The sequence below is a fragment of the Prosopis cineraria genome, unplaced genomic scaffold (assembly GCF_029017545.1).
Source record: "Prosopis cineraria cultivar Desert tree isolate PC_DT_omini unplaced genomic scaffold, ASM2901754v1 PC9, whole genome shotgun sequence".
Taxonomy (NCBI): domain Eukaryota; kingdom Viridiplantae; phylum Streptophyta; class Magnoliopsida; order Fabales; family Fabaceae; genus Prosopis; species Prosopis cineraria.
In genome coordinates, this window is record NW_026555340.1 from 1,798,086 (window position 1) to 1,870,174 (window position 72,089).

Here is a 72,089-nt window from a genome sequence, read left to right on the forward strand (position 1 = left end):
TATATATGGGCTTTTTAAAAAGAGTATGATACTTTAAGCCCAATTTGAATAAGCCCAACTCGAATAAGTCCTCCTACTAGAATTTTGGCAAAAAATAGTTAGGGTTGGAATTGGTTATGTAAATTTTTTTAAAGGAGTATGATATTTTAAGCTCAATTCAAACAAGCCTAACCACCTCGAATTACCAGCTCTACCCTCATGTTAATTATATCAAACACCCGTTTACAATTAATGAGACCATAATTTTTTAATATTTTTTATTCACACCTTCTCTTTCCTCTCTTCTTTTCCAACCTATAACATCTTCTTCTCCATACTTGCAACTCTGAACTTTCATCCTGTGGGATGACGATTACTATAAACTTCCCCTCCCACTTCACCATCTTCTCCACTACCTTATGTACTAGTAAATATACTCTCTCTTATCCCTCTCTCCCTACTCTCCCTCTTTCCTCCCCCTCTTTGGATGGAAATGCAAGTGTAGCATCAAAGACTAGCGAACTTCCCCTCCTACTTTGTTGTCTTTTCTATTGGAGTTGGAGAAATAAGTGATCAAGTAGTAATGTCTACATGGCCCCTCCAAGTGATCAAGTGGCATTGGTGGGGTTGAAAAAGCTGCAAAGAAATAGTTGAATTTATTGCTACCCTCCTCTTAGTCTATAATCTTGTCACCATTGCCCTCCCCTTCTCTCTACTCCGCCATCATCCATTCTCATCTCCTCTCTCTCCTTGACCTCTTTATCGACATAAGTAAGGAATAGAGATCATCTGCACCTTAGTATGGAAGGCTCCTCCTCTCTCTTCTCCCCCATTATCCATTCTCAACCCTTCCTATTCACATGGATACGTGCAAGCTTGTTAACTAGTAGCAAGAACTCTAGCATTAGGAGCTTTCACAAGTGTAGGGATTTTGCCAAAGAGAAAGGGGGAGAGAGGAGGGTAGGAGAGAGGGAAGAGAGGGAGAAAAATATTAAAAAATGAATGGTGAGACCCACTTAAATATTTTATAATAAAAATATTAAAAAATTTAAATCTAAGCCCCACTAACAGTTAAAATAGACAGATTTAATAGTAGAGTAATAGAAACCAGATTTTGAGGTTGAGGGATATAAATGACCTATTACCTTTCTTGTATACTTCAAGGATATTTTTGACCCTTAACCTTATTTTATAATGAAAATATTAAAATATATAATGTAGGGTCCATTAACAATCAATTAACGGTGAGAAAACGGCAAGAGTGATGAGGAAGGGAATCTTTAAAGTTTAGGAATAAAATTGACATTTAGTTGAGTTTAAGAGTATTTATGACCTTTTGTGTATAATAGAAATAAAAATAACTATTAATCTTATTTGACAATATGCGTCAATGTAATCAAAAGAAAAATATTAGGACAAAGGGTTAAAGAATTATGAAATTTCAAGGAGACATCTATTGAAATTTGTTTGTAGTGAACAACAAATACTAGGCATGTCAGAAACACTAAGTCTCAATTGATAACAAAAAGGTCCCAAGCTCCCTTACTACAGTTTACTTAGATGTAAAAAGATACAAGGCTTTGGTAGAACAAGTGTTCGATTTTATTGAAATGTGAAAAGGCTACAGATCTAAACTGAAAGACTAATTGATAAACTAAAAGGGCTAAAAAATGTAAAATTGCAGTCTTTAATGGAGTGTTGACTAGTTTCTTCTGTGTCTTCTTCTTCTATTTATAATGTCAGAGCAGTGGTAGCCTATTCCTTAAGACCTTAGCACGTTTTGTCGAAGAATCAGGGATCTCATGAAACTCATGGCATAGTCTTTATTCCATGCTCTCCATTTTGGTAATCAGCTTGTTTCACCAAGATACTTTGAATATGAGGTCCGTAGATTTTGACATTATTTGAGATCATGTCTTTCACGCCAACGGTCTAATATTTTCAATTGATAGGATTTTGGCTTGTTTACTTATTGTGGCCTTTATTGAGTCTTGGGGCCGGCCTCTTTTATTTATATTGGGCCTAATGCTTCAATTACTCAACTCAATTAGCATTGTGACCTATTTGAGTTACGTTTCATATTTAGCCCAAACAATGCCCCCCGTGTGCTACTAGTTGATAACGTAAGCCACGTGGCACATTTGAAAAAACTGAAATGTCACTTTGCTCTAAGTGCCGTTTGTTAATATAAACTCATTTCTTTTTTTCCTAGTGACTTCTCTTGCCTTTTTTTCCATTTCTTGAACTTTAAGCATTCGCTCTTCTACATCCCTCTTACCTCAGCTCTCAAATGGCTTCCTCCACTTTTCTCGCTTCTTCTATTGTCACTTTATCTTCCACATCTATTGGAAGTTTGCCTGATTCTCTGGCAACTATTTAGAATCTCGTTACCCTACTTGGCAGGTTTGTGATGGTACATACTTAGTGGTTTGAAAACCCTTATTTCCCCTAGATTGGTTCCTCTTTCTAATAGTCATTCATTTTCTTTACAGGAAGATTCTTCATTCCATAAATCGGTGGCTTTCTAGTAAGTTTCTTGCTTCTCATGTTTAGCCCTTCTGTTTTATTGGAGAAGTACACTAACTGTTCTTTGTTTTTCTCTAATACTTCTCCTTAGAGCTTTCAAATCTCCAATAAAAGTGACGTCGGGTACCTAACCATCTCTCCCGACTTGTTTGAAGTCATAGCCCCTACTTAGCTAAATCCATGGCTACTGACTCCATTCGTAACTTAGTCTTAGTCTGGACGACTTCGCCCTTCCCTGAGTCATCCTGAAGAAAACTCAGGAACTGGCCTTGGTCTGTTCGTGCTTGGATCAACTGAGTGAGGTGCTTGAAGTTGGAGCATGCACCTTAGTGGAAGGAGATAGGTCTTTACGACCTAATCCAATTATCCCTGACCAATGTTGACATTCCGATTAAGCTTCTGACAACCCTCTTAAGTTTTTAGGCTCCAGGCTGCAACGCCTTCCTTTTTGAGCTTAGCCCCGTGTCCCTCATACTATGGGACGTTTTCATGTTCCTGGGGCTGCCTATTACTGGGAAGGAGAACTTTTATGTGATCCTTGAGAAGCATGACTCCTACATCGCCCTTCCAGCTAACTGGAGAGCAAGATCAGGAGTGGGGGCTCTTATACGAAGATTATAGAGTTATTCTCTGAGAAGCTAGTTACTAAGCCCATCACTGCCATGAAGCACCTAGTCTTTATATAGATCCTACTGAACCAATGGATCTTGGCCTTGGGAGGAGGGAAGCCCGTGCAGCTACACTTGAGGATCGCCCAGTCCCTACTTTGTGACAATCAAATAGCCCTAGGGAAGATGTTTCTATGTTGTCTCTATGACAGCATGAGGGAGTTGTTAATAAAGAAACCCTTCAGCAACTTTCATGGGCCTGTTTGGTTTCTAAAGTTATAGATGACAACCTATTTTCCTCTTCTTCAGTGGGAGCCTTTTCCTGATGATTTCAGTGCCAACCACCCCTTCACCTGTCTTCTAGGTGGTCATCTGCTGACTGACTCGAAGAACTTCTTCGAGTTCTTTAGTCAGTAGAGCTAGTCCTTGGGGAGGACCTTAAAGGCCTTCAATATTTTGGACCACTGCTTCCCTACTTGGTATAAGCATATGGTATACCAGAAGAACAAGCCCGCCAAGCTACTAAGGGATGGGGTTTTTCTCTCGGCTACTACTCCCAAGAAGATATGGCTGCTGTATATTGGCTCTTCCTTTAAGTATCTAAGGGTCTACTTGGAGTCCTATCATCCTCAACTAGTGGCGGGCCAATTTAGATTAAGCCAGTGCATCCCCCAAATTAGCATACAGCTACTGGATTGGGAGGTTATCGACCAGATAGCCGTTCCACACACCGATCAAAGGTAGTGCAAGGTGAAACTTGTAGATAGAGATGTCTGCCTTTGCTTCAATAAATGGTGGCCTCAGCACTTTAGGTGCATAATAAAGAGTTATACCAGTAAGTATCATCTCTCGTATTTACTTTATTTTTCTTTCTTTTAACTCATACCAAAGTCTAATCCTATTTTTATTTTGTTAGGCCATGATTGGATGCAATCTCATGTACTGATGATGTTTCTAAAGGGAAACATTGATGCCCTCATTGCTTTTGAGACCCAAATGACCCCTCACTAAGGACCGTAGTCCAAGGGATAGAGTAAGACGATGCCTCATCCTAAGTCTCTACCCCCTCGATCCCCAAGAAGCTCGGGGCTAAGAAGATCCCCTCAAGTTGCCCAGACAAAGGAGATGGTCCTGATAACAGGAAGCAGCCTCCATCTCCTGTACCCGATGTTAAGAGGAAGAAGAACAATGCCTCCTCCCCTCGACAAACCTTCCTCTACTCCTCTCCTAACCGGCCCTACTCCCCAAAAGGGAAAGCACATGCACAAGTGCCAACAAACGATGATCCTATCAGCAGATTCTGATGACAGCAAGGTGAGTCCTTTTCAATATAGGGAGATAGGACCTAGTTCCCAAATCCTCGAGTGGTTACTTCCCCTACCTCTGCTATTCTTGAGCCAATCCCTATGGATCCAATTAAAGTTGATCAAGAGGTAGCCCAGGAGGTGATGGAGCATACTGAAGATCTAGGGGCTGCTATCTAGGCCCTAGGTGGTACTGTCAATCTGAAAGATATCGAGGCTACAGTTGACTAAGGAAGGGCTTTCACCGCAACCCTAAGTAATGAGTTAGAGCTTGAAGTCTAAGGTCCTACTTCCACCGAGGGCCCTAGGATGGTCCCCCTTATCAGTTCGATCCCACCCCAACTCATCAAGTGCTCAAGAAGTCAGGGGCTTTGAGAGGTCCTTGGAGGGATTTCAGGTAGCGACTGTGAATAACACACTAGTTGCCTTGGCCTCTGCTTAAGGCGTCTCAGTATGGGGTCAGACTGATTCCTCCACTCTCACGAGCCATATAGAGAAGGCCCTGAGATTACCCAATTCAGGTATTGGCTTGTTCTGCTCTTTCCTTCTGGTCCTTCTAGTTCCTTTTTTGTCTCTTGTTACTGACCTCACTTCATTTTCTTCAGCTGACTTCGTTGGAGGCGGTACCTACTGACGCCCTTCTTACCTGCATCCGTGTCCCTGAAACGGATATGGTGTTGGATACTTAGAGGGTCGTGTAGTTCCAACTTAGCTGAGATCTACTCCTCATTCGTGACCAAAATTACTAGGAGATGATTTGGGCTCTTGAGGCAATGGAGAAGGCAATCTCTATGTCTAAGTTGGTGCTCATTTGAGCTCAAGTCTTGGCATGTTATAGTATCATCAATTGGTGCTGAAAAGAACTATTAGTTTGTAAGGGACGAGTATCTTGCCTCTAAGACCTAGATGACTGCTGCCGTTGATCAGGTCCAGGAGATTGCCCTTTGCATGGATCACCTCCAAGCACTACGAGCTAAGGTGGCAGACTTGAGGCACTAGCTAGTAGTAGCTGAAGAGGAGTTGGCATGAGTTGAAGCTGAAGATGGTCCAATTGAATCTAAACTAGAGATCACCACTAAGGCTCTGGATGAGGCACAGCCTATTTTGGATGAAAAGCTTCATTCCATGTTTGAGTTCGAGATGGCCCTTACTCACCATCAGACCCTTTCTAAAGAGCTGGACTTGGCTTTGACGATGTAGGAGACCATGTGTACCATTTTTAAATAATAGATACATGTACCTTATTTCTTTTTTATTCTTTATTCTTTATTTTGTACTATACACCCTTTGTAACACGATTTAAATGCAATAAAGAGCAAATTATTTTCTATTAGAGTGCGTCTCTCATATGCCATGAGGCCATTATAGGCCTTGGGTCCTTTATTACTTTTTTACTATAATGACAGCCAATACTTCTTCAAATGTTTTTTGTTTATGGTCCATCTATGTAGGGTCCTGTCGATGCTAGCTAACACATATGTATTCCTTTTAAGTACTTCATTTACCCTAAACGATCCTTCCTTAGGCAAAAACTTACCAAGTGTCTGTTCTTTAGAACCAAGTGGTAACACAAGTTCCACATGAGCTCATCCACTCGAAAGTGTTTCCTTCTTATTCGTTTATTATATATCCTTGAAACCTCTTTCTTTTGGGTGATCATATGATCTAGTGCTTGTAAACGAATTTCATCTAACTGAATTAACTCATTCATTATAGCCTTATTACATTCATCAAACGGTCTTTCTAGATTGCTCACAATGCATAACAAAGGGACTACTATTTTTATAAGCAAAATGGCTTTGTGCCTATATGTCAACACATATGGGCTCATGCTCATAGCCTCTCTCTTAGATGTCAAATACGCCTATAGTGTCTTGGGCAATCATACATGCCATTCTCTAAAATTTTCTTTGATTGTCTTCTTTGGAATTTCAAGGATGATCTTATTGAAAGCTTCAACCTGTCCATTTGCTTAAGGGTAATATAGTGAGGATGTTAATAATTTAATCTCACTTTCCTCGATGAAGGCTTTGAAGTCACTTTTAGTGAACATTGTCCCCTAATCCATTGTAATCATTTGAGGAATCCCAAACTGAAACACGATTTATTCACGTACGAAGATAATGACGTCATTCTATTCTACTTTCTTTATAGGGACTGACTCTACTCACTTCATGAAATAATCTATGGCCACTAAGATGAATGAGTGGCCCTTGGATGAGGTTAGATAGTGTAACCCCCCCGAGGTTAAACCACAATTTACTCCAAATTATAGTAATCCAAGGTTTAACCCTAAAAGGATTACCAAATTGTAAAGTTTTGTAAAAGGAATTTCTTAAAATTCTTTGACAGGAATCCCAATCTCAACAATTCAAATTTGAAACATGATTTAATAAGTCTAAATCAAAGTTTTGAAAGCAAAGCAGAAACTTGAAAATCAATTATGACCTAAAATAATAAGTTTTAAAACTTAAAAACAAATTTTGTACATAAAGTGTCACGTGCACCGTGGCTTACGGCATGTGTGCCATGGCATGTCTTTTCTGTGCCATGCGCCGAGGCGTGAGGTGCCGTGTGCCGCTATGCATTGCACAAATTTTGACAGCTTTAGTGCTGTCATTTGACAGCACGAGAAGTAAACTTCCAACGCGTCCCAAATCTCCGTCCAACGTCTAATTGAGGTGGTTTCGATGTCTACACAGAGCTTTCTCCCAACTTTAGCTAATGGTACCAGTTTCACACTCAAACTCATTTTCTATAAAAAGTTAGACATTAAAACCCATTATGACTACTTTTTCAAAAAATTTTCCAAACAGGTGTCTCAACTTAACCACACGTGCCAATAGCTCACACCAACCATCCGACCATACTTAGTGGACTCTTACGGACTCATGTAACGCACTACACACACTCAACAACACTTATCTCAAAAATTCACCACTCAACCCTAATTTTCACAAAACATAAAAGGGGAGGAAATGTTGTACAAAATCAACAATTTTCATTCCAAATTTCTCAAAATACATATGTCTCTACTTGCATAAGTATTTTGGCCTTACCCATGGGTTCACAACTAAAACCCACTAACCTAGGGTATAAAATACACTAGTTATACACAAAATCATGCAAGGAGTGCATAAATCATGTCAAATAATTATAGTTGGCAATTACATTAACAAATACACATGAAAGTAACAAAAGAGAGGCATATAGAGGATTACTCCACAATCCTAGGCCTCTGTATATTTTTCTTGACTCGGATCTAATGAGTTAGGTCTTGAAAATATTGAGAATTGAGGATTGAGTACAACTACTTAGTAACCAAGTTTTACTTAACCCATATAGTTTCATATCGATTGTAAATAGATGCAATCAGAAAAATAAGCACAGATAACACATACTACTCAGCCACGGTTCACAAAACTAACAACTATATGATTGGGCTTGCCACAAAACACTTTATCATGTTATTTAGTAAAAACATAACACAGGGTCACAAAAATAACAATTATACGCCCTTAACACATGCCGGACTACAAAACTAATAACTATGTGGCCGGACTTATGTGCATAATCATATGCCAACCTTATATCCTCCTGTTACCTCCGACACAAAGCTGGTGGCTATCACATGGCTATATCCTTCACGGACTAGCCCAGCCTTCCACTTGTGAGGAGCTACCGGGTTAGGGTGAACTTACTCACTTGTGTAATCCAGTTTCCCCCAATACTAACAACTATGGGGTGTCGTACCCTTAATCTAGCCTCCTCATGAACCGATAGAGACTAGTAAGGTTCGAGTCCCTCATAAAACAAGTGGGATAGTCTCAAATCAACCATAGGACAAGGGCTACCTCTTGATTCCAATAGTCGGTGCCAAGGCTAGTTTTCAATTCCAACCGTCATTGCCAATACCATATGAATTTCAATCAATCTACTTCTCTTCCTAGGAAAACTCTTGCCAATGATCATATTATGCACATTTATCACATAATATACATGTTATAATTAATTCATATTACATGAACTTTCATACTCCATATTCCACAATTCAACACATAATATATCACAATTCTTCACCCATAGTAATAAGTCATAGTCAATTTCATAAAACACTAAGGGTGGCAAAATCAAGGTTTTCTTTCCAAAAACCATTTCACAAATCAACACTTTACTAATATGCATGATCAATTTAACTCATAAATCATATTTCACAAACACAATTAACATTCAACTATAAAGATTAAGTTTCCCTCAGTTACCTCAAACCTTTGAGAGGTCAAAGGTTTACCCCTCACTATACCAATTTCCCAAAGCTTCAACAAGCTCGAATGGTGCCAAAAACGAACCTCTCTACATCTATACCACAAGAATGTTATCATTGTCTAACTCTTGAAACTTAATCAACATAAAACTCTACACACTCTATTTTTATCAACTCTTAATCACTACCCATTCATACCCAATGGACTTATTAAATTTCTTAAATGCACATTATCATTAGCAACACCTCAAACCATCATTAATACACATAAACCTCTCCCAACTACCATATTTATGATAATTTTTAGATAATAAATGCTTTCATAGACCAACCACTTCCAAAATCATCAATGTGGTATTCCAATACATAAAACAACTCCCATTATACTTATTTTAACTAATGAAATTAGATCTACACTGTTATGGACAAAAACCCATCTCTCAAACCAAACCCTACCACAAATCATCACAAATGAGGGAGAAAAAGGAAGAAGAAAGCACCATAAACTTATCTTAGGTGTTTGAGTGCTTCAAAATGTTAATAATGAAAGCCAATACCATACCCTAGCAGAGCTTAAGTTGAGCTCTTCATTTTCCTTTCCTCCTTTGCTTCTATTTTCACATGTAGAATGAATCAAATATATTTGATTTTTTGCCGTGTGCCGCAAGGCATGCTACCTTTCGCCGTAGCGCATGGCACAAAGGATCTTATTATTTAAATTTGTCTTTATGTGCCGTAGTGGACCAACCATGTACTGCGGCGTGTGGCACAAAGAACAATTCTTCACTTTTTCTTCCTCTTTCCTTACCCAGGTGGCCTGCCATCGATCTGGACACACTTCTAAGACTAAAATCACAATAATTATACCAAGTTAAGCCCTTCTAGCCATACACTTCATTAACTTACTAATTACCCTCATTAGGTTAATAAACTAGGGTTAAATTTTTTCCGGATGTTACAGATAGATCTTCCCTATTATGTCCATAGCCCACTCTCGAAAGGGCCATAGTTTGATAATTGGATGCATGTCTAATGCTGGCACTTATTGGTTGGCCCGTGAGTCTAGCACTTCTTGCATCTTCTAGCATATTCGATGCAATCTTTCATCATTGATGGTTAATAATATCCATATCTACACACCAACTAATGTATCTTTGGCCCTAACTGATGCCCCCACCTACTCCCTTATGCACCTATCTTAAGAGCTCTATATAGTCAGTGAAGGCTAAACATCTAAGTAATAACCTGTTGAAGCCTTTCCTATATCATTCATCTCTTATTTGAATGAAGTGTTGAGCGCGTATCCTTATTCTGTAAGGGTATCGTTGACTGGGATTTTATAGATCACTCTTGAAATTATTTTGCTAATCACAGGCTAAACCTTATGAGATCGCGTCGTATTGTACTATAAAACCACACTGAGCGACCAAGGGATGTTCTTTCCGTTCCACCACAATTACCTTTCTAGTGAGTTCAGGTGATAGCCTTAGCCCTGATGCTACTTGAGCCAGTTCATTGGCCTCCTAGTTCTGAGCTTGGGGAATATGAGTACCATCTCGAACTCTTCTAAGATCTGAGAAGCCCCAACATAATACATTACTAGAGCCAAGCTCATACACTTATACTCACCATTTAATTGTTTGATGACTAACTGAGAATCCCTTTCTATGACCACATCACGGGTTTTCATTTCTTGAAGAATTTTGAGCCTTGTGAGTAGTGCTTTATATTCTGCCTAATTATTAGTTCACTCGAAATCTAATTGAAGAGATAATATCATTTTTATCCCAGTAAGAGAGGTTATTACTATCTCGGCCCCAGATGCTTACGCAGTATTAGATCCATCGAACTTAAGCACCCAGGGCCCCGGATCTACTAAGAACACAGGTAGTTCTTGCTCCTCTTCGGGGAGCCCGGTTGATAGGTGATCGGCTAGGAAATCTGCTAATGCTTAGCCCTTTACTAATTTTTGAGGCAAAAATATTAATGAGAATTCTACTAAGGTCAAGCTCCACTTTCCCATACGGCCCATCATGATTGGCCGATTAAGCATGTATTCAATTAAATCAAAATGGGAAACTATATACACAACTGCATTTATTATATAATGCCTTCACTTAATACAATCATAATATAGTGCCAAACACGCTATTTCCGTAGCTGAGTATTTGGTCTCTGTGAGAGTTAAACACCTACTTAAATAATAAAATGCCTGCTCATGTCCCCCATTAACATTTTGGGCTACATACAACCTATGAATGTGGCGGTGGAAGCTAAATATAATAAAATGGGGTGTTCTCCCTTGGGGCTACTAGGACCGAAGGCTTTGTCAAGTGTTCTTTAATCTTGTCCGGTCCAGGTAAATCCTTCAGCATCTTTAAGTTTCAGGAGCTCAGAAAACTCTTTTGTCTTCCCTGCTAGATTCAAGATGAAATGCCTGAGACAATTGACCTATCCTAAGAACCTTTGAAGCTCTTTCTTATTGCTTGGCGTCTTTGCCTCCAAAATAGCCCGTGCTTTACTCTGGTCTACTTCAATCCCCCTTTTGTGGACCAAAAATCTAAGAAATTACCTGTAGTTACACCAAAAGCACACTTAAATGGGTTTAATTTAAGGCTGACCTCCATCATTTGGAGAAAACTCGTCCTTAAATGTTCAATATAATCATGTTCCTTCTTAGATTTGATCATGATATCATCTATGTATACTTCCAGATGTTTTCCATCATATCATGGAAGATGGCATTTATAGTCCGCTGATAGGTAACCCCGACATTTTTCAGTTCGAATGGCATGACTACCCATTCGAATGTTCTAATAGAGCCCAGGTACCTGAAAGCAATCTTGTGAATGTCTTCTTTTGCGATAAATATTTGATTATATTTAGAGAAGCAATCCATAAATGATAATAAAGCGTTGCCGGCCCCAACACTTATTAACCTATTTGTAATAGGCATTGCATTTACATCTTTAGGTGTGGCTATATTTACATTTCAAAAATCTACACAAACTCATAGCTTCTCGTTTTTCTTAATTATTGGGACTTTATATGAGAGCTATTAGACATACCTGCAAGCTCATATAAATCCAGCCTGTAGGAGGCGTTTGATCTCCTCCTTTACTCGTAGCTCTACTTCGATTGACATTCTCCTGGTGGGCTATTGGTACATTCTATAGTTTAGATTTATAGAAAACCTGTGTTTGACCAGCTGTCTTGCCAGCCCTTGCATTTCATCATAGTCTCATGCAAAGAAATCCTTGAATTCCTGCAGTACTTGCTTGATGATATTCTTTTGCTATTCATTCAGTAGTGAGCTAATGAAAGTAATCCTTGCTCTTTTGGGGATCTGAGATTTACTTTTTCTAGTAGATCCTGGACCTTTAGAGCTATGTCTTCAAATTCCAGAGGTGCAGAGTTTAGCTCATGCAGTTGTGTTACCATTAGGATTTCATCTTCATATACGACTTCGGCCCCAAAGGTTTCAGGTCCATAATCTTCTAGTTTCTCTTGTATGTTGTGCAACCATAGCTTTTGAATGGCCATGGCTGCTATGGCCTTTCTTTTATCTATCTCAGTCATCAACCAGTTCTATGATGGGCTCGTGCTTCTGCAATGTTAGAGGCACTGTAGCGTTCGTTGTTGTTCTGCGTGGAAGGATTCCTTAAGCATTTCAAATGTAAACGGGCCTATATCAGTGTCATAATACCTTATATCCACAAAGTTAGTAATGCTGTGAATGGCTTATCTTCAGCCCAGACTCCTTCTACCTCTTCTCCTTTCCATATAAGAAGCATCTGATACAGTAAGGAAGGCACACACTTATTGACATGGATCCAATCCTAGCCTAGAAGGGCTTGGTACTGTGCTGTGATGCTGATCATAAAAAAAGCCATCAGTGATGTCTTACTGTCGAAGCCTTAGATTGTCCCTATAAGACACCTAGTCATTAGGTCCTCCTCATCGAAATGTGTCTTCGATTGTATAAAGGCTTTAACTATTAGGTCATCTTAATGCTAGGTTTTTCTAGGACTGCCCACTTTGACTTTCCTTCTATTTCTTATAAAGTGATTTGGTAGACGGGCTCCGTAGCCTTCTCTTCTAACATCTGTGTCCTTATAGGTTCATACTCCTCTTCCTCCTTAGCTCCATTAGGCAATATTGATACAGGCCTGCCTGTGTTGGTACAGAGGAGTTTTGTTTATGCTAGTCTTAGGTACTACTGGTGGTAGACCGGAACTGAGAAGGTAGCGTTAATGAAACCATGTAGTAGAGGTTAAGCAGTATCTCCCCAACATGAATAGTCCCCTCACGCTAATTTTTATTCTCACTCCCTTCATCCTAATTCTCAGTGGACTTCCTTCTAAACTTGTTAGCTTCCTGCTAAACATCAGGGCTTTCCTGTACCTCAATTTTTGCTACACAAGGTATCTCTATGTAGCCTGCTTTTACTAAAGACATCATTTCTGGGTCCTCATCAAGGCAGCTGGGAACTTCTTGTGTCTCATAACTCTCCATTTTAGAGGCAGCACATTGTCAGGCGGGGTAACAAACCTACCTGAGCCATTAGCGGCTTTTGGCTTTGAAGGAAGCTCTGTGTTGCTTTCTAATGTCATTAATGATAGTAAAGGTAAACCATCAAGGCTTACATCCTAGCCCGTTGGTGTCCTCGTGAATGGTTTACCTGCTCCTGGGGGCGTCGAGTACTTTACGAAGAAGTCAAATTTGCCAGACGGCTCCCTTAGACAGTCCCAAACCACCTTAGATCTATTTAGCTCTGTCATTATCAATCCCCCCATGTCAATATCCCATCCCAAGGGTCATTTTCTATTTTTCTTCATATTCTACTGGTTGTCTTCATTTTGGGTTTCTCCCAAGTGGTCTCAAACTACCTTGGAGTCATCTAGGCTTTTGATGCTCTGCCATTCTGGGCCTACATCCCATCTAGAGCATCTATTCTTATTGGACTGGCCCATAGGTTTCCCCAAGCAATCCTACACTGTCTTAGAGTTTTCCTAAGCCACTTTATCTCTATTCTAAACGTTCCAGGGTCTCCCATCTTTCTGCTTACCATCACTTCTCCTAGGTCATCTGTAACACTTGCCCCGAGTGTTATCCAAAAATCACACAATTAAAATAAACTAAGTGTGGTTAAGGAGTTAATCCTAAAACCAACTTAGGAAACAAACCATTTAAATCACTAAGCAAATATACGATTGCAAAGTAAACATTTAAAACCTTAAAAAAATTATAGGTTCTAACTATAGCGCACGGAAGCAAGTTAGATGAAAGAGAAATAAAAAGATACTGTCATGACAGCATTTAAATTGCTGTCATGACAACCCTCCCGAGTCAACTTCTGGGAGGCGTCGTTCCGTCATCCGACCTCCGATCGAAGTGATTTTAAAGTTCACACGTCACATTCAAAGGGTACTATAAGTATACCAAATTTCAAAAAGATCCAACGGTCGGATTTAAAATTAGACATGTTAAAAATTTGATTATTTTTGCTGTCATGACAGCTGCTGTCATGACAGCACTTCCGGACCAACTTCCGGAGTGCACCATTTCATCATCTGACCTCCGATCGGAGTGATTCTAAAGCCCACATGTCACTTTTAAAGAATACTATTAGCATACTAAATTTTGAAAAGATCCAACGGACGGATTGAATTTTGTGCAGGTTATAAAATCAATACTGTAGCTGTCATGACAGCAATTTAATGCTGTCATGACAGCACCTCCAGACCAAATTCCGGAGTGCGTCGTTTCTCCGTCCGATATCCGATCGATAAAAGCCCACACAAAGCTTATAAAAGGTTTTACTTGTGACCCAAATTTTAGAGAAATCCAACGGTCGGATTAAGATTTGGACACCCGGATGCAAAAGTGCAGCTTTTTGGTAAAAACCATTTTCAAAATTGTCCAAATCCCATCCTAATGGTCACAAACCTGTGGAAACACTTTGGACACGTCAAATAAGATTAAAAACACCTGATAGAACATTCAAATGATGGAAAACCCCCATACATCAAAATTTGACCACCCGGGTGCCATTTCCCAAAATGGACCCTAAACCCCCAAAATGCACAAATCATACAAGAGTGGTCACAAATCAATCCAAATACCATGTATTTATATAAATACATATGCTAAACATTTTCACTTGGCTCAGAGCTCCTTGTGGGGCCCACGCACCCACTCTCTCTATCCAATCTGTATGTTTGCCCATAGCACACCATTTGCAATGCAACCACTTTGCATTTGCTTATAAAATCACATATATATCAAAATAAAGATCTGCTTGTAATAGAAACTTGGTCTACTAAGTAAATCCATCAAAACCACACACCATAACCAAGTTTCTAGCCACAAGTCTGCAAACAGACAAAAATTCATACACAAGCACACAATCCACACATATTCACAGACACATACGTAATCATATCCTACTGGCACCCTAATCTTAAATACATTACAATATATTTGCTCAAAAGAAAGGGGTTGCAGTTCTTTACAAATCACAAGCAAACCCCTAGCTTTGCTCCTTTCCCCGTCCACCACTGGATCCTTCGCCTGGACCTAGAATATTGAAAAGAAAGGGGTGAGACAACCACAGTCTCAGTAACAGCGAAATTTACATTAATTATTACAAAGTGAGCCATAATCAAATAAACGAATAATAAATTCAACATAGTATATAATTTAGCCATTTAAAATGCATGAATGCATGACCTAGGCGGTATGGCCTTTCATGACCAACAGAATGCCCCCTGGCACTCTTTAACTCGCAGGTAAACCTTATACCTACTTGTACCTCCACAGGCACAAAACATAATCTAAGGCATGATCTAATCCACCGAACCGCCTATGCCCCTTCGACGTGAATCCTGAGCAGTCAAAGCTAACTCCCTCCCAGAGCCAGCCCGACTTACTCTCCATGTGAGGGCTACCTTGGCCTAGGCACTCAACCTCACACTTCATATGTCGGATTCCCTCCCCCACTGAGAGGTGTCGAACACTCAATACACTAACCACTTTAGTGCACTGAGCCCATAATACGTAAGACAACACTGAGTACTGACAGTGTGCCATAGAATATCAAAAATCCACACCTTCTCATTGGTGAACTCCCACCGAGATCATGCCTTTTACTCTTGTCTACCTTTCCTGAGTATTGACCATTCAACACTCTAAAGTAGTATAATATTTATAAATCTCATTTCCATAAAAACATTGTTATTAAACAATTAGAAAACATATTTGCACTATAATCAAAGTAGTACCCCATAACCCCTTATAAAGCACATTTAATCTTTTAAAACATGTAATGCATGATAATTAGTAATATTTATTCAAAAATAGCTAAAACAAAGTAATAAGAAATATAAATTCCCTGTTACCTCAACCCTTTGGTACTAAAAGGGTTCCCCTTGTACAAAATAGGGCTCGGCTTGTTCCTTACTTCTCAATAAGTTCCACCAACAATTTTCTACAACATATAAGTGATCCACATCACTTATCATGACAAATAGCATTAATGAAGACTATAACTTATACCACACAACTTAGGTCAATGAGTCATAATCCACCCTAATGGTCCATATATTAAACCAACCATTCACATAGTATCACTTAACCACCAAAACCATTTATTAGCCATCACTAGGCTAATTTTCAATTTATATAATTTTTTAATCAATTAAAAACCTTTACTTAGTGCCACCAACTTTCACCATTAGCCCTTATAATGAAAACCAAACCTTAATTTAAATCTTATTGGGCTCAAATAGCAAAATTATAACTAAATCAATAGGCTTAAACCATTGAGGAGCAAAAACCCAATTTCTCAAGGTTTATTTTGTGCCCAAAACACCTCTTTTCATCCAATTATTCACTCAAAACATTAGATCACTATATAGAAACTCAAAACATGCTCCCTAGAATCCAAAGAAACAAAAGCTTACAAGAATAAAGCCTTTGGGATCAAAATTCAAAAATTTTTTCTTCCAAAAATTGAAGAAAATCAAGAGAAAGAGAAGAGGATTGAAGTAGGGAGTTTACCTATCGTGTAGCCGAGTTCGCAACGGTCGCAAAGACTCCTAGATCCAAGCCTAACTCCCTCCCTTTCTCTTCTCTTCTTCCTCTCTCCCTCTCATACGTTTCCTTTCCTTTCTTTCCAATTCAATTTCTACATTTCTGCATCAATTTTGGTCTTTAAATTGCTGGTCAAAAAGTTTGGGAAAATTACAAGAAAGGGCCCAACATTTTTTATTATTACACAAAAGCCCGGGTCAACTTTGGTAATTTTTTCTATAGTTAAAAATCAAATAAAACCAAACTTTTGCTTAGTAAAATTCAAACTCTGGGCCTCTATTAAATTATTCTAAATTTTAATTTAATTATACATATTTTATTTTATTTTTATTTATTTTTTTAAATAAATTTGAGTCTTAAAATTTTTAGGATGTTACATCATCGTTTTCTAAAGTTTATCTCCACCATGTTGACTATGGCAAATAGTGGGAACGGATCCTTGTCTACAACCATGGATTCTTCCTTGGGGAATTTTAGAAGTCCCTTATTTATCTAGTCCTAGATGACATTCTTGAACTCCCAACAAACCTTGGTGTTGTGACTCCACGAGTGATAGTACTTACAGTATTCCTTCCCTCTTTATTCTTCCTTCGAAAGGATTTTATGATCAATGGGCAGGGAGATAAAGTTTTCTTCAAGCTCTATTTTGGTGGTATTAAAAGTGTACTGGTTTACGTTTAGTCTTTTAGGAATTTCTCTAACCTTCCTAATCAAAGCTGGGCATGTGTAGTTGCCAATATTTTTTAGTTCTGCCACTGCCACATCCAAGTCCTTGAAATAGGTTCCTGCTGTAGTCTGTCGGTAATGGTCCTCTTCCTTAAGCAATTCCTCATAACCCCATACATTGGCCATGAGTTCGTAGAAATCTCAAAATTTCATCCCTTGGAATTTCTTTCAGAGCTCTATATTTAGTCCTACTTATGCCAGCTTGATGAATTCAATTTCTAGCAATGGTACATAGAACCTATTCCTCAATCGTTTGAACCTTACCAAGTATTAGTCTGTCATCTCTCCAGCTCATTGGGCGAGCTTGCAAAGTTCTACTATGTTTACCTCTAGCTTTACTTTATAAAACTGGATATGGAACTTCTGCTCCATTTCCATCCAGTTGATGATTGAGTTGTAGTGCAATGAAATGTATCATATGAACGCCAGGCCCATGAGAGTGTTCAGGAACAATCTCAGCTTTAAGTTGGCAAAGTTCTCATAGTTGGCAATCTTACCCCATTGGATTTTGAACCTCCCAATGTGCTCAGTGTCGATTACGTTTTATCCTCTAAGAACAATATGAAGTCAGCGATCCTATATCCCTGAAGGTATAGGTTATCCCTGTCTATATACTCTAGATATGGTTTTGAGAAATGGAACTTCTGCTCCATTTCCATCCAATTGATGATTAGGTTGCGGTGCAATGAAGTGTACCATATGAATGCTAAGCTCGTGAGAGTGTTTAGGAACAATCTTAGCTTTAAGTTGGCAATGTTCTTATAGTTGGAAATCTTGCCACATTGGATTGTGAACCTCCCAATGTGCTCCAGTGTCGATTACGTTCTGTCCTCTAAGAACAATATGAAGTCAGGGATCCTATATCCCAGAGGGTATGGGTTGTCCCTATCTGTGTACTCTGGATATAGTTTTGAGAAGGTGGGGTGGCTAATTGGCCTCAGCCCTAGTCCATATATATCCTGGATGGCATCCCTCAGGGCCTCCATGTTCACCAATTAGTTCTGAGGCTCGATCTGATGCTCCAGGATCAATGTCGTGCCTCCTGGGGCATTCATGCTAGGTTCCTGTAAATAATACAAAGATTACTTAAAGGATTAGTGTGAGTAAATATTTAGAGGTTAGGGATGTCTCTTACAAGGGGGTGGCCCTGATGGCCAGTACTTAATTGATTCCTGCTTGCTACCCTTTAAGCAGACCTAAACTTGAGCTTGCTTCCAGAGGAGTGCTTCTCAATGATGTGCCTATGTTCATCATGCACAGCCTGCATCATGATTTGCTGTCATTCTTTCTCCCTACATTCTGACATTTCCAGGGATAACGTAAAGAACCTTTGGTTCTCTTCCATCTACTTATCTATCCAGTCTTGGATTCCCCATAGCAGTTTTGCCATAGGTCTGTTGGATATGATCAGTAGGTTAGGTTGCTTACTTCTTGACTTTGAGCCAGGGCTCGTGGTGCTGCTACCTGTCGTCATCAGCATTATGTGTTTACAATGTTTAGCTGCTTCAACATTAAGTGATAAGTGTTTTAACCCTACGTGCACAGAGGTCCCTTCTAGTTTGTAAGAACCAGCACCTGTTTCATCAGTCTTTTTATCTTTTCACATCCTTGCCATGGTCCCACCAGGCATGCCAAAAATTATTCGTGGTAAACAACAAATACCAATCATGCTAGAAAATGCTGAGTTTCAATTGATAACAAAAGAGTCCCAAGCTCCCTTACCACAATTTACTTGAATGTAAAAAAATACAAGGCTTTAGTAGAACAAGCGTTTGATTGAAATGTGAAAAGGTTATAGATCTAAACTGAAAGACTAATTGATAAACTAAAAAGGCTAAAAAACATAAAATTATGAGTCTTTGATTAAGTGTTGACTAGTTTCTTTTGTGTCGTCTTCTTTTACTTATAGTGTTAAAGTAGTAGTAGCCTTTTCCTTGAGATCTTAGCACGTTTTGCCAAAGAATCAGGAATCTTGTGAAACTCATGGCACGGTTTTTATTCCATGCTCTCTATTTTGGTAATCAACCCATTTCACTGAGATACCTGGACATGAGGTTTGTAGATTTTGGCATTACTTGAGAACGTGTCTTTCGCACCAACAGTCTAATATTTACAGCTGACGAGATTTTAGCATGTTTACTTATTATGGCCTTTATTGAGTCTCAAGGCTGGCCTCTTTTATTTATGTTGGGCCTGACGCTTCAGTTACTCAGCCCATCTAGCCATGTGACCTATTTGAGTGACATTTCATATTTAGTCCAAACAAAATTAAATTTTGATATTAAATTACTAAAATGCTCTTCATTCGTTGAAAAAACACTCACGATCGTCAATGGCGACAACTATACTATTACAATTATTTTGCATCATAGGTTCAAAACTGTTAGGTTATCCACCCTTGGTGGATCAGGCCCATATAAAAGCCTAAATTGAGGAATAGGGTTCTTGTCACAATTATGAGAAATGTTTGGATTCAATACGCAATTTACTCAAGGCCTTAAATGTAATTTTCTCCAACCTTTGAATTTAGGTCAAGAATGGTTAAGAAACTGAATCTGCCGCACATTCCCATAAATGATCGATTATGGGTGCAGTTCTCGCTAGTTTTTCTATGTGAAAAAAAGAACAGAATGGCTTTTGTTTTTCCTGGCTTTTCATTCTCTTAGTGTGTGCATTTACTGTGTGTATCCGAACGAAGTTTGATCGGTGTAGCTTTGTTCTCGCATACGTCCGTGCAAATCAACAACTCAAGGTATGCTTACCTTCTCAAATTCTTATATTGGTATCAAAGCTTTCGTTTTTCCTGGGCTGTGTTTCCTATGTCTGAAGAACCTATAATGATTTGCATAACTATATACATGCAAATCTATAAGTTCAGTTTTTTGTTTTCTTATTATGTTTTCACATGAATCTACCCCTGTTTGTCTTTATGATTATTATTTTCAAAATAAACATGTTTATATGCTTCTTGGTTAATATGAGTCCATATAAAGCTCTACATGTTCTGCATGCAATCAACATTGATGAACATAACGAAAAAAATAAACTAAATAATGGGTGTTTGAAAAATGAGTTTTTTGAACAAAAGGATTGTATGAATGTGTAGAGCTCAAAAAAATGAAGAAAGCGATACCAAGAACGTGTAAAACAAAGACTGAACAGAGGAGATGTGGTCTTTTGAAATTTCAGGTCCGTTGGACCGACCTACTCGAGGAACTAAGTCATGTTGACCCGATTGGAGGTAGATGATGACATAAATGATGCATCATTTCTGTCCTTATCAAAATGACATGTCGTTCCTAAAAAAAAAAAGTTGCTTTTGGGCTACAAGCCCAGAAGCTCTAAAAAAATAGTCTTGGGCTTCTAAGCCCAATCCAAAAAAAATTTGGCTTATGGGTCCACAGGTCGGGTACGTAAAACCCGACCCAAATTCAAAAAAAAGTAAATAAAAAAAATTTAATTCAAATTTTTAAAATAAAATAAAATAAAAGAATTTTGGACACGTGGCACGTGGGACCTATCGAGAGACTCCATCGACACGTGGTTGACCCACCCTGAAGTTGTCAGTGCATAGAGACCAATGGTCCAGCGCGTGTCATCACCGAAGCATGATAAGGCGGTGCATGTACAACACATGCCTCACCAAGAGTGGATTTTTTTTTATTTTTTCAGAATTTCTTACTCTAGAATCATTCTTAGGGCACGTGCCGGTGCGTGTGGGACCAGATTGAGATACAGTTTGTCTTAAAAAATCCCTAAATTTAAGATCTTCATTTTGATATATAATTTGCATGTTTTAGAGACAAAAAAAGAATTTATTTTTTGAGTTATCTAGTGCATTTTATCAGTTTAAAAATAAAAAAATTCTAAATTTTTTCTCTTTTATTTTTTTTTGCAAATATAAAGCAAGAGGCTTCTAGCAGTATTGATAACTCAAAAAATTATTCTATTATCATTAAATATTTGGATGAACCAAATTATGAGCCTTTTAGTGAGGATTCCAACCCAAAACCCTTCGAAGAGGAGGAGGAGGAATATGAACCTCAAAGTGAGGATTCTGATTCTGATCTTGAAGAGAATCCTAATGTTGATCTCGAAAATGTATTGGAAGGACCTAAAGAGGTGCGCATGCTATCGGGACTAAAACATGAATCAAAGGGTGATAAGAATATTCAAAATAAAAATGAAGATGTGGAACAACCTTTCACACTCTCAGTGATTATAAATATAGCAAAAAGAGAAGCTAAAAGAATAAAAAAGTTGGATCAATTTTCTCCGATAGTGAGAGTATATTCAAGCTTCATAACAAAAGAAAAAGAAGCTGTGGTTGTAGGAGACATTTTCAAACAACTTAGGAAGAAGCTTGTGTAACATAATAAGCGAAACAAGTCATACTCAAGAAATCCTCTATGGAATAGAGCCATCAAGAGGGTGAAAGTATAAGAAAAATATAAAGACATAATTAAAAGTTGCCTTTTTAGGTCTATACCTTAAGCATTGTTCTGTTTTTTCAAGAATTTGTTTTTTAGGTAAGCTATGTTGTATTAAGACCTTGATGATTTATGATATATATGAAGCATGTTGTTTTTTTTATTGCTTTATATATATACTTTATTTGAGTGGGAGCTCTAAAGTGATAAGTCATTTAAGAGCCAATATGACGATTATGAAAATATTTATAAAATTCTTTATAACCGATAGTGATTTTCTTAGGATCACTGTAATGGGGGATACAAACGTAGCCTCTTGATCGTTGACCTAATAAAGTTGTTATCACTCTGATAAAGAATAATATAAATATAAAACATCGTATATTTCTCATAAGTATTTTATTTTTAGTTTAATATAGAAAACTATTAATGTGGGATAGTTTCGTCTCAGAACTAAGAATGACAACAAAAAGCATTATCACTGACTTGAATAAGAGCGACAAATTAAATGAGGATAACCGAGATATCTGGCACTATAAGGTGTCATATATTTTGGAAGAACAAGATGCTGTTGAGCCACTAACTGTGGTCATGGCCAAGCCTGAGGTAGGAAACTCAGCTTAGCATAGGAGAGACCAAGAGGCATTTACAGTATAGAAATGAAAAAATAATATCACACGAATAACACTTCTAAGTGCTATGGCGGACAATTTGATGTGCAAATTTGAGAAGCACTCTACTGCCTAAGCCATATGGGTTGCCTTAAAAGAAAAGTTTGGTGGGACCTTAACCACGAAACTAAGAAACCTTACAATTAAATTTGACACTTATAAATTAAAGCCAAATACTCCTATACGGAAGCACCTTAGAGAGATGGCTAATATGATTTGTGAACTTAAAAAAGCCGGGCACAATCTTTCTGATGAACAACAAGTACAGGCTATAATTAGATTGCTCCCAACCAGCTAGGAGCATATAAACGTTAACCTAACCCACAATGAAAATATCGTTAACTTTAATGATATGGCAAAGTACCTGAAGCTAGAGGCTGAATGTCTGGAGGCTTACAAATCATCTGGACAAGCTTACCTTGTCGATGAAGGTGGTCCTTCAAATTTTAAGCCTAAGAAGGGCAAAAAACAACAAAAGAAGGGTAACAAGAGTGGCTCTAAAGTAAATAAGGACAAATAATCTTTCGAGAAGAAGGGCAAAAAGAATGGCAAAAAGAGAATTAACCTTAAAAAGATCAAATGTTTCGCCTGTTAAAAGATGGGCCATTTTGTAAAGGATTGTCCTGAGCAAAGTGGACGTGATCAGATACTTGTGAATTATGTGAATTCATATTTTTCTTATGTTTCTAGTAATGTTTTTCTAATGAAAACTATTTCCTCTTCTTGGAATGTAGACTCAGATTCCACAAACCACGTAAGTAAGGATCATGGATCCTTTGTAAAGTACCATTAGTTGCTGAATAAAAGTAAGTGGCTTTATGTTGGCAATAATGCAAGGATCGAGGTAAAAGGCATAGGAACTTGCAAGTTGATCTTGCGAGGTGGAAAAACCTTAATTCTCCATGATGTTTTACATGTACTCGACATTCGACAAAACTTAATTTTAATTGCTTGTCTTTGAAAATTTGGGTTTGTAATTAATTTTCATGACAAGATTGTTGACATTATGTACAATATAACTTTTTATGGTTGTGCTTTTCTTTCAAAAAGGTTCTTTATTATAGATATTGTTGATAAAGTTTATTTTCATGATTGCTTTACTACCTCTTCCAATATGTTGATATGGATATCTGGCATGTTAGACTAGGGCATATTAATCAAAATAGAATGATTAAGCTGGCTAAAGAAGGAATGCTAGGTCTAATTACAAACATGGAAATGTCCTTATGTGAAAATTGTCTAGCTAGTAAAGCAATAAAAAAACCCTTTTATTAAAGGTGTTAGGGTTAAAAATCTATTGCAATTAATCCATTTTGATATATGTGATCCTACGAGTATAAGGGAAAAACACAAAGCTTGGTATTTTATTACCTTTATCGATGATTTTTCACGTTTTGTCATGACTATTTGATATCACAAAAGTTTAAAGCTCTTAAGTGCTTTAGACAGTACATTAATGAGGTTGAAAATTAAATGGACAATAAAATTAAAGCATTATGAATTGATTGAGGACGTGAATACTTGTCTAATCAATTTAAAGAACTCTGTGGGGACGCTGTGCTGATTACAGCCTTCATACTTAATTGTGTGCCCTCAAAATTAGTTACTTCTACACCCTATGAGTTATGGACAAAACACAAACTGGATTTAAATATCCTAAGACCATAAGGGTAAGCTCCATGATGATTCCCATAAATATGGAAAATTAGGTCCAAGAGGGAAAAAATATATATTTATGAGATACTCTAAGCAATCAAAGGGTTATATTTTCATTAGTGAAAATGATGATAGAACTGTAATAGAATTTGAATCTAGGAATATCACATTTTTAGAAAATGAGTTTCCTAGCAGGGGAGAAATTAATCGAACTGTATCTCTTTACAAGACATGGGAGTAACATAATATAGAATAAATAGATAGGCTTGAATCATCATAAAATGCTGATCTAAGTAGGAGTTCTAAAAGGTCTGCTAGAAAACCAAAAAAGAATCAAAATCCATAGGAGACCCCACTTTGGAAAAGTAATAGAGAAAATGTGCCAAAAAGACGCTTCCAAATTGAGGGTGAAGCATTGATGATAACTTTTTTAGATGATGATAAGCCACGTTATGTAAATGAAGCTTTATTAGGACCTGTTAAGGATAAGTGGAAGAAAGTAATGGATGAAGAAATGGATTTCATGAGGACCAACCAAGTATGGAAATTAGTTGATTTACCACGTGGCCAAAAGGCTATTAGGAACAAGTGGGTTCTCAAAATCAAAAGAAAAGTGGATGGATCAATTGATAAATACAAGGCTTGCTTAGTAGCAAAAGGGTATACACAACAAGAGGGAATAGATTATGAGGATACATTTTCTCCTGTTGTATGCTTCAATTCTATCAAATTGATTTTGGCAATATAAAATAGTTTGGAATTAGAGTTGCACTAGATCGATGCAAAAATTGCTTTTCTAAATGGTGATCTGGATGAAGAAATTTATATGCAACAGCTATTAGGTTTTATTGAAAAAGGAAAAGAAGATAAGGCATGTAAATTAAATAGATCAATTTATCGACTAAAATAATCATCCAGACAGTGGTATTTGAGGTTTCATAGAGTAATAACCTCATATGACTTCCAAATGATTGAGTAAGACAAATGTGTTTACATTAAGAGATTCAACAGGAACTTTGTAATATTATCTCTTTATGTAGATGATATTTTACTAGCTGGAAATAGTTTGAATTTGATAATCCTGTTAAAGAATGGCTTTTATTGAATTTTGAAATGAAAGACATGGGTGAAGTAGAATACATTGTTAGAGTTAATATCTAAAGAAATTGCTTTAAGAAGCTTCTTTTCTACCACAAGAGAATTATATAAGGAAAATTCTTGAGCGTTTCAATATAAAAGACTGTAAACCTATAGATACCCTAGTAGCTTCAGGTGTGAAGCTTAGTCCTAATATAGGTCTTAAAACTAAGATAGCCAAAAGGAAAATGGAAAGAGTTCCATATGCTAATGCAGTCAGAAGTTTGATGTACGCAATGATGTGTATAAGACTCGATATTAGTTGTGCCATAGGACTTATGAGTCGTTTCCAATCCAACTCCGGAGAAGGACATTGGAAGGCTGTAAAGAGGATCTTAAGATACTTAAAGGGTATTGTTGACTATGCACTGTGTTATCAAGGGAGTGATCTATGCCTGACAGGATACTCCGACGTGAATTTAGGCGAAGAGGAAGATGAACAGAGATCAACTTTAGGCTATGCTTTCTTGCTAAACAATGGGGCCATTTGTTAGAGTAGCAAGAAGCAGACATGCATTGCCCTACACTCTATGAAAGCTGAGTTTGTAGCATGTACTGCAGTAGTGCAAGGTGTTATATGGCTTGAGAGATTTAGAACATTTGGGTTTGGAAATAAAAGTACAAATCTAGTGTTAATTCATTGTGACAACACTACAGCCATAGCCTATACCAAAGATCTTAAATATCACAGCAAAACCAAACACATAAACATTAAGTATAATTTTGTAAGGGATTATATAGCATAAAAGGTTATCACTATTCAATACATTTCCATAAAATGTATGATAGTAGATCCCTTAACAAAACCCATAGCTAAGGAGATATTTGAGAAACATGTAAAGGCTCTTGGCATGGCTAGATTAACTTGATATAATATATTGGTTATATTAATGAGAATCTTCATTACTTCCATATGTGTACAATCGAGAATATACAATGTCCAGTATGTCGTATAGGTTGATAAGGTTGACTCTCTCACATGAGCAACTGCCTTTGATATTCAAATCAAAAGTGAGATATTTGTGTTCACCAGCAAGGTAATAAAAATGTTGATATAGTAGAGAAGAAACATAAATCATATGTCACCTTGATCAACGAGCAAGTTGAGATGAGATCCGTAAACATACTTGGATCGAGTCATGGATCCCCATATCCATGATACTTGTAGCTAAATAAAAAATTCTTCTAAATTGACATAATGTGAGATCAATAGAAAAGAAGAATTTGGATTTAGGTATAATGAATATCTAAACTTAAGTTTGTATGGTGTTAATAATAAATGAAAATGACGTACGCTTTTACATGCAAGAGTAACACCATAACATATGTTTCATACCACATGTGCTTGAGAATTACAATGGGAAGCAAGTGAATAAATCCCGGCTTCATTGCCGTGTGAGTCTCAGAAAGAAAAAAATCCTTTCAATGATGTCCTTTGACTTTGACATTATCATGGAGATATGTTACAGTGTCTACTACTTTAACATACACCCTATGGTCATGATTGATGCGACCTAAAGGTTTCATGTTAGGAAAGCGACTATTTCCCATCAAAGGGGTATGTGGGTGAACGGAAGATTATCTTAAATATACACGTCTATGCTTGTATTCAAGACATGTCCCTTATGAAATAATTTGTGAATTCATAAGTGTGAATACTACACATATAAGAGAAACTATTTGAGTCTTGGACTAACTTAAGAGGGATCAGATTGGTCATAATGAGAAAAACTGTATATTGGTAAATCTAAGACATTAAGGCACGAATTTAATTTAGAATAAATTCAACTTTAAGGTTATTTGTGCTGGTCCTTAATAGGATTTCCTAGTACGAACAACCGAAATAAAGACATCAAGCCTATGCGGTCACAGCAAAGCACCTTGTATGAAGAGAGGAAAGAGAAAGAGATAAAACTAACATTATCTTCTCCACTAAGTGTGAGTGGGAGATGTTGGGTTATCCAACCTTGGTGGATCAAGCCTATATAAAAATTCAAATTGAGGAATGGGGTTTGTCATAATTATGAGAAATGTTTGGGTTCAATGTGCAATTTACTCAGGGCCTCAAATATAATTTTCTCCAACCTTTGAATTTGGGTCAGGAACGGTTATGAAACTGAATCTGCCACACGTTCCCATAAGTGATCGGTTATGGGTGCAATTCTCGCTAGTTTTTCTATGTGAAAAAAAGAATAGAACGGCTTTTGTTTTTCCTGGCTTCTCATTCTCTCAGTGTGTGCATTTGCTGTGTGTATTCGAACGAAGTTCAACCAGTGTAGCTTTGTTCCCACATACATCCGTGCAAATCAACGACTCAAGATATGCTTTCCTCCTCAGATTCTTATAAAAACTTTCTTGGCAACCCTTAAAGGAGTTGACTATAGATGACCTAATCATCAGTATTAGAGCTCTAATGCCATGGGCAACAGGGGTAAGTTATTTTTTTAGGAATGAAACATATTTTAGTAATTGAACAATAAAATGTAATTTCAGCTGAAGATCGATCTAGGACAAACAAAGTGAAATTTCATTATTCTTTACGTTCATCTTGGTAATAAGTCAATTATGGGGCTCTAAAAGAGATAATTCACTTATTCATCAACCAGCTTGGATAGCTCTTAATGATATGATCTTTGATTATATCTATCAGATCATCCGTTGCATTAAGTATCTTAGCCAAACAAAAACATTTTTTCACAATTTATGATTTATGATAAAAGAGAATGCATCTCTCTTCAACGAACGCTTTTATATATACGGTCTTTAATTATGTTTTAGATGTATTTTTTTAATTCATTTGTTTGAAACTTATTATCATTTGTTTGAATTTCATTTTAGATACTTTCTCCAATCTCCAGTCCTATATGACATTTTTTTTTTAAATTCTTTGATCATTAATATAAATGTTAGTATACAATTTGAAATTTGAATTATAGCTAGGGGCAGGAACAATTTGAATTCTAATATTATATTTGATATATTTTGAACCCTACACATTTAAATTTAGAATAATTTTTCCCCCATTGTTAAATTATACACAAACGTTACTCTCTTCATCCCAAAATATATGACACTTTTGAAGAAGTTTTTCCATCTCAAAATATAAGATACTTTGGTAAATTAAAGTTTCATTAAATATACCAATTCTAATATTATCTTTTCTTTCTTTATAATTAATTTTCATCCCTTCTCTTTTCAATATATTAAATGATGGGTATTTTTAAAAGTTTATATTTTTATTTTAAAAAGATAAGGTTATTAACTGTATTTAATAAGGTTTATTAATATGTGATATTTTGTTTAAAAATATCTTATAATTTGAGACCGAGGTAGTATTACTTTTTTTAAAAAGGAGCTTGATGTGCAATTTGCCTTAATTTCTCTCTCTCTCTCTCTCTCTCTCTCTCTCACATACTTTTTTTTGGAAGAAAACACATCAAGCCTCATTTTTTTAAAAAAAAATTAACAGACGTGTAGTTTAATTTAACAATATGAGTGAAATTGTTTAAATTTAATTGTTTAGAACTCAAAATGTACTAAATATAAGTTTAGGGTTCAAATCATCCTAAGGCTCATTGTTTAGGGTTCAAATTATATGTTATCCCTTAATATAAAGCACTTGATATTGTATTTATTACATTTTTCTAATATTAATCAAATTCTTATAATCTAATAAATTAAAATCCCTAAGGGTCAAAATTCTTAAATTTTTTTCTTTTAAAAATGAAATTAAGAACTTTCATATTTTTATTAAAAGATTATATAACTTTATAATTAATTATATAATTTCTATGAATAAAAATTTGTAAAATTATGTTATGTTTTCTAAATAATTATATATATATATATATATATAATTTTCATTAAAAAATTGATAAGAATGTAAAGATGTTATTATTAAATCAATTTTTCAATAAATTTTAAAATTATTTTTTTAAAAAAATTTAATAATTCATTAATAATTTTAATCTTAAAGATTAATATATTTAATAGATTAAATTATAAGGACGTGCTTAAAATAAAATAAACTACATCAACCTAATTAAAAATGAATGAAAACTATCAAGATTTGCTAATTAATTTTCTTAATAACGATAATAAATTGATGGTTAGGAATTGAAACCATTATAAATAAATAATTGATAAAATTTTAAAAAATAATTACTCTAACCTTACTTTATATTAAAAGCAAGATGGAGTAATAACTTTTTTTTAAGGGTTAAAGGGCACAAATATCTTAAAAAAATTTTCTAGGAGCTCCTGACATCTTAAATTTTTTGAGAGCATTTTTATCTTACCATTAAAAACTGCAAATGTTAACTGTTAAATTAAAGTTTAATTAAAGATATTTTTTGCATTTTTTTTCTTTTGTGTTTAGTTTTTGATTTTGTTTGCCAGCAAATTTTTTAACTTTTTTCTTTCAACAAATGAAAATAAAAACTGAAATTGTGAGAATAAAGGAGGGCAAAACCATATAATATCTTGATTGAATTTTAATTAATCAGTGTTTTTCATATTTAATAGTGGGGTAAAAATGTTTTAGTTTTTAAAATTTTCAGGCAAAAATTCAAAAAAAAAATAAAGTTAGCATGCTAAGCACAGTCAGAAAAAAAAGTTTTAGCATGTTTTTGTCATTTAACTTTTTTTTTAAATAAAAAAAACCTTATAGCCAGGAGGGGTACGATTATTTGACATATTGTCTCGTCACTCGTGTCTTTTTTTAAGCGTCATTTTCCAATTTTTTATTCCTGTTGACGAAAACGCTCGATTAGCTAGTAGGGGTACCCGGCTTATATAAAAAAGAGGGGAATCGATATTCCTTCCTCCTTATCCAGGGTTTCAAGAAGAGCTCAGCCCCTCACTTAGTTTCAGACCACCAAACGCTTCATATTGAGAGAGAGAGAGATAGAGGCTAGAAGAAGAAGAAGAAGAAGAGATGGAAGAAGAAGGGATGAGTAATGAGTACACACAAGACGGAACCGTCGATCTCAAAGGAAAACCTGTCCTTAGATCCAAACGGGGTCGCTGGAAAGCATGTTCCTTCGTCGTTGGTATCTCTCTCTCTCTCACACACTCCCCTCTTCTCTTCTTTCATGTATTTACTAGATCTCAAGTCTCAACTCATAATTTTTTATGGAAATATTCTCTAATGTGTTTATACAAGGTGTCTTTTGTTTAAAAAATTGTATTAATATAAGAGTGTCATTATGATATTTTTAAATAATTAAATAATTTTAATGATAAAAGAAGAAATATTAATCATGTGCTTTACACCCCTACTATAATATAATATTAATATTAATTATGATGGTGTTAAGGGCAAAATTAAAAAATTATTATAATATTATTATGTGCTTCTAATTAAATAAAAAATGTTTATTAATATGCTGTAATTCCGTTAAAAAGACTATATAAAAGGAGAGATGGACTATTGATACATATTTCCTTTTGTCATATTTAGAATTTATTTTTAATATGTTTTATTGAAAATAAAAAAAACCCTTAAATATTGTTAATTGTATCCTAAAAATTTAATAAACTTTCCGCCTCTATTTCTTAATAATAACAGAAGAATTATTTTTAATATTATTTTCAGTATTCAATAAAAAATAATTAAGTATATATAAATATAATTAAAATTAATTTTCTTTCTATTCTATAAATAAACAAGATTAAAAGGTTATTGACTCTAAATCACTTGTCAGTAACAAGGTTGGCTTCATTTTTGTTCTCTCACTTGCTCTTTAAAAAATAAAATAAAGTTAAGACTCAGCTCAGCTAATCATTAATGGTTCTGACTTCAGAGATGAATATTAACGGCTCACTAGCTGCCTGTTTCTGCAAGTTGATCGTGTTTCACTATCAAACAACAACAACCAAAAAAAAAAAAAATCAAATTTCAATAGTCTCTCCTCACGGTTTTCATATTTGTTTGTCTTGTCGTGAGATTTTTTATGACCTAAGTCTTGGGGTGAGTTTCAATTGTTTAATATTTTTATTTTTAATTTTTTTAAAAATTACATTTCTAATTCGAAAAGTCATTTTTAAGGTCAGTTTGTTTAAGTTTTTTTTATGAAAAAATCAATTTTTTTAAAAAATATTTTATAAGATTTTATAATGTCAGGTTAATTTTTTTTAAATAATCAAAATCTAAAAAAGAGAGAAGATTTTTAATTATTTTATAAAACTACTTTGAATAGTTTGCTAAAATAATATGATACCATGAAAGAGAATACTATAGTATAGATACATGAAGATATATTATATAATTTTTAAATAATTAAATAATAAATTTGAGATTTTAAAATAATTTTAGGATTTCCTGAAATATTTGTATATTCCCTCTATACCACAATATATGATATCTTTTAGACGTCTTGCTTGATTTAAAATATAGGTTATTGAGTAATTTTTATAATTATTTTTTTAACTATATTCCTACTTTATTTATTACTCTTTCTAAAAAGTAATGTATTAAAATTTTAATTTTATTATTAAATTACTTATATAGGATATTTAATGAGAGTGAATAAAAAAATATATTTTTTAAAAAATTAAGATATTAATCAATATTAGAGAACCGTAAATTAATTATTAATATTTTATACTGTGGTTCAAAGAAAATATTTAACATGCTTGTGGGAGAACTCAGACTTTTCTTGAAAAATCACCTTTTTATTCAAAGTGTGTTCACTGGTTTGTTGGATGTTCAGGTTTATGTTTTATCCTTTGTTCAATCTTCTAAATTAATAAATAAAATAAAGCAAACCAAGTTCGAATTATATTAAAATATTGAAAATTGAATTTATTATTGAACTAATCAAATGTTAATTTAAAAAATAATAATTAAAATTATAATTAAATTATGATCAAAGTAGTTATTTACTTTGAAAAGAGACTCCGAGGCATCTTGTCAGTGTATTCCTTCACAATTGCAAAAAAGCCATTGCATGTGTAATAAATCAAATAGACCTCTTTTAAATTTTATTAAAATCATAAAGATACACTCTCTTCATTTAAAAATATAAAATATTTTTAATTAAATTTATCTTTTAATAAATTAATTATTTATTTTTAAATTAATCTTATTTTTTTATATTTATTCATATTAAATACTTTATAATAAATATAAAGTCACTATTAATAGGAGTATTTTAAAAAAAAGATAATGACTATACTTTAAAAGATTAAAAAAAATTTATATTTTTAAATATTTAATTCTTTAAATTTTTTATATTGTTAAATGGAGAGGAGTATTTTTTTAAAAAAATAATTTTTTAATTTATAATTATGATTTTGCTGATCAGTGTACGAGGTATTCGAAAGAATGGCTTACTATGGGATATCATCCAATCTGATACTGTATTTGACAACCAAGCTCCATCAAGGCACCGTTGCTTCAGCAAACAATGTCACTAATTGGGTCGGCACCATCTGGATCACGCCCATCCTTGGGGCGTACGTTGCAGACGCTCACCTAGGCCGCTATTGGACTTTTCTCATTGCCTCCATGATCTACCTCTCCGTACGTCTTTCTTCTCCAACTTGAATAAAATAGCGCACTTTCATGCACTTGTGCTCCGTTTGAGCTCATGTCCTCCGCTTTGTTTATTTTTAATCGAATTACTATACTAATAAATTAGTTAATTATACATAGTTAGTTATATGTTTGAATGAGTTGGTTAATTATATAGTTTTAAATTTCAAAATTATTCTGCTAAAAAAATTCAAAATTATTAAAATTAGAAAAAAATTCTTAACATATCTTTTAAAAATTGGATTATTCTTCTTCCATTAAAAAATATAAAACATTTTTTAAAATTTTAGATGTTAAAAAATATAAAGTATTTTTAATATTTTAAAGTGTAATTAATGTATTTTTTTAAAAGTATTTATAATAAATCAATCACTTTATATTTATTTTAAAATAAAACATACTATTAAAGAAGGATAAATATAAAAAAATGATATTAATTTAAAAAAAATTAACTATTTTAGTAGGATGTAAAATTCAATTACAAATGGCTATTATTTTTTAACGGAAAAAGTGTACTTTTTAATTATATCATTTATAATTGATGTATTAATTATTGCTAGGAATTTAAAATTTAAAAATTATGTTAATATGATTTAAAACAATTTAAATATTTATGCATCTTAATATCAATATTTTGATATTGAAATGGGAGAAAGACAAATAAATCCTTTTAAAATAGAAAAAATGACAATTCAATTCTATAAAATGTAATAATATCTTTTAAGTTTCAAGTGACCTAATTATTATTAAAGTTTTTAATGAATTGAAAATTTTTTTCTTAATTTAGAAAATTTGAGAAAAATGATGAGAGAAAGTTTTATTACATTTTAGTAATTTACTGAATTCTATTTTTGAATTCTAAAACCTAAGTTATAAATGAAAAAAAAGCTTTATTGTAATTTTCTGACTAAAAAAAGTAAAAAAAATTGCGAACACTTAAACACTTTAGTTATTTATTGAACTATAGTTGTAATTTTAAAACCAAAGTAGTTAAGGGAAAAAAAATCTTTGTTGAATTTTATTTATTGAAAAAAATAGTAAAAAAAAAACAGTTGTGAATGCTTATACCATCATGATTATTATTGTGCTAGAGTTGTGAATTTTAAAATTAAAGTTATGAATGAGAAAAAATTGTTACACTTTTTAAATTAAAGAATAATTTTATTATTTTATCAAAAACTTTAATAATAATTAAATTTTTTAAAATTTTAGAATGCATTATTTAACTCGTTACTTGCGGATATAACATCCCTTTCAAATACCACTCGCGATCGCACATTGATGCGCGTGAAGTTTTGACTGCAAATTTGTCTTAACCCTTGATTAAGAAGCGAACGACAACTTCGATAAATATATTTTTAAAATGCACAAGGCCACACAACAAGTAGCTACAGGCAATACTGGTTAGAGCAATAATGCACCCCTGACACTCAAAAGTCTCGAAGTTTGAAAATCGATGAATAAGTAATAATAATCACAATCTCTAGGAACCATAATCTACAGACAATTTATTTTAAGGTGTAATATCTTATTAAATAAAAAATAATATTTATTTTATTTTAAATTATAAAATATTTTTAAAAATATTAAGTGTTTTAAAATATAACAAATTTTAATAAAAATAAGATTTCATTAATAATACTTTTTTCAATATTACCCTTTTTCTATATTATCTCTCTTCAATATTCTTTTATTAATTGAGTATTAAATGAAAGATTTTTTTTGAAATGTTTATATTTTTATTTTGAAAAAATAAGGTTATGAAGTGTATTTAATGAGTTTTATTAATCTGTGAGATTTTGTCTAAAAATATCTTATAATTTAAGATGAAGGGAGTATTGGTTTGAAAACAAATAACCACTTTATCAGAAGATAAAATTCTATTATAAATGCTTTACTTTTTTTAATAAATGGAGTTTAGACTATTAACAAGATAGCTTAAGTTAGATTCCATGCAGAAGCAGAACACATGTCCACAGTTTACTTGAGCTTATAAAATTGTTGGATTTGATTTTGGCAGGGGATGTGTTTGTTGACACTATCAGTTTCATTACCTTCCCTAAAGCCACCAAAATGCATAGAAAAGGATTTAGCAAATTGCAACAAAGCCTCCCCATTACAACTAGCTGTGTTCTATGGGGCCCTTTACACTCTAGCAATAGGAACTGGTGGGACCAAACCCAACATCTCCACCATTGGAGCAGACCAGTTTGATGATTTTGATCCAAAAGAGAAGTCCTCAAAACTCTCTTTCTTCAACTGGTGGATGTTCAGCATCTTCTTTGGTACTCTCTTTGCAAACACTATCTTAGTTTATGTTCAAGACAATGTGGGATGGACTCTAGGGTATGCTCTCCCAACTCTAGGGCTTGCAATCTCAATTGGGATCTTCTTGGGAGGGACACCATTTTACAGGCATAAAGTGCCCACTGGGAGTCCCTTCACAAGAATGGCTAGGGTTATCGTAGCCGCGATAAGGAAATGGAGAGTACCTCTTCCGCAAGACCCTAAAGAACTTTATGAGCTCGATTTACAAGAGTATGCTAAGAAAGGAAAGTTTAGAATTGACTCCACTCCTACATTGAGGTACATGGTTCTTTCCTCATGATCTTGAGGATTTTTTTTTTTGGTTTAATTAGCATGAATTATAGATTTTTACATGGCCAAGATAAAAAGGAATTAGTTATATCAGTAACATGTAATAGAATATTGACATAAGCTTAATATTATGGACAAAATTTTTTTAAAAAAAGCCACTAGGACTCAATTACATGAGAAAATTAATCATTCGATTCCTATAGTTTTGAATCTAATATAATTCAGTCCTTAAACTTCAATTTATTATAACCTAATTCTTATAATTTTAACTTGGTTGTAATTTATTCTTGAAACTTTGACTTTTATAACTTAGTATTTATAGTTTTAACTATTCAAAATATTGGTTCCTACATTTCAAAAATAGGATGATGATAAAGATTAAAACTATTTTAAAATTTTAATCTTTATAATTTTTATAAAGATTAAAAGGGTTTAGTAACTTAAAATGTTAGTCCTAAATTTTAGCATAATTTTAATATTTATAATTTTTTATAAATATTAAAAATTGAATGTAAGTTTTATTGTCATGTAAATAGTTCATGCAGAATAGTTAAAAGTCATATTTCACTTTAAGTTTTAGAGAATAATGTGATATATAAAGGAACAAAATTTTATTATTAAAAAAACTGGGTGAAAGGTTTCTAGTTTTTGAAATAGATCAGAAATCAAATGATTTTTTTAAAAATAAAATTAGAAGACTAGAAATACGATTTTGCGTATTTTAATTTATAAGAATTGAAGGTGGAAATGATGACACTTTATTAATTACCCCTTGTCAGATAGGGTTAAAAATTATATCATAGAATATTTTTTTCCATAAATATAGCAAAGAGCTATTCGACTGAGAAAAAATAATAGGTCAGCCCACCACAGGTATTAGAAGCGACACACATTTTCATATAAATACTCTAGTATGGGAATCCGGGTCTACCGGTCTGGCTATAAATTATTTTAGTTACACACATTATTTTAAGACGTAGTTTTGGTTATAATTAATCTCAGCCAATGCAATATCTTGCAGGTTTTTGAACAAGGCATGTGTGAAAACAAGTTCAGGAACTACTCCATGGATGCTCTGCACAGTGACCCAAGTAGAAGAAACAAAGCAAATGCTAAGAATGATACCAATCTTGATCTGCACATTTGTTCCAAGCACCATGATGGCTCAAACCAATACCTTATTTGTCAAGCAAGGAACTACACTTAACAGACGCATTGGCAACTTCAATATCCCTCCTGCAAGCTTAGGAGCATTCATCACTGTGTCCATGTTAGTCTCAGTTGTTCTGTATGACCGTTTTCTTTGTGAAGATCATGAGGAAGATAACCAAAAACCCTAGAGGCATCACACTTCTTCAGAGAATGGGAATTGGGTTAACAATCCACATTGTGATTATGGTCTCAGCAAGTTTCACTGAGAGACACAGACTTAGTGTGGCAAGAAAAAATGGGGTTGTTGAGAATGGAGCTCAAGTTCCTCTGAGCATATTCATTTTGCTTCCTCAGTTCATTCTCATGGGAACTGCTGATGCATTCTTGGAAGTTGCAAAGATTGAATTCTTCTATGATCAATCACCAGAAAGCATGAAGAGTCTTGGGACTTCGTATTCTATGACTACCCTAGGTGTTGGCAGCTTTCTCAGCACTATTTTGCTGTCTACTGTTTCAAGAATCACTAGCAATAACAATCATAATCATCACCATGGATGGATCTTGAACAACCTCAATGCTTCTCATCTCGATTACTATTACGCGTTTTTCGCGGTGCTCAACTTGTTGAACTTCTTTTTGTTCATTGTGGTGACCAAGTTTTATGTGTATAGAGCTGAAGTATCGGAATCCATTCAAGTTCTCACTCAAGAGCTGAAGGGGGACGAAGTGAATCCAAGACATCTTAGTTAGTTGCCTTGATTTGATTAAAAAAAATGATAATAAAGATTTATAGCTTTTGGGATCATGATGAGTGATTGGGTGTTTAATTCTATAGTGTCCTTGTTTTTTTTTTTTGGGGGGGGGGGGGGGAAGCTATAGTGTCCTTGTTTCACATGAGATTATACTAAAAAGGAAAAAGAAAATGAATTATTAAACACATTTAAAAGCTTTTCTCTTCAATTATTATGCACTATAATTTTTGTTTGTTGAATTCACTATGTTTTGATGACAAGAAAATTTTTCATATTTTGCAGGCGATTACATATGATTAATTACTTGAATTAAGTGGCAAATGGCTACGAACAAGAAGAATATAAGAAAAGGTAGAGCTACTTGAAGACCAATTACCCTAACCAAGTTTTCCTTCAAAACATTGAGATGAAAATGAAGATTATTGACAAATTGGGTAATTTTCTCCCTAAACTATTTTTAAAAGTTAAAAAAAAAATCCTTCCATCAAAAACCAGTCTATTTCACCATTATTTGCCTACTTGTATTATGTGTGGGCCCCATTACAATCTGATGTCGCTTATTATTGTAGGGTTAAAGTTTTAATTTGTCCCTGAACTATTTTTAAGAATGTTGAATGCCTTGAAATCTTATTAAAATACAATTTAATAAATATTTCTTTTATTAAAATTTTATTAAAATATTAAATATTTTACTATTGTATAATTTAAATATTATTATTTATAAATATTCATCCAAAATTTAGAAATTATCTTTTAAATATTAACAGCTCAGTTAATTTTTTAAAAATTTATAGGTGATTTGCAAATTAAAATAATATGATAAATTATAACACTTCCTCAAAACTTATTTGAAGGAGGAAAAGTTTAGAACTTTTTAACTAGGTTAAAAATATATTAATTTAAAACAGAGAAATGTTTATTGAATCCATATGGATTTAGTTGATAGATAGAGATAGCAAAAAAGAAAGAGAAGTAACAATAAAATCCTACCAAAATGTATAAATGAAAATCAGGTCCCTCAAAATGTTATAATTTCTCTTAAGTCTCTAGGCACCTTTTTGGCGTTAATAATTTTATGTTAAATAACTAAATTTTTTCTTGTTTAAAAAATTTCATGTGGGAAGTTGTGATTTTTTGTTCAATATTTATAATTTATAAAATAAAAGTTATAATTGTTTGAACAAAAGTTGTGACTAGTAATTTTTAGAACTTGAACTTCAATAATAAAAGAAATTTCACGTGAGAAGTTATGATTTTTTATTTAATATTTGTGATTTATAAAATAAAAGTTGTGATTAATTAAATAAAAGCTATGACTAGTTATTTTCAAAACTTAAACTTTAATGATAAAAGAAGTTTCAAGTGTAAAATTGTGATTTCTTGTTCTATTTTTATAATTCATATAATAAAAGTTGTGACTGTTTAAAGAAAAGTTGTAATTGGTCATTTTCAAAACTTGAACTTCAATGATAAAAGAAATTTCATATGAAAAATTACAATTTCTTATTTAATTTTTGTGATTCACAAAATAAAAATTGCAATTGTTCAAACAAAAGTTGTGATTGAAATTGTTTATTTTAAATGAGGGGAAATTTAGTTACTTAACCTAAATCAATAATGTTAGAAAGGTGCTTAAAGACTTGAGAGGAATTATGGTATTTCGAGGGACTTGGTTATTTATATATTTCAGTGAGATTTTATTGTCACTTTTTCAAAAAAAAAAATGGCCTAGTAATGAAGTGTAAAGAAAAAGAAGGGATGGAATCAATGATTAAAAAATTAGACTAGATCGGACTAGATGGTTGGACTAGTCTGATTGTCGATTAGTCTAAATTTCAGCTTAGTCAACATGTAAAAATCATTTTGGGTGTTTTCAAAAATCAGATTGTTTGGAAAGTTCTTTTTTTTATCAATTTTTTTAAAATGACCAATTTTTGTAATCATTTAACGTTATATTGTATCATATGACTTGTTAACTCATGATAAATTTAAAATATTTGGTTTTATTCTTAAGTTGAGTAGCAATTTTATGTTTATTTCTTATATTTAAATTATTATATACATATATAATTTTTTTAATTTAATTATTATTTCACTGGTTTGACTATTAGTCCAACCCAATTGAATCATGTGAATCGTCAACCGCTAACATTTTTAGTTCAATATCTAGTTTATTCTTGAAAATATTGGATGGAATAAAACAAAGAGAAAGAATAATGAAACTTCAAAACAACAATAGAAGATTAAAACTTTTCAACTTTACTAAAAATATATTAATTAAAAATGAAACAATATCGCTCCTTTATTAAATATTTGTTAATTCAATTATTAATTAACCAATCAAATTATAGAGAAAGACAGAGAAAATTTAAGAGATTTAAATAATATTAATTTTTTTATAAGGTTATTTTTTGTAATTTATTTATAAACATTATTATTTAAAATCTTCACATACAATTTATATATCAAATTTTATGATATGCAAATTTCTAAATGAGGATTTAATTCTTAAGGAAGACTTATAATTTAGCATATTATTTTAATTTACAAGCCACTTATAAATTTATGAAAAACTAGTTGAGCTTTTAATATTTAAATGATAATTTATCAATTTTGAATTAATATTAATAAATAATAATATTTAAATTATTAAATATAAAAATATTTAATATTTTAACAATATTTTATTAAAATAAATAAATATATTTTATTTTAATAAGACTTTAGAGTGTCCAATACTCCTGAAAAATATTTAAGGGTAAACAAGCACTTTAACCCTATAATATTAATCAATGTCAAATGATAATGAGGTCCACACTTTTTTGAAAACATGACAAGTCATGCATATTGCAATTTCCAAACAAAAAAATATAACCGAACAATTTTATATTTCTGAACAATGATTATGCCAAGCATAGAATTTATATACTTCATCCCACTTGGAAATAATTTTTCAAACACTATAATATATTTTCCAAACACAATTTAATTTGCTAAAGACAAACAAATTTCACATAATCAATCACACACACACACCTTTCATCACACATTAACAATAGTTACCTTTGCTCCTTATTATTTGAGCACCTTGAACAAGCGAACTAGCACCACCAACGGTATCAACACCGTAATTTATATAAAATGTGACACTAATTATTGTTAACATAATGCTAATTATAGCTAATCCACGTGTTTACGCACTAATCACATCCTAATCTTAGGGTTGAGTTAATTAATCTCACAATCCTAATGCACTTTCATACACTTTAATCATAAATCTTAGTCATACTAATCCTCATTACACCTCTTGAATGTAAATTTAACCCCCAAACACACAAATAATCACTAATCATCCCTTAATAACCTAGGGTTTTCAGATTTAATCACCCCATTGTCACAAAACAACATTAAAACTATTTAAACAACACTTATATAATCTCAAAATATCTGTTAGATTTGAACTCAAGGGTTAAGTATCTTTAAAAATGAAACTCTAGCTATGCCTATCACAATATCTAGCTCAAAAGGAATATCGGATGATAGGATAGTGATTAAATAAATTACCTTAACTAGTTGGGAGCATAAATTTTTGTACAATCAAAGCTTAGGACCAAACCTGAATAGAGCCTAGGACCAAACCTTAACAAAGCCTACTATTTTTGCACCTTCCCTCACAAAAAAAACCCTTATTTTTGTTCTGTTTTTTGAACAGAATTATAAATGTTAAAAACGCGTTGTATGTTATGGCATATACATGCCATATGCTTAATGCTGCAACATATAGTACAGTGCAGAAAACTCTCACTTAGGCCTAATAATTTGGGCCCAAACTATTCTAATAACTATTTTGAACCTAAAAATAACCCTAGCACATGATCTTAAGCCCAATTTAAACTATAATTAAGAGCCTAAATAATTAATTAACATTTATAAGCTTCAACCAACATATATCCTCAGTTAAATCCTCAAAATACATGCTTCTTCAATTTAATCCTAAAATACACACATTTTCTCAATTAATCCTTAAGCACTCATATTTCCTCATGTAAAAATTATTCCTCAAATTAAATTACCCAAATTGTCCACAAGTTTCACCATTAATCCCTAAATAAAATTTAGGATGTTACATTAAGTAATGCTTTTGAAGTCTAATTAAAGTGAGTTCCAGCTGTAACTCAAGCTTGATTTGGATTCACTATGTCCTATGGTGCACAAGGAAGGTTGATTCATGTATGTGTTCATACCAGAACAAGTGTGGATCAAACTTCAACTAAGTGTCCATTCCCTCAACCTTTAGCCATTAGCCCCCCACAACAAACCAAACCATATAAAACTTTCATGTGTTGAAATCATCTAGCATTCAATAATTCACCTCCCACAAACATAATCAAATAAGAGGCATTAAATAATTCTTTGAAATAACAACTTCAAAATGAAACCCACACTACATTACCCTAATAAGGCCAATGCCAAAAATTCCTATGTCAACAATTAGGCTAAATGCAAGTGATAAATAGTCAACATGTGCAAGACTCTTAGGCTGGAAATTAAATATTTCTTTTGCACATATAACTACTAGAGACATTATTATGAAAGTCAAGTGTCACTAGCACTTGATGCTTCCCTGTTGCTGTTATCCTAAGAGTCTCCTAAAAAGATATTAAACAATAGGAGTGAGATATAAAATCTCAATATCTAAGCACATAAATTCAAGTAGATGAATGAGTGACAATTAAGAACATGTGTAATATGAATTCACTATTAATGATCACTAGATGCTTAAACATATACATCAATTATATATGTTATGCATGATCATGCATCCAACCTTTTTACTCTCTTTATATCTTTTGATTGAATCTAAGGGCTATTAACGTATAAGACTAACCCGTGTAACTAAAATAGCTTTGCTTTCCAATTATGAGGAATTAGTTAGCCAAAGGTTTCCACACTAACTCTTGGACTATGAATTCCATCTTCTTGAATTATAGGGGTGTCATAATTGCCTAGCCCATACCATTCATCATAGAAATTGACGATACTAAGCATTATGCTCGATTCATATGCCATCTCCTAAAGCACGATGACAATACTAAATACTTTAAATTAATTTTGTCAACTATTGTGTGCAAATCTCAGTAGAGACCATACCACATGAATTTGACAACTCCCAATACTTTCTCAAGTGAACTCCTACCCATCCATGATTAATGAACTTAACACATATTAATGACATGTTGACAACCATAAATATACTCGACTTGTCATATGCTCATGCCCATTTAGCCATGTATATACATCCATGCTTGATATCATACTTTATAGCCAATCATTCACTTTTATTTCACATAAAGAACTATACATTGCTTCCACCCAATTATAAAAGAACATATTCATGCTAACACCACATATTATCATATGTCAATCATGTATAGCTCATAAGTGCAAATCTACAAGAATTTAACTCCTGGTTGCCTTAATTATTGGTTGACCACACCAAGAGTAATTTTGGATTTCCAATAGAGCCTCCAAAAAGCACAAATGAATCTAAAGGCAGTAATGTAATATCCACCTTTACATTACTTGAATACATCACAAACTCTATCATGGTAAATAGGATTAGACAAATCCCTAGATTGGATAGCCATGATAGAAAAGGGTTAAGCATAAAATCTAAAAAAAAAATAGTTATAAGATTGAGATTCCAAGAAGCCCCTTTTTGAAAGCAGTGTTTAAGGTCAAACAGAGTGAGAAAAAAATACAAAAATCATGGAAAAAAAGAAAAAAGGATAATTAAAAGGTAGCACCACAAGGCAAAATGAGAACTTGCCCATTCAGGCTAATGCACAGTGGCACATGTGTCATATGTTGTAGTATATGACATAGATAAGAAAATCCCCTTACTATGCCTTGCATCGTGGCGTGTTGTAAAGGCGTTGTGGCTTACTCTTTTGTCATGACAACAATAAGCTATTATTATAGCTACCTGAAACAAACTTTTAGAGCGTAAAGATTCATTGTTTGACCTCCAATCTAAGTTATTCAAGTGTTGACATGTAGCAAATAAAACTAACTAATTAATAACACTAGTTTCACAACAAAATAATACATCCCTACAAAGTTCGATACCCAAGTACAAAAAGACCATGTTTCCTTTTAACATCAAAACAAAGGTGTCCAAACCTGCTAATCAAGTGCTAAAAGTCTTAAGGCCACTTAAACCAATTCAAAGTATTCAAAATACACTTAACACAACAATCATACAATCAAAAAATGTCCCAATCACAATTTGGCCACTAAATCCTACTTAAGTAATAGGGCACAAAGTTGTAACTCACAAGAATATCATCATGACTAATCATAACATCATAGCCAAAATAATAATCATACCCTTGTATTAGTATTTTGACCTCTCACAATAAGCTCACCACATACACATTTGACAAAATTCACATAAATGACATAGTTATCCTCACCACAGTACACATCACCCTAGGTCAAAATTCACAAAATGACATAGTTATCCTCATGCAAGTGCAACCAAAATAATAAGTTGGCGTGCACGCACGCACGCACACACACACATTTATGAATTACACATTAAAATAAATAGTGCATTACAATAAGTAGCTTTCTTACTCCTTGCTTGCACCACTCTCCTCTTTGCCTTTAGAGGAGCCTTCACTTGTAAAATAGTAACCATATGAGTGAAAATAATATTTCAATAACCAAATAATCTAATATACATACAAGCTAGTTGGGAAGGTAATGAGCTTCTAAAGTGGGCAAGTTAAACATGTAAACATGTAAACAATCATGAAACGCCATAAGGCATATTATAACTCATACCGTGTATGATTAACCACACCTACCTTATATCCTTTGTTTTACCTTAGGTTGAATTTGTGGGTTAACAATTCAATAGAATCAAGTCTATGTAACTACATTAGCTTGAGCCCATCAATAATAGGATGTAGCCTAGCCAAGGGTGTCTTTACTCATTCTTAGATCATAGATTCCCCTTCTACAAATATTCAAGGTGTTGTATGCCCAATCTACCTCATATGGTATTGTTGGGACTTCCAAACAAAGAAGACTGAATGTTAGGGTCACCCATGGTGTTAATTGTATAATATGGATTTGTAATATTACTTCTTCCTTAGGTGAATTCCCACCCTTACAACTTAATCATGCTTTCACAATAATGCAACATCACAAGCACTCATTTCTCAACATAATTGCAATCTCATTCAAAATCACTAGCTTAAGAATGTTATCAATACTACAAATATTGAAAACCATTTTCACAACTGTTTATGTTTAAACATTTATATATTTATACTTTCAAATATTCTTGCAATATTTGCCTTAATACTACCATAAATCACCACATACAATCACCACACAATGGCAATTAGGAATTTAAACATTCCTAAGCCTCAACCAATCATAGAAGGGTTTATTAAAATAATCTAAAGAAATATTTTAAATACATTGGGATAAAAAAAATCCTTTAAGACATAGTTTGAGTTTAAACTTAAAGTTTAAAAACTTTATAGGAAACATGGAAACAAAGTAAGAAACAAACCATAAGAAAACCGAGCCAAAAAGTTAGTTTTACACATTTTGGCACAAATGCCGCAACATATGTATTACGCTGCTGCATGTAGTACATAAAAAGCAAAACTAACGACTTTATACCATGCATTATGGCCCACATGGTCATGCAAAACTAACGACTTTATACCATGCATTATGGCCCACATGGCTCATGACAGCATGAGTGCTTTTTTGGCCTAACTTCAATTGTATGCCATTTTTGCATCCAAAGTTCGATTGGAGTAATTCAAGCACCCAACAAAGCTTGTTCAAAAATATAAACAATGGTACAAATTTCATTAAGATATAAGATGAGATGTGATTTTAGATATCTGGATGTAAAAGTCAAATTTTAAAAATGATTTTAGTGCATCTAAGTACCCAAACTCCTAATCTTATACCCTTAGTACAACTTATAGCTTGAACCAAATACAATGGACCATTATATACTTGATTGACAAATTCAATAATATATAAAACTTCAAACACAAACTTTCACTACTTAATACCTGATTTCACATGTCAAGGCTAACTATCACAAACTTTCACTAACATTGCCACATACCTTACTAAACTTATGAGATCACCACATATATATAACATTTATTGCACTTGTACTAGTATTTTAGTCATTCACTATAAAAAAATCAGCACCTATTTATAACATATACACCCTTAGGCTAAAATACAACATGCCAATTCTATCATACAAGTACAACCATCAAAATAACATGCATTTTTAGTTGGCAACAAAAAATACTTTATATTTACACATATACACAAGTCTCAAAATAAAACTTGGGTCAACTACACAACTAATTCATGTTTGGTTCTTTCCCTTGATCCCTACTTAAATCAATACTTGTAAAATAGTAACCATAGAGTGAGATAAAAATCTCAACAACCAAGATAATTTACATTATCAATAACATGCCAAGTCATAAACAAGTATAAAACATGTATAAAACATACACATAGATATACATATTATCACCACAATATCATATACGATCAATACCCATCTTGTAATGCCCTTAATGACATTACCATTCAAGTTTCCATGTAATCTAATAAACAATTTAAAAAATCTTTTAAAAGAGTTGGGATACCAACTTAAAGCATTTGAAAAATCCTTTTTCAAAAATACTTGTGTTATAAAATATTGCACAGTGGAAGCACTTCACTTATGCATGTGGAAATCACTAAAGAAACTAATTCATAACAACAAAACTCAGTTAAAATACAGGCCATGCTATTGAAAATTGTGCCATAAGGCCAACCATTGTACTATAAACATTGTTATTTAATGAATTTATCTTTTGTTATTATAGTAATTGCATGTTTACTATGATGATTGTATCCTTAGACAAACTATAGTGATTGTCCTAAATGTCTTTGGTTGGTCATCTATGAGGGATCATAGATGAAACAAGATATAAATTAAAATTATAGGTACTTAAAAGGGTTCTAGGTATGGGATCGACCCCTATGAGAGAGTTGCATGACACAAGTCATAAGCTTATCTCACATGTAACCATATCACTAAGCCCTTTGACTTGAGATCATCATAGGTTCCTACATTGACCACCAAATTTTGACCTAATCAAAAGTTACTTTTAACTAGGTGATCATAAAGGTAATGATTGAGTTTAATAACATCTATGTAGAGGAATATGAGCAGTTAGGATGGAATTTGTCCCTCACATTAATTGAAAGATATTAATGGGTCCCTCATATGAGTAAGACAGAAAAAAATATGTGGCAATTAAATGAAAAGGGTTTTTCTATTACTATAGTTAGTCTACTTAGAGATCGAGAAAGTAATGGTTAGGTAAAGAAGAATGACAATTCTATATCTCACGTTTGACCAAAATATTACATGATAAAGAAATGTGATACGATTATATGATAGGTTACATTAGATTATCGATCCTTATATGAATTGGGTAGTCGCAATGTCTTGTTAGAGATCATTTGTGACTTGTGGGCTAGTAGTATTATTGGCCTAGCTCCAACTTCATATGGGCCTACAAGGTCGCACATAAGAATAGCCTAACTTAAATTATAATATCCAAATTCATTGAATTTGGAATGTATTTAAATTTAATGAATACAATGCTTTATCTAGGGTGAATGAATTTATATATATATATATATATATTTATATGCATTTTGCACATTTTTCACTATATATATATATATATTTATATAACAATTTCATTTAAGAGCTTTAATTACCATAACTATTTCAAACACTTTTAATGCTAAGATCAATACACATTGTAAAACACTACATTCATAAATCTCATAAGCATCAAAATCAAAATTCATTTACTTCATGCAGTTATAATAGTTAATAAATATAACAAAATATATGGTTACCTTAACCCTTCTATGCTCAAGAAAAGTACTATGTAACCCTTCTTATTCAAGTTCCTTTTGCTATTCAATATGTGACACACATAGTCTACACAATTATGGGCATCTAAAGTTAATTATTTTAATGACTAACAATACTATTTATAATAATTAAACACCTAAACCTTTCTTTTTTCCCTATTTAAGTCCATCTCTACTTACTATATCCATTACCACTCCTTGTAAGCATTAACACACTTATTTTCCAATTTTCCTATTTTTTTCTCTCTAAATTTGACTAATTTGAGCCTATAACTTCAAAGATTTGTCATTAAAGCTCAAACCAGTCACAAAGCCCTAGTTTAACTTTGAAGAGTCTTTTCCTTACAATAGGGTAAGAAATCAACCCCTAAAATTTCTAAATTCAGTTTCTCACCAGTTTAAACTAAGAGAAAATAGTGTAGAATCAGAGTTAATGCAGTATGAGACTTACTCGGTAAGTAATAGATAAGAAACATCATCTTTCCTCCTAAAAATTCTTGCTTTAGCAGAGCTCCCTTTCTCTCAATTCTCCCATGCCTCTTTTCTCTATTTTTCTCCCTACCTCCACGAGTCCTCCATGTCCTTATCTATCAAATTTCTTCACCATACATTACGGCACATCCGTACTAGCCGTAGTGCATGGCACAGTGAGGGAACTCCTCACCATGCTCACACGCTTCACTTCATATCAGCATTCTCCTACTCTAATATGTTCATGTAACATCCTAAAGGGTAAAAACAACATTCCGTCATCCAAAACCCTAATCACATATTAATTTACTAATTCACCCCTTAATTAGCCATAATTCCAAAATCAGGAATTCAAGATGTTACAATTTTTCCTTCCTTTTAAGAATTTTGTCCCAAAATTGAAACAACTACACATATACACATACCTAACAAATTAATTGAGGGCATTAATGCCTCATCTTAGCTTCTGTCTCTCAAGATGCATCACCAAGAGCCATAACGTTCTAGAATACCTTTACTAGTCGAATAGTTTTATTCCCCAACTGCTTATCCTTCACATCCACTATTAGTTTTGATTTTTCCCTATAGGTCATATTCTCTTACAATTCCACCTTTTCAAGCTCAATCACGTGAGAAGGATTCAATTGGTACTTCTTGAGTTGAGACACGTGAAATACATTATGAATTCTAAACAATTGTGAAGGCAAAGTAATGCGATAGGCGACCGGCCTGATTCTTTTCAAAACCTCAAATAAACCTATTAATCTAGGAGTCAACTTTTTAGCTCTAATTGACCTCGTAATTCTTGTACTGGCATAACTTTCAAGAACATATGGTCACCTACTAGAAATTTCAACAGTCTTCTACGCCGATTCGCATAACTTTTCTATCTACTTTGAGACATCAAAAGTTTTTGCCTTATCATATAGTGCTATCTGAATACTAGAATGGCAGGTATTATTATATGCAAATTTAGCGAATGGTAAATGGCTATCTCAACTACAATGCAACTCTAGCACACAAGACTATAATATGTCTTCTAAGGTCTGGATAGTCTACTCAATTTTCTTATTAGTTTAAGGATGATAAGCAGTACTAAATTTCTAAATAGTGCCTATGGCTTTCTGTAAAGCTTCCCAAAATCTGGATATAGATCTCAAATCTTGATTAGAAACTATATCCTTTAGCACTCCATGTAGATGCATAATCTCTCGATATAAATCTCTACCAGCTTCTCTAGAAAATTAACTTATTCGGATGGCTAGAAAATGAGCTGAATTTATCAATCGATCCATAATTACCTAGATAGCATTATGCCCTAACTGGGTTCTTGGAAATTCAAAGATAAAATTTATAGAAATATTGTCCCATTTCTATTTAGGTATCTCTAAAAGTTGTAATGTCCTGACTGGTCTTTGATGCTTAATCTTAACTCTTTGACAAGTCAAGCACCATGATACAAACTCTATCACCTCTCTCTTCATTCCTGGCCACCACTAATGGTGCTTCATATCTTGATACACCTTCATAACTCTTGGGGGAATAGTGTATTTACTACAATAAACCTCACTTAAAATTACTTTCCTTAAGTCTGCATCATTAGGCACACAAATCCTATCTTGGTAATACCACAAATCCATCATCATTAAAGTTAAAATCTCTAGTCAGATTCGATTCAACTTCTTCTTGAATCCTAAGAAGATATTCATCTTCTAACTGTGCTATCCTCAACTCTATCCAAAAATCATTGCTGATCACAGTAATATAGGCACCAACTAAAGCTTTTATTTTGTGTCTTGCTATAAATCTAGAAAAGACTCCATTAAATTATGCTCTTGTACTATATGCTAGCCACATGTAGTGTCTTCTTGCTCAGTGCATCTACAACCATATTGGCTTTACTAAGATGGTATTTCAACTCAAAATTATAATCCTTGAGTAATACTATCCACTTCTCTACCTCATATTCTATTCCTTTTGATTTACCAAATAATTCAGGCTTTTATGGTCGCTGAACATACTGAACATTAAGCCATATAGGTAATGACACTAAATTTTCAAGCCAAACACTACTATAGCAAGCTTTAGATCATGTGCTAGATAATTTTCTTCATGTGGCCTCAACTTTCTTGAAGCATATGCCACCACTCGCTCATCTTGCATCAGCATATAACTTAAGCATTTCCAAGAAGTATAGGTACATACCTCATAAGGTAATCTCGGATTTGGAATCACCAATACAAGTGCAGTAGTCGAATTTTCTTTCAATCTTTAAAATGCAGCTTCACACTTATCATCCCAGATAAAAGGCTGATCTTTAAGAGTTAATTTCATCAAAGGAGAAGTGATTTGAGAGAAACCTTGGATAAACAGTTTGTAATATCCAATTAATCCTAGAAAACTTCAATTTTTTGTAACTAAACTAGGCTGTTCTCATTTCAATACAATATCAACCTTGTGTAGATCAACAAAAATCCCATTTGCTAACACGACATGACCTATAAATCTAACTTCTCTTGGCTAAAACTTACATTTATTGAGCTTGGCATATAGCTTATTCTCTCTCAAATTTTGAAGTACAATCCTAAGATGTAATATTTGTCTTGACATTACTAAGACAACACTTTAATATGTCATTGTGATAACTAGGATTAATTAAAATCTCAATTAAAAAGTCATCACAATTAAAGGGTTTAAAAGTAAATAGTTAAAAATATAGGAATCCTAAGAAAACCCTTTTTTAAAAGCCATTTGAGCTCAAACTATAGTTTAAAATAAGTTAAACAAGATAATAAAAGTATGGAAACACATAACAATACTGAAAAACATAATTTTAGCAATCTAAAAATTTTAGAATTTACACCATCTGTCACAGCACAAGGCTTCTCTTGCCATGGCAGATGGCATAAAGAGCCATGCCCTCATTAGGCAAATACACCACAGCATGACTATCATGTGCTGCAGCATGCACCTCATATCATATAACACCTTAAACCAACTTTTATAGTGCACTATTTCACCACTCGATATCCGATTTAAGCAATTCAAATGTCCACACGTAGCTTTTCAAGCCCTCTAACTGTTGGCACTAGTCTTACACCTAAATTCTCAACCATTAAAAAGTTAGACATCCAAACTCAAGATGGTCTGTTTTAACCTCAAAACACACTCAAAGTTGTCTAAAACACAACCATATGCCAATAGCCTAGGAACCACTTGGATCAACCTACATAGACCACACACAACCTAATAGGCCAATCATTTCACAATAATAATAGCCCAACCACAAAATGACTATCAAATCCCCCATTTCCATAATGAATTCAAAGGGAACAATTTAATTCTCAATATCATACAAGGGTCATTTTCATACATATAACATTACCATGACATTACTTGTATTAGTATCTTATCCTTTCATAATCATTTAATCATAAGTACATGAATTAGGTCGAGATTCACACACATTCCACAAATTCTCATATAAGTGATTTAAAACATGCATGAAATCCTAAGTTGGCATAAATTTCATAATATATTCATTACAAAACCAAAACATGAAAGGAAAGAGCTATACAAATAAAGTTCTTCACTCTTTGGTTGTCCCTTCCTTCCCCTTACCCCTATCGGAGCCCTCGCTTGTAAAGTATAGGTGAGATAAACATCTCAGTAATAGAATAATTCACTGCTATCAATTAACATGCATAACTATAAGGGAGAAAAGCTAATATACACAAAAAACATACATTTAGCATAATCAACATAATATTTTCAATAATCATGATTCATTTCTACTCTAGCATGATCATTCTACCATCTGAGTCTCTATATCACTTTAATTGAAACCATTGGCTTTTGGACTAAGTGCATATTCATAATGGCCTAAGCTCACCATTAGTGGTAGGATCACCCAGCCAAAGATGTCCTATCCTACTTTAGATTATGGTTCCCCTTGTCACATACAAATCGGGATGTTGTTAGTCTAATACTACATCATTGATGTTAAGGAGCATCAATCTCTAATGCTAAATCTCACATGGATACTAAGGAGATAATATTTAACACTCTACCTTACAAAGCACTAAAGAGATATATGTCATATGGACTTTTACTACTCTTTGCTATGGGTGAGCTCCCACCCTTGTCATGATCATGCTCACACATCTCATACAAAACACATGTTTGTATCCAATTGACATTTAACTTATATAAAAGATTTTCACAAATTTCATCATTTAGAAATTGTAACATCCCAAATTTCTAATTCTGCGTTAATAACTGATTAGTGGATGAATTAGTGATTTAATCTAGGATTAGGATTTTTTTTATAGTAAAGTATTATTTTGACCCATTGGGAGATTATATGAATAGACATGAGTGAAAGAGCGAAATCTCAAAGCAGAGCGTGTGAGCATAGTAAGGATTTCCCTCTCTGTGCCATGCGTCACGGTAAATGATAGATGCACCGCGGCTCATGGTGCAGAACTTTATTAATAGGGACATGTCCAGCTCATGAAATAGAATAAAAAATGTGAGAGAAGGGTTCAGACGTAGAAAAGAGTGATGGTCTACTAGGGCAAGCAAAATCAGGAGCAAGGACAGTGTTTCTGACTTGTTACTTATCAGGTAAGTCTAGTACTGCCTTAACCTTCAAATCTACCCAATATTCTCTTAGTTTTAACCAGTGGGAAATTAAATTCAAGAGTTTTAAGGAGTTGATTTCTTACCTATAGTAATAGAAAGGTTCTTCGAAACTAAACTAGTACTTTGTGACTAGTTTGAGTTAAAATGATAAAGCTTTGAAGCTATAGGCAAGATTTGCCCAATCTAGAGAGAGAGAGTAGTGAGAGAAAATTTGCTAGAAAAGGTTAAAGTTTGAAATGAGGGGTAACAAGTGGTAATGTGTGTAATCGAGTGTGAATTATGGATTTGAAAGCAGTTAGGTGCTTAAATGCGATAATTGGCACTTTTGTCAATAGAGAAATTGACTTTAAATGCCAATTTTTATGTAGATTTTAATGTGTGACGAGTAGAAAAGTGGAGAGAGATTTGAGTAAGGAAGCTACACGGGTAACCCTTTCTAATGGATAGAAGGGTTGAGGTAACCATATAATTTATTGTGTTTATTAACTACTATAACTGTGTAGAAGTAAATACAAATTGATGAATTTATTGTTTTAAGAGTTTTGTGCATGATTTGATATTGAAAATGGTTTGAGCATGAAATTAGTTTATGAAATGGAATTTGAAGTCATTGATTTCAATGGATGTATTTATATATATATATATATATGATATGAAAGTATATATTGTGGAAATGTAAATAAACAGTGATAATTGTGAACAAGCATGATTATAGGGGGTGGGAGTTCACCTAGGATATGTGAAGATGTGTGTGTGTGGAAATGTGTGAGTGAAAAATCCATATGGTCAAGCTGGCACCATGGGACATCTGGTGCAGCATTATATGGGTTGTTACCATAGGTAATCCAGTATAACATATTATGGTATTGTTATCATAGGACATCCAAGCAGTCTGACAACTCCCTAGTACCTGTTAGAGTACAGTTAGGAGTCAACGATGCCTCTATCACGAGTGTGTAAAGAGGGAAACCATTATTTATAGGTGGGTTAGATTACCTTTAGCCGGGTGATTCTACCATCAAAAGTGTGCTCGGGTCAACAAGTAGTTAATATAGGAGAGCCTATGGTTTTTGTCGGGGAGCATTGGAGGTTTGGTGACTAGATGATCACGCTAGTGTGCATTTATGTGGAATTCTTTTGAAATGATGTTATGTCTTCATATTTTATATATATGTGATATTACCTTAGTTTTGATGCTTTGACATGGTTATTTATGAAAATAGACATTTAATAACTATATTAGTTACTAAGATTTTTTTCTCACTCATGATTATTTATATTTTTCAAGTTATGGTACTAGTAAGTCAAAGGGGAAAGACATTGGTTAAGTAGAGATCTCTCACTAGGCCTTTGTAAGGTTCTAGTGTAATGAAGTTGTTGTAAATAGTCTTGAATGTATATAGTTGCCATAGGATTCATACATGTACATAAAGTTGTATTTGTGGTATGTTTGATGATTTTAAGCTCCCTAGCCCTTTGAATATATATGAATGATGAAATAACTAGATTAGCTAGTGGAAGAATGTATATGTGTGTGAATATGAGATGTTTGAAGAGTATGTGGGATGATTTGGCCTTGTATGAGATTAAAAAAATCAAAATGTAATGTTGGCCCGAAGTGTGAAATGGGCAGTTTACAAGCCAAAAATGTGTATGCGTGTTATATTGTGCATGTGTTTCATTAATCAAGTGTGTATTGTACCCTTTGGATGTGGTCAAGACCCAAAAAGTAGCTAATGACATTTGGTTTTGAATTAAGACACTTAAGTGATAAAATTTTGACAGAAAACTATCAAAATACACTTAGGGGTCTAATTTTTGATAAAAATATCAGATTGAAATGGAACCAATTTCATTAGTTACATTTTGCAACAAGCTTCGTGTGGGCACTTGAATCACCCCAATCGGATATCAAATGTAGAATGGCGCACATTTGAAATTCACACTAGAAATCTATAAAATGACAGCAAATTTAGGTTTGTGTGTCGCGGCACATGGATTTGCATGTCGCGGCACACGACACAGAGCGAGTGGCTATGGTCTCTGTGCCATATGCCGTGGTGCATGTGGTATGAGTCGTAGTGCACGGTGCCTAATTTTACTTTGTTTTCCTATTTTGCACATGTTTTCCTAGTCCTTGATGCACATATTCATATTGCTTCTATTGCGTGGGGTTATACAACCCAAGTGATTTATAAAATAATTTTTAGAAATTTTTATTTGGGATCCTAAAGTTTTCAAAGTAAATGATTTTGATTAGATTAGTAAGATTGTAGTAGAGTGTATGGTAATATCAGTAGAATGGCATTACAGAAATCATTTCAAATGCACAAAAATCTTATTTTGCAATCTGCAATACTTTCAAATTACATGTAGAAAATTTACATATCTACTCACAGTCAGTTAAGTACTTTAATTGAATGGTGTAAATTATTCCATTATCTTAATCCTTTTGTTACAAAAAGGGTTACCGTAGTTTGACATTTACTCCACATGTTTCCACATGGATAACTCTCGGGCAACACTTAAATTTACACAATTAAGTAATAATTATCAATTATCACTCTAATTAAATCCCAAAATCACTAGATTTTGAGCACCCATCACACCCAAAATCCTCATTAATAATATCAGCCCATTCCAACACACTCCAACAATCCTATTTAATATCCAAATACCCTAAAATCATCAATTATTTACCCATATTGTCTCAAAACTTTAAATTCTCACCTAGAGATCGTTCAATCCTTAGCCAAATATTCTAAAACACCATAAAACTCATAAACTTAGGGTTAGAGGCTTGATTAACTCCCCAAGACCTTAACTAAGTCGATGAGTTCAGTCTAAACCCAAGAAAACTGAAATCAAGGCCCCAATTGCCCCAAAAGTCTGAAATTTCGTACAAAAGGGAAGGAGAGAGAATATAGAACTTACCCAAAGGTGAATCTTGCTCCAAATGCTTCTAAATTGATCCCAAGGTCATGCCCTAACATCCACAAGTTCATCCTCCTTTATCCCTCTTGTGTTTTTCCCTTTATCCCCCTCTAGTTGCTGCTTGATTGCATATATGATATACGTAGATTTTTATACATACGTTGCGGTGCATTAGTACATTTGGCATGGCGCGTGGCATAGTAAACCCCACACACTAATTGAACCTCCCTCCTTGCCATGGCCCGCTCGAATTTTGATCTAGCCTTCTTCTAAAACTGTTTAATGATCTATTAGCTACATTAGTCTCCTAAAAGCATATTAATCAAAATTTACTTAATTTTACCAATATACCCTTTAAACACATAAAATTCCCAAATTTAAAATATAAGATGTTATATGAGATACTTGGCATGCTATTCCTCATCCTCAAAATAAACTAGAGTATCGTGAATGAAAACCACAACAAACTGATCTAAATATGGCCTGAAAGTATGGTTCATATAGTCCATGAATATTACAAGTGCATTGGTCAGACCAAATGGCATGATAAGGAACTCATAATGCCCATATCATGTTCGAAAAGCTATCTTGGGTACTTCTTCTACACAAACCCTTAACTGATGGTACCTTAACCTCAAGTCAATTTTTAAAAAGACTGAGGCTCCAATCAACTAATCTAACAGATCATCGATTCTGGGCAAAGGGTACTTATCTTCATTGTCAACTTGTTCAATTTTCAGTTATCAATACACAAATGTAAACTGCCATCTTTCTTTCTCATAAACAACACCAGTGATCCCTAGGGCGATACACTCGGTCTGAAAACCCTTTATCTAGTAGCTCTTTAATCTGCTTCTTCAACTCAACTAATGCTGATGGCGATATCTGATATGGAGCTTTAGAAATTGGTTCAGTTTTGGGAACTAAATTTATTAAAAACTCAACTTCCCTTACAGGAGGTAATCCTTTGAAAATACCTTAAGGAATTTACTCACCACTTTGATCTTCTTAATACCCCCATCATAAACACTACTGGCTGCAAAAATAATCATATAAGCACAAAACCCCTATTTCATCAATTTCTCAGCCTTGTACTACTAACAAAAATCTAGTCTATTTAATAGAATTGGATCTTGCCGTCAACAGTAGCAAAGAGACTAGCTTTCTGGCATAGTCTAGCATAACATTGTTAACTACTAGCCAATCCATGCCAACAATTACATCAATTCCCTAAGGATGCAAATCTAATCTATAACAGAAATTCGATCCTCAAACACAATTTCTATTTTCTAACAAACTTTGCTAGTGATGCTTGAAGATCCCGATGGGGTAGTCACTTGGATCAACACAAGCAACTCTTTCAACTCTAATTTTAGTCTATCTACATATTCTTTTGAAACAAAAGAATGTGTAGCTCTAGAGTTAAACAATGCTTCTAACTTACTATCACAGATAGAAATTATGCCTTTGATCAGGTTCGGAGACACTTTGGCCTCTTCTTGTGTCACGGCAAAGACTCATCCTAGAATGGTCAATCTCTACTCTGTCACTTCTTCTCCACCCTTTGGGCAATGTTTGGCAATGTGGCCTAGCTTACCATACTTGAAGCAAGAGCAGCATTTACACTCATGGAATCTACCACATATGTGGCATTGAGGCAATCTACCAGTACTCAAGGTAGGAGATGGTACATTAGAGACTTGCCTTGAAGGTTGCAAAGGCTCAATTTTGACCTTAGTGCTATACTACAAGGAACCCCTATGAACTAACTTGGTCTGACAACTTCTAATGAAACTCCTCTTCTTGAAGCTCCAGAAGTGCTTAAGCTATAAATAGGCTTCTTTGAAACACTACTCGTGGGACCTAGAGAAGATGTAAACCTTCCCATATTGTCTCTCTTTATCTTAGCCTCAACTTTCTTGCCTCTCATGGTAGCTGTTCTCAATTTGTGACACATCTCTTCATAGGTGTTTACATTCAACAAAGCAATCTACTTGATATTCTGGACGCATCTTTTCTAACAATCTTCTAGGTGTTTACATCCAACAAAGCAATCTACTTGATACTCTGGATGCATCTTTTCTGACAATCTTCTACCTTCTACTTAGTATCATTATGATGCTGCATATATATAGATTAGGTCAGCAAATCGTTAAATCTTCTAATAAACTCTTCCTCATTCAAATCCCCTTGCTTGAACAAGTAAAATTTTTCTTCCTTTTCAATACAAAAGGAAGCTAGGAAGTAGTAATCAAAGAACATCTTGTTAAAGTCATCCTAAGATAACCTCACATCCTCAGATGGTCTTATAGAATCCCACCATATCATGGCTGCTCTAACCAACTATACTATAGCCAGAGTCACTTTCTACTCTAATGTGTAATTCACTACCTCGAATATAGTCTCGAGGCGCTCAACCCACTGTTCAGCCTCACCCTCCTTCATGCTCCCATTAAATATTGGTGGACTAAATCTCACAAAGGTCTTCTAAGCTCAATCTATAGATGGATCCATACCAACTCCTACTGCCTATCTACTACTTGAAGCTTGAGATGGTTCAGGTTTGTTATGAACTTCTTCTGGTACTGGCCTACCTTAATATTCCCTTCTATCTCTCTAGTCTCTGCCCCTTAACAACACATCATGGTCTTGCACTTTCCTTCTTATATCTATCATCATATCCCTTAACTCCTCTAGCAAACTATATCTTCTATCTTCTTACTAGTGCTCATCTGGTTGAACCTTTGGTATAGGTTCATCATTTACCAAACGTCTCGATGCTCAAGTACCTCTCAAAGCTCAAGTATTTCTTCTCATTTTTCTCCCCTCCTAAGGACGAAAATAAAAGAAAGTTAAGCAAAAGGGAAAGAGTGGTGTAATAAAAAGATATATAAGTTTCCATATGCTAGGGTAAATGCAAAAAAGAAGCAATTAAACTAGATCTTGAAACTCAAGAAGTTGATACTAACAATCTATAATACCCTTAACAACATTACCATTCAATCTTCCATGCAATCTAACTAATAATTTAAAAATCTTTTTAAAAGGGTTGAGATCCTAATTTAAAGCATTTGAAAAATCCTTTTTCAAAAATATTCGTGTTATAAAACATTACATAGCAAAAGTAGTTCACTTATGCATATGAAAATCATCAAAGAAACTAATTTCTAATAATAAAACTTAGTCAAAATATAGGCCTTGTGCCATGGCATGTGCCACATACACTACAGAATATGGCACAGAGGCATTGACGTTGGCTTTGTGCTGTGCACCACAACATAATGACACATGTGTCACGGGGCACACATAAGAGTTTGCTGTCAAAACAGCAGTACTAATGTGAACTTCAAACATGCTCTATTTTGTATTTGATGTCTGATTGAGGTGATTCATATGTCCACACAAACTTTGTTTCAAAATCTAACTAATGACACTATTTCATTCAAATCTAATATTCCATTTAAAAGTTAGACAACCTAAGTGTATTTTGATCAATTTAAGTCAAAATCTTCCACTTGAGCATTACCATTTAAAACCATAAATCATTGGTCACTTTTAGGACATTGACCATGTCTAATAGGACAATTTACTCCTGATTGACCATCTACATTCACAACATCACACACATATATAAATTTGGCTTGTAACCTACCTTTTTCACATACTTTTGGGCATAACTTTAACATTTCACATATATTCTCATAATTGGCCAAACTTTAACATTTATCACACTACACTTTCCTCCACTTGCACATATATGCAATCACTAGCCCACATCATCATATTCACCTCAAGCACGTATGCACACTAGACATGGCTAGAATTCCAACATCACACATATTTATATATATATTGGCATTCAAAAAATTATGCATGTTCACATATCCTATGGCAACTTATATGTAAAGTCATAACTTATATTATACAACTTCACTACATCGACCCTTAGTTGAGCTAGATAGAGAAAACTTCTAATCTCTGCTTATGTCTTTCCCTTTAACACCACCAGTATCTAAACCTATACAAATATAAATAACCATAGGTGAGATCAAAATCTCAGTGGCCAAAATAGTTTATTAAATGTTCATTAATACAAATAATCACATATAAGTAAACAAAACCAAAGTAACAATTTATAAATCATATAGAAACATAATTTTCCTCTTTCCAAATGTTTTTACACAATCACAACCACTAGCATGATCATCTATTCACCAATCCTCTAAAGCTCCCTAACTTGAAACTATAAGCTCTAATGGATCAATCACATATTGATTTGAGCACTCCTTTAGTGGTAGAAACACCTAGCCAAAGGTATTCAACCCACTTTTGAACTATGATTTCCCATTTTACACACACTTGTGATAGAGGTGTCATTGATTCGTAACTGCACCCTTTCAAGCATTGGGGAGTTGCCAAATTGTCCGAATGTCTAATTGTAGCAGTCCCAATATAGTTCTACACCAAATGTCTCATAGTGCCTGCCCGATATAATTTGCTACACTGGATGACCTATAGTTCTAGCCTGACTATATAGATTTATTTACTCACATCTCTACATATAAATATCCATATATACCCAAGGTGAACACTCACCCCCTATGATCATGCCTTTATCACACATAAATCACCTCTTTTTCACATTTTATAATATATATATATATAACAATTTCATTAAAATTTTTAATAATCAATAACCATTTCAAAATACTTTTAATGCTAAGATCAATGTATATTGCAAAACACTACATTCAAAAATCTCATTAGTATCAAAATCATAATTCACACATTTACTTCTATGCAGTTATAATAGTTAATAAACATAACAAACTATATAGTTACTTTAACCCTTTTGTTTCCAATAAAGGTTACCCATATTACACCTCCTTATTCAAGTTCCTTTCACTATTCAATATGTGAAACACAGTCTACATAATTAAGGGCATCCAAAGTTAATTATCTTAATGATTAATAGTATCATTTATAACAGTTAAACACTTATTTTCTAATTTCACCTATTTTCTCTCTCTAAATTTGACTAATCTAAGCTAATAACTTCAAAGCTTTGTCATTAAAGCTCAAACTAGTTATAAAGCCCTAGTTTAACTTAAAAGAGTCTTTTACGTACTATAGTGTAAGAAATCAACCCCTTAAAATTTGCAAATTTAGTTTCTCACTAGTTTAAACTAAGAGAAAATAGTGTAGAATTAGAGGTTAAGGCGGTATGAGACTTACCTAATAAGTAACCAATTAGAAATGTCATCCTTTCTCTTAAAAAATATTGCCCTAGTGGAACTCACCTTCTCTCTACTCTCACATGCCTCTTTTCTCTATTTTTCCTTCTATCTCCATGAGTCCTTCACGTCCTTATCTATCAGATTTTTGCACCATGCACTATGGCGCATGGCACAGTGAGGGAATTCATCATCGCACTTACCCGCTTCGCTTCATATCAGCATTCTCCCACTCTAATTTATTCATGTAACATCCCAAAAGGTCAAAATAACATTCCATCATTCAAAATCTTAATCACATATTAATTTACTAATTCAACCCTTAATTAGTAATAATTTTATAATCAAGAATTTAGGATGTTGCACATCTAATCCTCCAATACTTTTGACTGAACTAATAGACTATTTAATAAGATCAAACCACATGTTCAATACCCAAGCTCACCATCCATGGTTGCTCTACCTAGCCAAGGTGTCCTAAACTACTTTTGAACTATAGATTCCCCCTATTATAAGTAATTGAGGTGTCATTACTCTAACATCGCATCCTATGGATGTTAAGGAGCATGGTCTCTAAGCCTACACTCTTTTTAGGCACTAAAGAGAATATAAATTGCACCTAGCATCTCAAGGTAACATCAATGTGATATGGACTTAATTTCCACTATCTTCATTAAGGTGAACTCCTATCCATACTAACATGTTGCATTCCACTATCTTCATTAAGGTAAATAAAATTCTCTTTATAAGTTTAATTATATGTGTGTACGTGTGTGTGCAAGTATGTGAGTACTTGAGTTTGGTTTTAGAACTCCATATAAAGTAGGAAAGATGATTTTGGAAAAAGTATTTATTTATGTATATTAATATATATTAATTTATGAATTTAATCTTATAATAATGTTGTGATGATTATGGATAATGTGATGTGAATTTTGTGATATGTGATTACATGGTCGTGCATGTGTGAGGGTGGGAGATTCACTTTAGGTGGAATAGTGCAAAAACCATATGGTATTCATTGACATTATGACTAGTCCTGGTGTTCAGTTTTATATTTGTTTAGAAGTCCCCGCTCAATGAATATGGTAGTAGTTTTGCATGTGACACCTTGATTATTCAAAAATGGAGAAATTATGGTTTGAAACTAGACTAGAACCTTGGCTGAGTTTTCTTCCATATTCAATGAGCTCAGGTTAGTCTAGTTATATAGACTTGGCCCAATTGTGTTGTTAGTCAATGGATTCAATCATTGGTGTTGAGAAGGTTTAAATGGAACTATGGATTGTGCATGTTGTGACCTATATTATATATATATATATATATATATATAATTGTTGTATGCCATGATCATGTGTTATACTTCATGCTCCCATGTTGCATACTTATTTATGTTTTGACTAGCTAGTAGCTAATGTACCTTATTTGGCTACTAGGACTTTATCTCATCTCATGGTTATAATTTTACAAGTGACAGTGCTAATAGAAGCAAAGAGGAAGGCAATCAAGGCAAGGAATACCTTTGAGCTTTACTTCTTTGTAATGCCCTTATTGACTTTTGAGTTTTATATGTAATTGAATATATAAGTGCACATATTGCCAACTAGGAACACATAATTCTTTTGATTGGACTTGCATGAATTATGAGGACTGTTATTATTGTAATTTAACCTAGGCTATGTATCTCATGATGAGACTGTTATTCTTTTGAATGTTTTGATAAGCCAAATGACATGTTGGTGAAATTGCCCCATTTAGTGATTTATAATATTGGAAGCTAACAGCTTAAGAGAAAACTACTGGTAACCCTTTCTAAAATTATAATGAATAAGGTAATTGGATAATTTATTTTATCCATTACCTAGTTTAACTATTTATGACTATATGTGATTGAGATCATTTGTATCATTTGGAAACTTGCATGATTTTGCATTGAAAAGAATTTGATTTATAAAGTATATTACTAAAGAAAGTGGTTTTGAAAAGTTAAAAAGGTAAATGTGATTTGTTTTATATATATGTGGAATGTACTAGATAAATGTGATTATATTATGTGAATAAGGCATGATCATGTTAGGGGTGAGAGTTCACCCATAGGAAGCAGTACTAAAAGACCACATGGCATCTATTTTCCTTTATTCTCGAGGGGGTGCGGTGTTGAAAAATTTCTCTCCTTAGTGCCATGCGGGTGCGGTGTTAGAGATTTATGCTTCTTGACATATGTAAGGTGTAGTGTTAGAATAATGACATCCCAATCGTGTGTGAGTAAGGGAAATCTATAGTCTGGAAGTAGGATAAAACACTTTTGGCTGGGTGATTCTACTACTAAAGGTATGCTCAGGTCAATATGTACTTGATAACCCTTAGTCATGTAGGATCAAATTAACAAAGTTAACTCTAATGTAGTTTAGGGTCACCCAAGATTGAATCTCTCAAGGAGTTAAAATTCTAAAATTCTAATGGTTAAAAACACTAATAAAATAAAAAGATAAGGGTTTGTTCAAACTATCTAAATAAAACTAATAAAAACAATTTATATTTTTTTCTTTTGTTTATTTTAATGAACTAAATTGGAATGAATGGAGTAAAATGAATGTGTAAAAATTTGAGTAAAATCAATTATATGGACTTCCCTTAGATGACTTAGTTGCCTAATCCTTGCTCCTAATTTTGATTTTAATTCCTTTCTAATTCATTAGGTTAATGGTACTTAGAATTCCCTAAGTTGAACACCAAGTTACTTATTATCGCTAATGGCCAATTAGCAACAATGAACAACCCAATGCTATAAAAATTACTCAATTTCTTGATAAATTAATTTGGATAGCCCTTAACTTTTGCCCTAATTATAACACAATCTGTGTTCAATTAAGATTTTGAGTACTAGCTAAAAAACATAACAAGCACAATTGTGTCTCACTTATAAGTAACAATTTAATTCAATAGAAGAATGTAACAAATAAATCTATCTAGCAAACAAACCAATCCAAAATTAATCTCGAACACCTCAAGTATGTCAACATTTGCTATACATTCATAAATTCAAATACATAGCATTAACATCTTAACAAATTTAGTCCAAATTCATGAATTAAAAAGGTAAAAGGAGAAGAAAATTCTCATTAAGGTGGAGCTTATAAGTGCATCCATCTCCAAGGAAGGGAAGAAGCCTAGCCACACATGAAGTTGAGCTTCAAAACTCCATCAAATAGCTTGTAGGATGCATCCATGGTAGCTCTCTAGGGAGAAGATTTGAAGAACACTTTCTTCAACAAACCAGAAAAAAATTCCAAATGTTTTGATGTGGGCAATGAGATTAACGCAATGATGAAGTCGAATTTTAATTTAGATAATTAGAAATGGAGATATAGAGGAGAGAAAGTGTTGAAAAAATGGAGAGAGAGACGTTGCAAAATACAAGAAGATGACACTGTGAAGCAGGAGAAAAAAAATTAATTAAAAAAAACAAATTCCCTCCATTTGAAAAAATGACGTTTTGGAGAGATGGATTTTAAAAAGTGCTAAATCTTGTTTGCCAAAGCAAAAAGGTAACAAAAAAATGAGTTATTATGCAAGTTTCCTAAAGTAGTGTGAATATATGTGTGTCTAAAGATGTATGTGAGTATAATAAAATATTTATAAGAATTTATTTAAATGCTAAAAAATAAAAGTAACAAAGGAGAGAATTAAAAAATCAAAATAAGACTAAACTATATGTATGCATGATGCAAGTGAGAAATAAAAATAAGAAAAAAGAAATAAGATGGAAAATTAAGAATTGACAAGCTATTCCCAAAATTGCAAATTAAGTTCAATAAATCCAAATTATGCTCAAAATACCCATAACAAGTGTCAAAAATAAAGAATAAAGGGAAATAAAATATTGCAAAAAATATGATTTATCATTGGTCTAATAGAGCCTATGGGTTTAGTCAAGATAATATAGAGGTTTGGATGGATAGGATGATCATGTGTGTGTGAAAAGGTTTCCAAGGAATAGATGTATATAAATATATTTATGTCTATGTTATGAAAACTAGTACAGTGATGATAATATTTCATTTACTTGTCTATAGTTATTCCTGTTAATAGACAGATGTGAATTATTTTAATTATTGGGATTTTTTCTCACCCATGGTTACTATTTTACATGTTCTAATAGTAAGAGAAGCAAAGGAAAAGATTTAGGCCAGGCATAGTGAAGCTACTATTATGACTTTGGAGTTTGTGTAATGAACTAGTTGTGTTGTAAATATTAAATAATATAAGTTGCCATAGGGATGCATTAGCATATACTCAATGCATTTGTGTGAATATGGTATGTATCTTAGCCCTATGATGTGTAAATGTGTGATATAGTATACATGTTATAGGGAGGGCTAAGATTTTGATGTAAGTGTATGAATGTGGGTTTAAAAGATGGGTGTGTGAAATTTGGCCTAGTGTGTATATATATGTGCAAGTGTGAAAATGGCTAGCATTTTGATAAAAAGCAATTACATGGCCAAATTTTTATATGCATGTGATTTTGATGATATGATTCCTTAATCAAGTGTTAAATATCCCATTAGATGTGGTTAACGCCTTAGAAATGGCTAATGACACATGGTTTAGATTTAGGATGCTCAGGTGACAGAAAATACCACAAAGTGGTCATTTTGTATTGGGTATCAAATTTTTAAATAGAATATCAAATTAAAATGAAATCTATGTCATTAGTTAGATTATCAAATAAGCTTTGTGTAGGCACTTGAATCACTTTCATTGGATATTGTATGTGAAAGTGGCACACAACAAAAATTTACATATGTCGAACTGTCAATATAGCAGAAATTGTCACATGCATCGCTATGCATGACAAAAAGCATGGGCTTATGGCTTTGTACCATATGCCATGGTAAATGGTTTATTCTAGCTAAAATGAATGTTTTGCCCTTATGTTCTCGAATATGGTATTTATGTATTCTTAAAAGCTTTCATTGTGCATAAATACATATATTTAGATTGTTTGAACTATTTTCAAAATGTTTTACGATCCTAATTATTTTAAAAGAATTATTTCCTTGGTTTCTTTTTAATATTTAATATTTGTGGTATTTTTAGGGTTTAATGACTCCTAAATTCTAGTATGTGTTAATTATGTGATAATTTGGTAATGTCAGAGTAGACATTACAATCATCATAATGTGGCATAGAGGCATAGGTTCGATTGCGTATGGAAACTAGGAGCAATAAATTTAGCCTTCTTATTGAGAAACCTAAGAAGAAGTTGGAGGTATTATCAAATGTTTCCTCCTTAAGTGAGAAACCTAAGAGAAATTTAAAAAGGGTGCCAATTTTTAATAGTGGGACACTCAAATAGTTAGTCATGACAAAGGTCACTAAGAGAAGTTGAAGGACTTGTGAGGTAGGTAGTATGGTTAGATAGGAGCCCTACTTTCAATTGTGAGTAAGTATATAGCTCAGCTAGTTGATATTGGGATTACAATGATAGGATGTCGAGACGGTCCTAGAAAGTGAAGTAGTGGAAGATGATAATAAGGATACATAAAAGAGGATGATCAGGATATTCAAGACTAAATCTTAAAGGAATTATTATAATAAAGGATGATAATCTCACTTAAGTACTAGTAGAGTATAAGTGGTGGAAAATATGGAAGAATAAAAAAAGTAAGAAAACCTTTCATATCTATACATAATGAAAGCTAATAACTAAATTTTAGTGAAATCTAATAGTTGTGTTTTTCTCAGAGTTGCATGTCAATGAAATGTTGTCATTTACGAGTTTATTTGTTAGAGATTGACTTTTTATCTTTAGCTTTTTATGCACTGTTTATAATCCTTAACGGGTTGAGTATATGACTTTGGATTATCCTTGTATGTATAAGAAATTCTAAGATAGGGCTAAATGAGCAAATTAAAGTGGAAGAATAACGTTGTGGAGCGAAACGTGTGAGCTAAGTGAGAGTTTCCCTTATTGTGCCACACGCTGCAACATGCATCATGGTGCGTGGCATAGAATTTTGACTTTTCATGAATTAGACATAAAGAGAGAGGGAAAAAGAGGAAAAGGAACACGAGGAAGAGAAGAGGGAGAAGGGCTATGCTTAGGCAAGAAGTTATGGCCACTTGGGAGATATTTTTGACCTATCACTTATTGGATAAGTTTCATATTGCCTTAACATCTGATTCTACTCTAATTTATCTTTGTTTAAGTTATTAAGAAATTGAATCTGGAAAAAGACTCCTCAAAGTTAAATTAAGATTTTGTGATTAGTTTGGAGGTTAACAATGAAGCTTTGAAACTATAATCTTAAATTAGTTAATTTAGTAAGAGAAAATGGGTAAAGTTTGTAAATAAGTGTATTAAAGCTACAATAAGTAGCAAAAAGGTTTAGAAGGATGAGATGGACTTAGGAAGGTTAGTCGATGGTGTTTAGATATTTAAGTGTTACAATTAGTACTTTTCATTAATGAGACAATTAACTCTAGGTGCTAATTTTGTAAGATTGTTGTAAGTTGTGTGTTGATTGAGCAAAAAGGGTTCGAGTAAGGAAGTTGAATCACGAATAACCTTTCTTGAGAATAGAAAAGTTGAGGTAACTATATAATTTGTTATATTTCTTAACTAGTATAATTGCATATGAGTAAATGTGAAAATATGATTTTGATGACTTCAAGATTTCTAAAATTTAGCGTTTTACAATATGTATGATTTTTGCATTCAATATGTTTTGGAAATGAGTATTTAATTACTAGAGGCTTTTAAATGAAACTAGTGTATGGGGAGGGGAAGTGGTGATAAGTATGTGATAGTAGCATGATCATGTTAGGGGTGGCAATTCACCCTGTGTGTATGTAATTATGTGAGTAGAGATGCGTGTGTAAACAAATTCATATGGTCGTGCTAGCATCATAGGACATCAAGTGCAATAATATATTGGGACTATTACCATGGGACATCTAAGTAATTTAACAACTCCCAAGTACTCTGGAGGGTATGGTTATGAGTCAACGATACCCTAGTGTGTGCGCGCGCGCAAAAGAGGGAAACCATAGTCTAGAAGTGGGTTAGAATACCTTTGACTGGGTGTTTCTACCACTAAAGGTGTGCTCTTATCTATGAGACTAATCAATTAGAGTCTATGGTTTCAGTTAAGGAGCTTGGAGGTTTAGTAGATAGTTGATCATGCTAGAGTATGTGATTTTTGTGAAAAGAAATTTTGAGAAGGAAAAAAACATACATACATACATATATAGTGATTATGAGTATTATAATGATTTTGTTTGCTGATATGTGGTTATTCATGTTAATGAACATTTAATGAGCTATTTTGATTATTAAGATTATTATCTCACTTATGGTTATTTATATTTTTATAGGAACTGATATTGGGGGTTCAAAAGGGAAAGATTCGGGCTGAAATTAGTAGATATCTGGTTAGCCCGTAGGATTGGTGTAATAAAATTATTATATAAGTAGTATCTGGTATATAAGTTGTCGTAGTTGTCTGAAAACCATGTGGATGCAAAGGGTCAATGTGTACTTCCTTTTTTTATGGTCTAGACCTATCATGTGTATATGTGTATCTGTGACGGATTGTGGGAAGTGGGCTGGGTATTACAAGTGCATATGTGTAGATTGAAATGTGATAAAAATGTGTGAAGTTTGGCCAAAGATGTGGTTATGTGTGAAAATGTGAGATTTTGCCCAAGTGCATATAGAATGGGCAATATATTTGCCAAACTTGTATATATGTGATATATTATGTAAATATATAGTCAACTAGGTGTTGAATGTCTTATTGACTGTGGTTAAAGCCCTAAAAATGGTCAATGACATATAGTTTAATTTGAAGTGCTCAAGTGAAAGAAATTGACTTAAAACAGTTAATTTGCACTCCAGTGTCTAATTTTCAAATGAAATATTAGATTTAAATGAAACAGTGTCATTAGCTTTATGTGGATGTTTGAATCACTCTGATCAGATATTGGATGTGGAAATGATGCACTTTTAAAGTTCATATCAAAACTTTTATACTGATAGTAGATTCTGATATGTGTCACAATGTATAAAGACATGACATGGCATATAAAGATATGCTGCAACACATGACATAGATCCAGAACCTACACCTCTCTACCACGCGGTGCATGGGTCTATTCTACCTTTTTATACAGTTTTGCTTCCATTTTCATATTGATGATTTTATTGCTTCTACTGTGTACTAATACATATTTTTAATATATTTGAAATGGTTTTCAAATGATTAAGTTGGGATCCCAAACCTTCTATGGTTTTCAACTATAAGCCTTAATGTGTTAGCATGTTAGAATCGTAATGTCCGGTAGGACATTACAATTGGCATGTTGTTATTAAAATTAAAAGCTAGCTAGACTGCCAACTATTGGAATTAAAAGGTAGTCATTATCCCATTATCGTATAAGGATTGTCCCACTTATATTTCAAGCAACTCAAACATAACTAGTTTCCACCGATTTATGAGGAGGCTAAATTAGGGATATAACACCCCATAGTTGTTAATATTAAGAAAAATCATCTCGCACAAGTAAATGTATATCATATCTTGCTATATAATTGTTATTATTGTGATTTGGCATAATTTGATAGGGGCACATGATTGTTAGTTTTATGACCCTATATGTATTTTGATGCATATCATTATATGATCACATGATTGTTAGTGTTGTAACCCTTACATGCTAAATAATCTAGTGTCACATGATTGTTAGTTTTATGACTATATGAATTGGGCAGTTTAATATGTGAATATGCTTCATTTGAATATGCCATTTACATCACTATGATTAATTAACATGCATTTATATAGGTTAGATTAACCTTAATTATTAAATGGTTATACTCACCTCTCATTTAACATTTTATAGGTGCTAGCTTGAGTTAAAGCAATAGGAAAGTACTAGAGGCTTAGGAACTTATTTCCTAATGCAGACCTCTTTATTTTGGTATATATATGTGTAACTAATTTGATAATGTCAACTAAAAAAATGTATTTTTGATATTTCTTGCACCATTTAATTGTTATGTCTTGCATTTTGGATCCTAAGATGGTGTGTTGTGATTTGATAAGTCTGGACTGGGCTAAAATATTGGTGCAAATATGACTTTTGAGTTTAAGATGATTGTAGCTAAAAATTATGAGATTTGATGTTAAAATGCCTCCCTATTTGTTTTTGATGAGTTTGAGGTTGACGTTTGATTTCGTGAAATATGTGATATTTGGTTGTTGTGGAGTGTTATATAAGTTGTTCTATGTTTATTGAGTGTGGTCTAGGAGTTAGGTTATGCTTTTGGCATTTGATGTGAATTTTGGATACCCAGGTTGTGATTTAAGGGTAAAAATGTGCTAGTTTACATTTGGATGTCCAATTTGTGATGGGTTAGAGTTTGGAAATGAAACCAATTCTATTAGTTAGAGTAAGAGCTTTATGTGGCTACCTAGATCGAACATTGGATGGAGATTTGTTGTGTGTCGGAAGATTGGGTTTTGCATTTTATGCCGTAGTGTAAAATGTTATGCCACAGTGTAATTCCAAACTTTGCTAAAGTATTCTTGATATGCCTTATGCCACAGTGTATCTGCATTATACTGTGGACATATTGTGTCAGAAATGTTATTTTGGCTCTTTTAACCCTAAATTGATTTATTACATTTTGTGGTATGATTTTCACACTTCCTATATGTTTTTACTCCATTTTAAATTAGTTTATATTTGATTTTAGAGTTTCAGTTATTAAACATGGGATCCTGATTTTGAAAAGTTTATATTTTCAAATGTAGTTGTTGTTAGATTGTTAAATGAGTATTCTAATACTTATTTTGAAATCTTTTAAACTACAGTAGACCTTGATTTTCTTTTTCTTTCTACTATAATTAGTCTTTTAATAATTGATTAAAATTTACACCCATGGTTTTGATAATCATATGGTTTAATCCATAGTTACTATCGATGTTTTGGTTAAGTGTCAAGGTAATAAGGAAAATGTTATAGTTTTCCTTATCAACTCACATTTAACTCTGAAAACTAAGGTAATTATGGGTTAAGCCCTTAAGATTACCAAGTTTGCAATTTATAGAAATGAGATCCTAAGTTTTTATGACTCAAAATTACTTAAACATCATTTAGTAACCTAAAATCAGAGTAAAATATTGTTTTGAAAGTATAAGATACCTTAAGGGAGTCAAAGGACTCAAAATCAATTGAAAAATACTAAAAAGTAAAAAACAGGATGGTGTGACGAGGCATGTGCACATGCACCATGATTATACCTCTCTATGCCACACGCTATGGCGCCTGTCAAATAACATTTTGTTATCAAATAACAGCAACCAGGGGTGACTTTCGACGTGCCCTATTTCTTCATTCAATATCTGATTGAGGTAATTTAAGTGTTTACAAAAATTTCTTTTTATAAAATAGCTAATGGCATGGGTTTTACTTTCAAATTCTTTTCACACAAAGAAGTTGGACACTCAAACATATTTTTACAACTTTTCACATTTTTCACAGCTCAAGAGTGTCCAAAACCCCACACATGTACCCAAAGCTATCATTAACACCCACAACACACTCAATGAAATTGGGACTACCTGTACAACACACCATATGTACATAATCTCAACAATACCAAATTTTTACTCCTCAACCTCATTAATAATAAAGGTAGATGAGGGAGGTTTTAGCATTGCATGAATCATTATATTTCAAATTCAACCATATAACAATATTCCTTGCACATGTATTTTGGCCCTATCAACACTTAACCAATTTATATATAACATTTATGGGCCCAAAATACATCCCAAGATTATAAACAACAGCATAGTGCAAGTGTCTATAAAATGTATCATAATTAGCAATATTCTATTTATTACACAAAATAAATGAAGTTATGAGGCATTATAATAGGAATATTCAAATTCCTAAGCCTCCTAAAACCTTCCTCCTTTCCATACCGAAGTTGGAGTTTGTAAAATATTAAAAGAAATGGGTGATTATAAGCACTCAATAACCAAGATACATCTATCTTATGCAGTTTCATATCAATTGACAAAAATATATAAAAGGAAGTTGCATGCCCAATTTCACAAAATCATACATAACACATATATATTACAATTTTACCATTAACTTAATATCAAATTTTCCTCATAATCACATCACGAGATAAGTTGTCACAATACGGACAATTATGTGACAACTATCCGATCAATAATAATAATGCACATTAACATAACTCAGGCAACCATATGATAATGGCATAATTAACTATCACGACTTACCATAAACTTAACAACCATGTGACACATCAGATAAACTTATGCATGA

General features: G+C 33.3%; 1 protein-coding gene across 1 annotated transcript; it reads left to right on the top strand.

Annotated features, from left to right (window-relative positions):
• The first annotated feature begins 30,216 nt into the window (after positions 1-30,216).
• Positions 30,217-37,539, top strand: LOC129320678 (protein NRT1/ PTR FAMILY 5.2-like). The gene is given in 5 exon segments (XM_054966227.1): positions 30,217-30,446; positions 32,703-32,920; positions 34,953-35,518; positions 36,552-36,828; positions 36,830-37,539. Coding segments are annotated over 5 exon segments (1,779 nt in total). The 5' UTR covers positions 30,217-30,331; the 3' UTR covers positions 37,433-37,539.
• Positions 37,540-72,089: the final 34,550 nt, after the last annotated feature.